Consider the following 68,623-nt stretch of genomic DNA (forward strand, 5'->3'; position numbering starts at 1 on the left):
ATTCAAAGTTCACTGCGGCTAAATATGCATCTGAGCCGACCTCATGTTGTCACAGCAGTGCAGTCTGATAAAATAACAGAGCCATAAAAACTCAGGGAGGGTGTGAATGAACGAAAGCCATAAATTATGGAAACTTTCCTCTGAGATCATTAATGTTTCAGGAAGACTCATTTGAGAAAGACAGATTCAGTCAGATTCAGATTCAGTCTGCAGTCAGACAGAGTGGTTGTCCTGCATCAGTGTTCATTTTTTAGCCTTTAATGAGCCTTTCACCAGAAAAAAAACCCCCACCTGTGTAAATACAGACGTTATTTATTGTCTGGTCTTAACTTGGAAGAGGATGACTCATCCATCACATACGATAATGAACTTGCACCTGTGATAAAAACTCACCAGTACTGAAAGAAACACCCTTAGTAACATCAGACTCAGTTTACTGACCAGAGCAGGAAGTAGGTAAAAGTAGGAACATGTTGTAATGTTGTGCAAGATTTAAGGAACTGATGATAAACCGAAAAGCTGATGTATCATTAAGGTCATTGTAGACATAAAACAATTCAGGTTACTTCCCTTACATGTTAGTTAAAAGAGGAGGGGACAACAAATGACGACAAACTCCAATGAGACAGTGCCATCTTGTGTTTCATCTCAAGAACGTCCTCCACCTTTTGAGCCTCCATCTTCAGAGTACAGACCAAGATTCAAGGGGGCATCTGGGATACTGTAAGATCCTTCATAGACTCACAAGTCACAGACAATTCCCCGTATAATCAGTGATGACAGGATGGCAACAGCACACATCCTGTTTAGCCATATACAGAGTCTGTCTCTTCATCTCTGTACATGTTTTGAATTATTTTCATGGGGGCTGACATGTGACATAAATCACAGCACCGTGCCCCCTTCCTCCCTCTCTGTCCCTGCTGGTGACTGGTCACTAGCAAGACCAGCATGTGTTGTGTTTTGGTGCTGGTCTATGCTGTTTTTTCCAGCAGGGGGTGGCATTGTTGTCTTGTCATCGTTGTTGTAGTTTTATTGTTTTGTTGTCTGGTCAGTTCTGATGTGCTGTGTCTTTATCTGTTTCTGAAAATGCCGAGAAAATGAAAAAAAAAAAAAGAAGTCCAAAACAATTGTGCAGTTACAACACAGCTGTTTGGCCAGATCCTTGTTTTGAAGAACATTATGATGTCACAGTGAAGTTGACCTTTGACTTTTTGGATATATAATGTCATAACTTTGTCATTTTATCCTTTTGGAAAAAAAATGTCTTCTGTCATGTCACAGTGACCTTTGACCAGCAATTTCGTCACTTGAAGAAACTCCCTTAGTGCGCTCTTGAGATATGGCATTTACTAGAATGATACACCATGAGGTCACAGTGACCTTGACCTTTGACCTCTCGCCCCCAAAATCCAGTTCATCCTTGAGTCCAAGTAGACGTTTGTCCCAAATTTGAAGAAATTCTGTGGCTGTTGTTTAGATCTTGTGTTCACAAGAATGGAGGAGATTGAAGTATGGACGACCTGAACACATAATGCCTGCTTCCTCGACTGTTGCCGGTGATGAGGCATTAAAAAAAAACAACAAAAAAACAAAAAAAAAACATTGACACATCACAACTTGCAAAAACAACAAGAACTGACCTGACTTTGTAACTGTTATTACACAAGTCTTCACTGACTACATTTGCTCATAGATTGTAATGCTTTCATCATCAAGTAAACTCCAGCAAAGATGTTGTGAAATTTGGGAGTGCCTGAAATCAATCACATATTAGCAACAGGTTTGAAAGAAAACATTCTGCCTCTAACTTATAGTCTGTGTTAAAAAGGAACTGCAGCTGTTTATTAAATCCACAGTGGAGACATCCACAGGAGACTTCACTATGAGACCTTACTGGAAGAATCTTTACTGTGCTTTACTGGTGACACTGATGGGTAAGACCACCTCATTTACTAACTGATGATTTCCACATAACTTATAGGCTATTGTTATATTAACAAAACTGGTAATAAGATGACTAGAGGCCGAAAAATCATTTTCCTCTGTGATAATTGTTTAATATTTGATACTGCTAAAAAAAAAAACTAAATGTACTCCTCATATATTCTACTGTTTAAAATTATTTTAATGCTCAGGATTCACTGATGTATTGAGTAGATACAATGCTGTTACTCAAAAGGAATACTTTTATTTTTGAACAAGGCCTGTGAGAGACCTTATTAATAAGAAATAAGCAGAAAATACAAAGGCCTGTTAGCAGACAGTGTGTTCTCCATATTTTCTGCCTTATATGACTTCTGAAGTGATGAAATTTAACAAACATACAAAATTACAACATTTCTCCTCAAAGCTAAACACATTTATGAAACGTAAATTAGCATTTAGGAGATAAGATATCAGATATAAGAAGATTTCCTCTATTTGTTAGTATGTGTTAAACAGTGATGGGAGGAGGTGCTTTTCTTTAGTTAGAATATCTTTAGATGTACTGGATTTTTCATAGTCAGGGTTAAAACCCATCAATATGACTGTCAGTGTAGCTTATGTCAATAGAATGAAAACAAATTTAAACCAAACAGTATATCATGTGTTATCTGACACGGCTGAACTGGCTCCTCCTCTCTCTCTCTCAGGTGCACCATGTATGGAGGCCTGGGAACAGATTACCTGGACCGGTCAGGTGACGGCCGGTTTCAGAACCACTTTCACTTGTTCCTCTTCTTGCTTCCCAAGCTGCATCTACACCTGGTCCTTTCTGGGCCGCACAGTCAATGGCAGCACATTGTCCTGGACACCAGATGGACGGGACAGTACAGTGGAACTACAGTGTAATGTGCTCAATCCAGAAACAGGAGTCTCCAGCACTTTGACCTCCATTGTAGAAATTAAGAGTAAGTATAGCAGGTTCATTTCTGTACCAGTTGTGCAGCGGTGGAATGTAATTAAATTGTTATACTTATGTATATCCATTAATGCTACTTCATACTTACACCCCACTGTATTCATATGACAGGTTATAGATTAGTTCCAAACCTTTTGACATGTCACCCTCACAAAAACAGTGTCTAGTTGGTCCTTCTAATGCTCCAGATGTATATGAGCTGTTAGCAGTTTCCATCAAAGAGTGATCTCCCTCGAAACTTTAACATAATAGGTAAAGAATTCAGTCCAAAGTCCAAAACATGTATCCTGATTTGTGAAGTATTCCAGCAACCCTTTCAAGGCCTCAACCCACCCAACTAACATACCTGACATTATGAAAAGTAGTTAAAAATTGCTCCACCTGACAAAGCATTCATGCATCTGTATTAACAATACATGTATTATTTAAAAATTTTGTCTGTGGTTTTGTGTCAGATTACTTTTGATCCTGGTAAATTACTAAATACAAATTAATTGCCAAAATAATATCAGTAAATTTCATTTTCATTTTCAAAATCACCCTCTGAAAATACTGCACTTTAAGTTAATAACCGAAAAAGTACACACAGCCACAAAAAAATCAGTTGAACAAATATTCAGCTCAAAACATTTGCAATGCAAATAAAATTCAAATTCACAGTTTTTCGAATCAAACGACCTTTACTAAAACATTACTGGCAAAAACTACAGGTGCACTGTGTGTTTTTCTTCAACTTGTTGCATGCTGTGTCTTTTCTTTTTTAGTTGCTGCAATAGTATAAAAAATGCTGCTTGAAGAGTTGTTGAACTTAATGTTGAGGTCTCCTCCTTAAGTTAAGGATGTTAGGATATTCAAATATGACTGAAGCCCTTATGAAATACATAAGATGCAGAGTTTGAAAACATATTTAAGATTGTGTGATCTTTATTTATATAGCGGCAATTCAAAACAAAAGTCATCTCATGACACTTTCCAGACTGAGCGGGTCTGAACCATGCTCCTTTTCCTTGGTTGCAGATCGACTGTCTGTGCAAATCAGTCCACCAAACACTGTCCCATCTCTCAACAAGTCAGTGGATCTGGTCTGCCATGATGCTGCAGCCGGTCACCTCTCAGGCCCATCACACCAGGTGGTCTGGTACAAAGACGGACAGAAAGTGACCCTGCGTGGAAACATGCAGCTGCTGCACAACACCTCACTTCACTTTGTCTCACTGCTGCCCTCTGATGCTGGATTCTACCAGTGTGAGACCTCTGTGCCTTCACAGCAGCAGACGAGAGTGTTCAGCCTGGGATATCTTCTCAACTGTAAGTATTCATGAAGTGGAGCATAGCTGAAGAAATAAAGGCAGAAGAGTTCATATTTATAGAACCTTCTCATCGTTTTTAGTCGATCCATGGAACGTCAGTATCAGCGGACCCGACGCTGTGTTCCCTGGGAGACTGAGTAAATTCACCTGCTTGACCAGCTGCACCTTAAATGTGGATTGCACTGTCAGATGGCAGTTCAGGGCGGGTTTCCCCATTGGAACCTACCTGTCGGTCCATGAAAATGAGCTCAAGTGGACCCCTTCCATACCCGGCACTTTCCAGAACTTCACCTGCGTTGCGGAAAATGCAGCAGCTGGACAGTCTGCTGAGGCCACCAAGACAGTGGAAGTTAAAGGTACTGATCCATCTTGAGAATTTGCTCTTGTGCCTGCTTTATCACATCATTGTCACATTTCATGGTAAGTCTAGCTGCTTGATTTATCCTGTCATCTTTGTCTTTATACAGGTGTTCTTGTCTCTGGATCAGAGGCAGTGAGGCTCAGTGGACTTCATGCAGTGATCCTCAGCCTGGGACTGCTGATGCTCTTTGATTCTTGAGCTGTCAACTTTTTTTTTAATGTTTTATTTGTCTTTTGTGAATTTATCAGTTTTCCTTTTCTCTTTTTATCTTCATCATGCATGGAAGACACTTTAAAATTCTTATGTTCATCAAAAGTGTTGATTGACAACATCTGTGAAACAAAAGAAGATGAGGTTGATAGAAAACTACCCGGTGAGGTTCTGGGAAAACATTGTGGTTTGGGTTAAGATATCAACATTACATACATTGCATACTGTAGTTATGTTATGTACATGATGTAAGATCAATACATTGGTAAGTTGTAATAAGTCACACTGGGCACCGATAGTGGTTTCCTGGGTGGAGGTCCTGTGTTTGACATGACATGACCACCCGTCCCCAGCATCCTCTTGTGGTGGACTCTCTCACTCTTTACAGGCCTTCATGTGACTTCGTCTCTCACTGACTAACAATCAAATGTAAATACAGGCCATAATAAGCTGCTTTCACAGCTACTGAAGAGATAATAAGTGTGTCTAAACCACCATCTGGTTTATACAAATACAAAGGAGAAGTTGATTTTTTTTAAAGTCTGAAATTCTGTATTATTTCAGTACATTATGTCTCTTATATATAACATGTTAATTCTGCAGTTTGTCCACAATGATGTCTTTCCTTGCTGTCTCCACCTCCTCTGCCTTCTACATCACATCAGTGGATTTAGCATCATGACGCACCGTTTGACCTCTGACCTGGTCGTGTTACTGATTCACTCGCATGCGTAAAAGAGGGCCTTTGAGAAGTCAACCTCAATCTCAGAAAATAACTGACTCATTTATGCTGATGGGTTTTTAAAGCCCCCACAGGTGGTGATACATTAGTGTCTCTCTTACCTGACTGAAACTTAACAAATAAGAAAGATAAGAGTATCTCACAGAGCAAACAGATGAGGGAGACAGAGGCCCGCCGCTGTCTTCTCCTCTATAGTTCCCATATGTGACAGAAAAGTGTTACCTGCCTGCCTTTTTCCTTTTCTCCTTTTTCTGAATGTTATCTCACCTGCTTCCTATAGTTTCAGGTGTGTTGTTTAGTTGGAATGAGGAAGCTAGAAAAATGTTTGAACTGCTCATGCAGACAAAACAAAAATATGTTATGGATTTGGGCTGCATCAGTGCAATCTACATGTTAACCACTGTTGATTTTGTTGGACAGCTGCTACGTCGTCTTAGTTAATCAGTTGCAGAAGAAATACGGAGAGCTTTAACTCAGATTAAAGTAGCAGTGCCACAGTTTAGAAATAGTCTGATCTACATTCAGAATTTTACTTCAGTGAAAGAATCTTTTCACTATGCAAGTGATCCATTCCATGTTGTTCTTTTTTTTTCTTCATATTTTGGGATTTGAATTATTGATGCATTAATGTACACATTGTTTTCATGTTGCTGCTGCTAAATGATGAGGTACTAATTGTATTTATGCTGCTGATTTTCTTGTGAATTTTCCCCGGGATCGATTAAGTTTTATCTTAAACTATCATTACTTATTTGTTGATTATGTTCAGATCTGTGGTCAATCGAGAGCGATTTTGGTGGTTCCTGTTGATGAAGACAGGCAATGAATCAGTGAGTAACCTCATACGCATTCAATTAATGTATTGAATGCTAACATACTGTAAACTTGGAATCCTAGATTATTTTTGGATTGAAAAACAAAACAATGTTCTTGTCTTTTCAGTTTTGGCCATGTCATGCTGTTTCCACGAGAGGCGCTGTGCTCTCATTTAAACAACAAGTGAATAAACAAATGTCCTTGTTGAGTTTTTTTGTTTTTTTTACTGCGCTGTATGTGTGATAGTGTTCCTCCCACATATGAATATTGATTGCAGTTTAGTTTAATTTACAATACAATACAATAACTCTCAATGATTACGGCCAAAGATTTCCAGTTACGTTGTCTTGATTAATCTAAATAACAACAGCAAAGATGTAAAAACGTCAAACCACCAGCAAACATCTCTATTATAATCAATAAAATCTTTCCCTGTCAAGTCAGTAAATAAACATATAATAAACAAGCATGAATCAAAATTGTAGAATATATCATACAGATTATAGCTACCCTTCCAAGTTTCTGATGAGACATAGTTTGACCTGAAAGCATTAAAACAGTGGATTCTGATTAGTCATGCCACCAAAGCACCGGCACCGGCATCTTTCAAAGTGGTTACACATTTTAACAACAACAAGAACAAGTTGTTGTGGGGACAAACTCAGGCCTGTATTGGTGTCTATCGACAACATTGCCAAGAACAGAAGAATGATTTTGCTCTCTTGATGGGAAATGTGGTTCTTCTGGTCAGGGTGTTGGATTACGAGGGGTAAATCCTGAGGGCGTCCAGCAGCTTTCTGCCTTGACTTTCACGGTGTTCAGACCAGACAGCAGAAATGAGTTGATGTTGTTAGGATCGGTCAGTGGATTTTCTTTTATTTTCTATAATTATTTTGTTATTATCTTTAGTAATATTTTTCTTCTCATATGTCATGTCTCTGGTGTATATTCTGATTTTCATGAAGCCACACAAAACATTTGCATCCACATTTGCAACATAATTTTGCATATGGCATATATTCAAAACTGCATAATTCAAAGTTATGGCTTTGTTTAATAAGACTACGTGGAGGAAGCCATCATGGAACCCTCATGCTCTACCCATAAGGCAGCCAAGTCATCAGTCTCACCGAGTGTCAGGTGCAAAACACAGGTGTGCTCGGATACTGAACTTTGCACAGCCATGGCTCACATAATGCCACAGTTGTTTGCTGAGTGGCATTGTGAAAAGGTATAATAGTTTACTTACTCAGCATGTGATGCTGCAAAAGACAGCAGGTGCACTGATTGAATTATGAAAATACTGAATAATGTGCTGCTCTGCCATGTGGTTCATCTTGTTGTGTCTGCGTGTAAGATGCAGTGCACGGAGCAGAACAGAAGGGCATTGTCAGTGAACATTTGCTACAAAGAAAATGGAGCGGAGGAAGCAGAAGTCCTTGTGTTAGACGCACACACCCTCAGAGAGAGAGAGAGAGAGAGAAAAGAGTCGAAAGTGTCACATGTTTTCACCGAAACTTACAGGAGTTGAAGTGGGAAGACTACAAACAGCCTTGAATCTTAACCTTACCAAAAAAGTAGGATTAGACAGGACACTGATGAAGAGAAGAACAACATGCCCCCAAGCTCGCCCCCCCCAAAAAAAATTGATAATTTAACTATAAAAAATAAAAAATACTTGACAGATTATACCACCCACAACCCCCCTGCTCCTCCAGTCCTTCCTCACATACCTTCTGTCATAATTTATCATTGGCCCATTGACAGAACGCAAGATGGTAAACGAAAGGTATAATGCAACGTTTGTAAGTTTGACAAGAGTGACCACCATATAACCAGAAACACCTGCAGATAAGAACTGGGGTCGCTACTGCAGGTAGGTATTTATTTATGCTAGGGGGCTGGACGTATGTGTAATATAACAGAGGGGAAATAGTGAGAACATCCTCAGAACATCGACACACCATGGAGAAGAAAAGAGTGGGTACTTCTGTTATTGTCCTGCTGGCTTTAATACAGGGTACGTTGATGGATTTGTGATAAGGCCTGTTGTATCATTTATTTTCCATGAGAGTATGAACATTTTTGTCTTCTTCAGGTGTTTTGACCTCCATTGCTGTGGAGGTCAAGCCCTCTGTCAATCCAGCTACAGCCGGCGACACCGTGACGCTGTCTCTGTCTCCCTCCACGGCTATCAAAAGTGGAAGCTGGGCAGTGGGAGAGTCTGTCATCCTCACCTGGATCGGGGAGCAGCAGGCGGTTTTCCCCAGTCACGCTGGCAGGGCGTCGGTCAACATCCTCACCGGAGCTCTGACCCTGAGCTCCGTCTCGGTGGTGGACTCAGGAGTCTACGTAGTGCAGGGCAGCGACCCCCAGCTGCAGGCCAATGCCTCCATCACTGTTGTGGGTAAGACTGGACAAACAGTTGCTAATCAAGGTTGAGAGTATTCAATAGTTCATCTATTGGAGACTTCATGGAAACCAACCCATGTACTGTCCACATGAGGGGTGTTTTTATCAGAACTTTCATATGTATCAACTTATCATATATTCAGGGTTAGGGTTAACTTGAGCAGAATTTTGAGGTACTTTGGAGATTTCCATTTTCTGCTACTTTACACTTCCACTCGACTTTATTTTAGAGGCACATATTGTACATTTATTTGATAACTTCAGATGTAGATTAAATGCTGCCACTGCTTACATCAGAGCCAAAGTTGTGCATTCTTAATTGTATCTATCTTATCAGCAATCTCGTTAAAAAGCAAACAACCAAAAAATCCACTGATAAAAAAAAAAAAATCCCAGTTAATAATGAAAACATTTTTTTTAAAATTTTATATATATATATTTAACTGGTCATCAGATGCAAAACACAGTTTTATCAAAGCTTTCACGTTGCTTTAAATCATTATGACTCATTATACTCATCCTTACTGTAGCGTAGTATCGTAGTGTGTTATTGTAAAGTGTTACCATTATGTTTTATTAAAGAAATTAAATGTTCATTTATTAGTCATTTTAAGACAACATGGCTAAAGAACTAAATAATGTATAATAATAATAATAATAATTATTATTATTATTATTATCATTATCATCATTATTATTATTATTATCATTATCATTATTATTATTATTGTTGTTGTTGTTGTTGTTGTTGTTGTTATTATTATTATTACTATTATTATTATCATCATCATTATTATGCATTCTTAGGAGCAAAGAGGAGCAAAAGATTATGTTTTTAACTTTTTCTTTGTTAGCATTACTATAAATATTACTATAAATATAAGCTGTTTTTCAAACTGAATATCTCCTTCAAGGACATTTCAGCTGGTTAATCCTTTATCATTCTTCATTTCCTGCATCATAGTCATCTCTCTTACTGACCTTAAACTGGGAGAGTGCTTTGAAGGAGGCTGCGGGTATTATTGGGTAAATATGTTTTATGAGATGATTGTTCTATAATTTCACTTTAAATCCAAATACACCTTTTACCTAAAAATATCTAAAGAATCTTTAAATTTAAACATTTCCCAGCTAATGTCATGCACTTATAAAAAGATTTTTTATATCATCTGTTGAACCTGATTCACAAAGAAATGTAAATATGTACACTGATGTACAGACAACAAGGAAATCAGTCACAGAGACACACAGAAGCTGTAATGAAACAAGTGGTGTGTACACAGAGACAACCAAAGAGGACAAGTGTACATCTTAAGGGTAAATGAGGACAACAGCCAAACAAGTAAGCTAGCTAAAAACAAGAAGTGTTACATTAAGCATGATAAGAACATCAAAATAAATATATGGAGGTATAAAAAGAAACTGTGAACATTATCAGTTCAGAATCTTTTGCAACTCATTGCAGTGAACGTGGGAGAGGGTGGCGCAAAATGTGCTGATTAAATGTTTACACTTCCCTTTTTACTGGAACAGGTTCCTGTTGTAATGAAAAAGTGGAACTCTGTGCAGTGTTCAGAAAGCTCTTAAGGAAATACGTGTCTCTGCCTCGTGACATCTGGACCGACAACAGTAGACTTTAATACTGCAGCTCTCTATTTGCTGTGAGAACCCGCATGTGTTTTGGTTTTGTCGCCCTTTGGATCACATGACGTCTGGGCAGTTTCTGTGTCTGTCAAGCCTCACCTTTATCTGGTCACTCTGCCGGTTCCTGCAGTTTCACCAAGCCTGTTTATGCTATCTAGGGTTACAAAAGTATGTTTTGTACCATGTTTTGCACTTTATCTCACATGATAAGGTCACTTTGATTTATCAAAATATTTCATTTCAATCCACTTGGAGCATTTTCTATTAAAGCTGTCTTTTTTGAGAGTTTAAGAGTAATAAATACCTTTAATAATGGGTAATTATTTGTAATGCTCTTGTGAAATAGCTTGATTAGTACCCAAAAAATTCAAGATGTTTCATCCATCGATCATCTGTAACCGCTTAACCTTTTCAGGGTCGGGGGGGCGCAATCCCAGTTGATATTGGGCGAGCAGCGGGATACAGTCTGGATAAGTTGCCAGCTCATCACAGGGCTGACATACAAGGACACATAGGGACAAGCAACCAATCACACCTACAGACAGTTTAACTTTTTGCATTTGTCTTTGGATTGTGGGAGGAAGCCTGATTACCCAGGTAGAACCCACGCAGACACAGGGAGAGCACGGGGGAGGTGCCCTGGCCTTCTTGCTGTGGGGCAACAGTGCTAACCACTGTGCCGTGCTGCCCACACAGTGGCTCCATGTGGGCAAGAAAGTAAATGAACAAAACAACTTGGTTCCGGTTATTTGACCGGATGTGTTTAGTGACATCCACCCCTGGTTTTAGATAACATGCCCTTCTGAAGACAGTGGGGTTGAGTATTTACATTTAATCTATGTAATACAACGTAAAAGTGTGTCCTGTCCAATGTGACCATTTTGTGTATACTGATTTTTTAAAAACTTTTTTAAGTAGTTATTGTGTAAAGCTGCTGACAAACCAACCAATAAACGGACACAGGTGAAACACAACCTCCTTGGCAGAGGTAAAATCATATTCTTTTTTTTTGACACTGTCATTAATATATTGGGATTGAGGTGTTAATTAGATTATTGAGAGGTGTTTTTGATAACTTGCGCTCTTCGTGTATGTAATTGGAAAGGTAACATTTCTTAACATAGTGTAGCCCAACACTACATTCAGCTATGTTCTCGGGACCAAACTGTGTGAACAAGCACTTAAGATAATAAGCTTTATACAGATAGATATCATATTAGAGGGCATCAGATTGTACAGGTGTAACACAGTGGCAACAGAATACAGGCCTATGTAGCACTGACATATAGTTTTTTGTATGGCTGCCGTTCCTCCGTTGCTTGTGTACAACAAATCCTCACAATGTACAATATGTTGACACGCCTTGAACCTTGTCTCCCACAGAGACCATTTCAAATGTGACATTGAGCGTGAATGAAACCAACCTGATGGAGTTCAATGGCTCAGCAGTCGTCAAGTGCTCCGTCTCGTCTGGATCCTCTCTCTCTTTCCTCTGGATGAACGGCAGCTCTGAGGTTACAGCCAGTGACAGAGTTCAGCTCACAGTTGGAAACTCCACTCTCACTATAGTCAACGTGACCCGCTATGACCGGGGACCGTTCATGTGTCGTGTGCTCAATCCTGTCAGTAATGGCACCAGTGATGCATTAAACTTTACCATCAGCTGTGAGTTATTTCTCTTCCCCTCCATCAATTCAGTCCAGTTTCACCATCAGAGCTCTGAAATGCTGATTGCCACTCCTCTTCTCTTTTCTCAGATGGTCCAGACACCATGGCCCTAACAGTGAATGGAAATAACAGCACTTCCTTTTCAGTTGGATCCAATCTGACCATGCTCTGTTCAGCTCAGTCCAATCCTCCTGCTCTGCTCCAGTGGGCCGTCAGAGGCGAGCTCGTGAACACCACAGGTCCACTGTTGCAGCTGTTCAGTGTCAGTGAGGACCAGAGCGGTCCATATTCCTGTCTGGCCTTCAACAATCACACCAACATGAACAGCACCATCACCACAAACATCGTGATATCAAGTGAGTTTGTTTATATCTTGACATCAATCTCCATACTGTATTTCTCCATCTGTTCCCAACTTCATCCTCACTTTGCTCTGTTCCCGCAGAGTCAGGATCTGAACAACAGGCAGTCAGTGTGTGGCTGCTGCCTCTGCTGTTATTGTTTGGACCCTTCTTCTAAAAGGCAAGTTTTATAGATAAGAAGTATAACCCTTGATCAATACTACGATCTTTTTTTCAATCAGAAATGCCCACTAGACCATAGCCAGACTTGAAATAGCCTGGTTGTCAAGAGTCTAAAACACTAACTGGAAGGAAAACAAAATGTCTCAAGGCAGAAAAAGAGGTAAAATGATCCCTTCAAATCAATGACATTTCTGCTTAAATTCAGATTTTTGTTTATTCAGTAATGTTATTTACTTCTGAGTGTGTATTATTGCCTCATTTATTTGTAAATATCGAAATTCCGAGTTTAAATTTCCATTCCAAAACTACAAAGTGTCCCTTTAATAGTTTGGTCTAAATGGTTGTGACAGATTCTGATCTAGCGTAAGTTGAAAGACATTTTGTCCCAAATCCAAACCCGTTCAGGGAATTTCTTGTCCTTCTTAACCCCTTTGTTTAACCCCAACCCCTAACCCTTAAGACATGCAGAACAACCACAGAGCCATTACTGCACTAATTAGGAAAGAATATGGTCATATATCAAATTAAACAGCAGAAGCTGGGCTACAACGTGTAAAAAACATATTCATATGACCTAAACACAGCCCAAACACTACTCAAATAAACAACTAACCATCAAACTTTGTGAATCACCTTAACTCTAACCCTAGAAAATTGGCCTGGGGCTTCAAAGGTTAAAATGACATAGTAAAAAAAAAAAATGTTTGATCGTCTGTCTGTCTCTTATTAGGTGTGGGCGCAGCTAATGTTATTCACTGAATATGTTCTGAAGGAGAAGGAATGTACAGTTTGAATGAGAGCACTTTCGTGTGAGAGAACAGATATTATGTGAAGACAAACACTGTAACTTGACTAACTGATGACCAACTGCTTCTCTTTCACAGGCGCTGGTGTGTCATTCAGTCCATGACGACTGCAAAGAATTAAATCCAGCACAGTGAACAAATACAGCATTCAAAACCATCACTGTGTGTCTTGAAATGTTTTTTGCATCATAATTCAGCAATTAAATTATGGGAAAAAGTGAATATTACTATAAACTGATCTGATTGACACTACTGATGTGAAGGAATTTTTTCATTTGACCGAGTATGTTGTAATATGTTAACTCATCAAACAATGAATTGAAAGGCTGATAAGGAGTACACAAAGTGAGCAGGAAAATACACAACCACACCCACATACCTCAAACATGTGCAAAAAACCAGAACCAAAACCTTTGTCTACAATTCTGCTGCTTTGTACTATCAAGTCTTTGTTGGCCCTATTTGTATTGTGTTGGATTTATGAAACACACCTGAACCGCTGTAATTATTTCAGTATGATGAAATGTTCAGAATGAAACTTAAAAAACTTACTCCCCATATGACTTTCTGGCTGAGCAACACATCTTTCAACTATGTCAGTTGTGTGATTGGTCAAAGACTCAGTTCACCACAAACCTTTATGATGCTTATCAACTTTTTCATTATTCTAAAAGTAGACAACTTGTCTCACAATGAATTAAGGATACGCAGCATATTTCTCTCACATACTGTTTTTTCAGACTATGAAAAAGTAGAGTCTCAGAAGAGTTTTAACTTTCAAACAATGCATGCTGGTAAGTCTTCTAATATGCCGATCAGATTTCTTCAGAAACGTGTTTTAATGAGTTGAATGAACTTGTGTTCACAAGTATAAACTGTGGTAGTTTCATTTGAAATATGTCATGTCATTGTCCGAACCGCTTATCCCTTTCCATGGGGTGTTGCTGCTGGAGCCAATCCCAGCCTTGTCTCAGGGTGAGGGCAGGGTACTCCCTGGACAAGTCGCCAGCTCATTGCAGGGCCCTCACTAGTGAGCAATGTGGGGTTCAGTATCTCGCTCAAGGACACTTCGACATGCAGCTCAACCTTGCCCGGAGCCGGGTTTTGAACCAGTGACCTTCCGATCACTAGTCGACCTGCTCTACCTGCTGAGCTACAGCCGCCCTTCATTTGAAATATCAAAAACTTTAACATTCTCGTTAAGTCAAGAGAAAAGATTAGCTGATTCCGTGCTATTTTTCTTTTTTTTTACCGTCTAAGTTTCCCTTAATGTAAGCAGTCTTAACACCATTGTTTACACCACCTGCATTATGGGAAAAAGTGTTGAGCAGGTCACTGCTCAGAAACATTTATCGATAGCATTAGACTACAGTGAAACCGGTCCTCGCTCTTGGTACCCTTCCAATTCATATAGTGCACTCACAAATATCTCCTTCCCCTCCTCTGTTTGGCAGAAAGTGGCAGAGCAACTGCGGTTTACAGTAAATGGGCACACCTTGCTGTGTACCTGTACAGTCTCTGGTGGAGCAGGGCAAAACAAGGTGTGGCCAAGGCAGTGAGGTATAATGATGATGGGAGACTAGGGGTAAGCATTTACTTGAGAACAGAACGCTGGACTGATGCAGAGCAAATATTTGCTGATAAGGAGCCGGTTGCAACCATATTAAATCATCAGGTTTGAATTTATCACGGCCAGAGACAAGCACATTTAGCTGGCAGGAAGGTTCCCACCGAAAGGAGAAGAGAAAAAGACTGCAATGGAGTCTCGACTGGTGTTTGTTCTAATCTTGGCCACACTTACCTTTAAAACAGGTATGGTTGAATTATTTTTACCTGAAATTATTTTTGATTTTTTATCATACTAATCCTCAGTTCAGAAAATGAGAGCCGAGAGAGTTTGTAAATCTAAATGTTTTATTTATTTATTTATTTTTTTTTTATGTACAATGACCAATGTTTAATTAAGAATGACTGAATATTGTCTGTTCCTTGCTTTCTGTTTCTAGCTCCTGCACATAGCCAGAGTATACACGCCTCTGAGAACCCCATACAAGTGGGCAGCAATGTCACACTTTCCAGCCAGACCGAGGTCACTACAGGGATATGGCTGTCGGCTGACATGGGCATCATTGTGTTTATAGCCTCTGGAAATGCGATGATAGATATGGATTGGAAGGACAGGGTGACATTTGATTCAACCACCTCATCACTGACTATAAAGTCACTCGAGGTGGGCGACTCTGGAGTGTACATATTGGAGGCATTCAATTCGTTTCGTGCTAATTTGACCCTGTCAGTCCAAGGTAAGGATCACTTTATCACTTCTCATGTGCACTAACTCCCTCATATACTTTCTTACATGCCATAAGTGTATACAAAATGAACCTTATTCAGCCATTCAAAAAACTGCAATCTATCAGCAGATAGTATTTGCATACTGCAGTGTCAACCTTGAGTGTTGATTTGCAAGACAAAAGAACGGAGCTGTGTTGGAGTAAGCAGCCATGACGGTCACCTTGACTTTGGACAGTTGCAGGTCAAGGTATCGTTAAGTCTAAGTTTCAGTCCTCAGATTAAATAAATAGGGGATTTTGGATGAATATTTTTTATTTGATAAAGAACTGTTTGGACTAATGTACAAATTTAAATCATCAAACACACATGAACATATTTAAACATAATGTGTCTGTTGCAGAAACTGTCACTACTGTCGCATACATTATTTGTAAGGGATGCACCGATATATCGACCAAACATTGGTATCAGCCAACTATCACCTTGTTGACTGCTGCTGAATAAATAAATATCACTCTCCGGCAAAACGGAGGAGACGTATCAATTTTGAACTGGTATATCATGCCTCGTGACACCGCCGCCATCAGTTTGTAAGGTGATGTCAGTTCTTAAACATTCTTATGATTAAAAGTGCACTATGTAGTTTTGGAGAAGAAATTTTAATCAGAAGAGAAAGATCAACACTGACTGACTTTTTTATGCCTAAACAAATTAGATAAACAAATTCATCAATTTGTGCTCTTTCAATGATTATGTAATGATGGGATTATTTTATATAATTACTTTCAAACAGTTAAGTTGTTTTTTTGTTTTTGTTTTGTTTCCATGGCACAAAATCTGTGTGGGCATCAATTATTGGGCAGATTGTTCATTTAAACATTGCCATCGGTATCAGGTCACACTTTTAAAATGCATTGCAGTGCATTACTGGTTATTAGTCGCTGTGGAAAACAAGACATAGAGTGTTTATCCAGTGGCCCTCTGAGGCTGAACTCAGGCACTATGGTACTTGAATGCTGGTAACTAAACACTTTTGTAAGTATTTCTAATGACCTTATTTTTTCAGTCAACATGCTGTCGAGCTGTCATAGACAATTTTTGTTTTGCAAGTTCACTATCTTAGTACAATTGAGGCTGATGGGGGTGTCACCAGTTTTGAATGTTAGTCTTCTAAAATCCCAGGCAAAATCTAAATTTCAATCAGATGATGGTACAGAGAGAAATGTTTATTGGCTTATTTCAGTTTGCACCATGAATTATGAAATCAACACCATCTTCTCAAGCAGGGATAATACAAACTTCAGTTGAGTTCATATATGGGTCACGTTTTCACCTATACCTACTATTACATGTCTACATGTCTGTCAGCTGCAATCAGCTCTTTCAACTGGATGACAAATGGCTTGTCTTTTTTCCTTCTTTGCAGTGCCAATTTCAAACGTGACTCTGAAAGCAAGCGAAACCAACCTGGTGGAGTTCAATGACACAGCAGTTCTCATGTGCTCCGTGTCCAAGGGCACGTCCCTGTCTTATGTTTGGATGAATGGCAGCTCTGTGGTCACAGCAGGTGGAGGAGTGCAGTTCAGCAATGGAGGCGCCAACCTCACTATTGCCATGGTAACCCGCTATGACAAGGGGCCATTTACGTGCAATGTGTCCAACGGTATCAGCCATGAAATCAGCGCTCCTGTGCAGCTGAATATCAGCTGTGAGTTTTCACAAAACAACGTATCAGCCAACAGTATTAACAAAGTCCAGTCAAACAACCTACTAACAAAATTTCTCTGTTGTTGTTCCACCAGATGGTCCAAGTAACGTAACAATGACGGTCATGCCCATGAGGCACATCCACAGAACAGGAAGCAACATCACGCTGATGTGCTCAGCTGAATCCAAACCTCAGGAGACCATCCAGTGGATGGTTGATGGGATGTATCTGAATCAATCTGGCCCACAGCTAAATCTGGAGAGTGTTGCAGAGAGCAACTCAGGAAATTACAAATGCTTACTCCACAACACGGTCACATCCAGGTTCGCCAGCGCAAGTGCAATGATCATGGTTTTGGGTAAGTTGGATTTAAAAATGTTTTGCCTCTTTTATGTTATGATCTCAGCAGAGACACGCTAGTTTTAAAGAAATGAAAAAAAAAAGATTTGATATTTTGGAGAGACGGCTTATTTGGTGTCTCACTAAGCCTTCGACTGGAGAATTGCTACCACCAGCCTGCAGCCTTTTAGCTTAGCTTAGCATTGAGACTGGAATCGGGGAAAAAATGCAAGCCTGGTTCAGTCCAAAGATAACAAAATCTACCTCTAAGGCTCATTACTTAATATGCTACATCATTCCGTGTGTGTGTGTGAGTGTAAAAACAAACATGTGGCATCAGGGTATATCAGGTTAGCTCTTTCCAATTTCTATGCTAAGCTAAGCTAACTGGCTACTGGCTGTAGCATCATACACATAAAACTAAAAGATATGAGATTGGTGTTGATCTTCCCATCTAACTCTCAAAAAAGCAAATAAGCATATTTCTCAAAAGGTCAGCGACTGATTTTACAGTCACATTTGCCACATTCACTCAACTCAAATGTGTGAATTTAAATCACTGTTATTTTTCTCATCCTATAGACCCACTTGCATCAGTCGTGGTGAATCAAACAGGTGGACCAGCTATACTTCACAAGTCGTTCACCATGTGTTGTGAGGTGGTTGGATCCGTGGACAGAATTCAGTGGTGGAAGAATGGTAATCTCATTTACGCTGACAATACAACAGACTTCAGCATGGGCAACAAGACGCTGACTCTCAACCCAGTCCAACAGTCAGATAATGGACATTATGCATGCCAGGCTTTTAATTATGTGAGCAACATGACCAGCAGCCCCTTCATGGTGGAAGTCAGCTGTAAGTATCTGAATCTCTCCTTCTATCTTTCTTTTCTCTGCGTGTGACAGACTTTGCACATCGAATACTGTAGGTTAGGCACATTCCACGAAGGGCCAGATTTTCTTTTAAATAAAAGAAAAAAGTTAAGTGCAAACACATGCCTGGAATTTTGCACTTATTTTTTCCCCAATTTAAAACAAACAAACAAACAAACAAACAAAATTATATTACAAAAGTGCTGAGAAAAAAAACAAGGCACCTTTTAAAAGTAGAAGTGGGTTGTCATTGTGATTCTTTTGAATTCCCTCTGCTTAAACAGCCATAAAAAAACAAAAACAAAAACAAAAAAAAAAACGTTTCAGTGACATAAGAGTATTTTTTACGCCTCGCTGATAGGCCTACTGACAAAATGATCTAGAGGCTGGAATGGATGGATCAGCTTAGTCTCAGACCAGGTGTGTAATAGACCCATCGCTCCACAGGAGGCCGGTGTGTGTGAATGCCATGGTTTGCCTCACTTGGCATTACAAGTACATCAGTGTATGAAGGTGCAGCACCAGCAGGGGGCAATAACAGCTTAAGTAAAAGACAAATACAGTCCACAAAGCAAGAATGCTAGGGTGGAGTAACTGATTACTGCTAAACCAATAATGAATGTTGATAAATCAGTTGTTTTAAGGGAATCAATTATTTTAAGCCAAACCATGATGTTTTCCTGAATGTAATTAAGTAATTTCAGTGACTAAAACTGAGTAGCTGTGGTGCCTTTATTTTGAAAGCCAGCTGGGATGTATTATGTTGCAGGTTTGTGACAAGCTTTTGGGGTGATACCTGGTTGCATAAACAAAAAGCAGTAACATTTTACATGTATTCTTAATCCTACACGTCTAACGTGAAAGGATGTGATGGGGATAGAGGTCAAACATTAACTAAGGAGGGATCAGATGAGGCTTTGGCAGGACACATCTTGTAGATTCAATTCAAATAAACTAAATATCAGATTGTTGGTCTTGGGATGTCCAAAGTTTGTCTTCATTAATGTACTCTTCTGCATCTTATGAATGTGTTGACAGTCATGTGAACATGTCTTCAATACTAGTGGTTTAAGGTACTCTCCTTGTGCTTAGATGGACCGTATATGCCGACTATCATGGGTCCAAATGCGGCAAAGACAGGAGACAATGTCACTCTCAGCTGCCACGCATCCTCACACCCTCCCAGCACCTACAAATGGTTCTTCAATGGTTCTAATGTGGCCAATATGTCGAAGTATTACACACCTCCTCTTACCAAAGACATGAGTGGGAAATACATCTGCGAGGCCTACAACAACGTCACTGACAAGAACAGCACTGCGTACACGATGCTCACTGTTATTGGTGAGACTTGGATGGCCACTTTTATGTTTTGTTTTTTTTATCAAATTGTTTCTCCTGTGTACCAACGGGAAACGGTGGCTCGGGAGGGATTTGATTAACAGTTGTGAATGTTTGCTCTGTTCTCAGATCCTATCACAGATGTACAGATAGAAGCATCCATGAATCTTGCCATAGAAGGTCACTATTATAATCTAACATGCAATGTGACTGGACCTGCTGACCATGTGTACTGGATGAAAAATGATGAGCCGCTGCATGAAGACAACTCAACTGTTATCTCCAAGGATAACATGACAGTCTCCTTCAACCCACTGGCATACAATGATACTGGCGACTACAAGTGTATGGCTATTAATGCCGTTGAGAACATGACCAGCCTTCCTTACATGCTCCTGGTGAACTGTGAGTAATATTTAAAGGATTTAATGTCACTGATTATTGTAAACTGAGAGTTTATAAAGTGTGCATCATCCAAGGTTATTGGAATAGATATACAGTAGATCCATGAGATCCTACCATGTCCTTTGTTGTTGCAGTTGGACCGAAGAAGCCCATCATTCAAGGGCCAGCTTATGCCGAGACAGGACGTACCGTTGACTTCGAATGCTCTGCCAAGTCGATGCCCCCCAGTAACTTCACCTGGTGGTTCAATGGCTCCGAGGTGGCCAACACTTCGATGCTTACAACTGGCCCCTTGTCTTTGACTATGAGTGGGGAATACACCTGTGTGGCCTACAATGCTGTGACGGGGAAGAACAGCTCAAACTCCAAGATGCTCAAGGTCGTTGGTAAGGAAACTCAAACATAGCAGCGTGCGGCTTGATACGTAAATATAGATACATCCGATCCCAAATGTTACTGTTTCCAGGATCGATTCACAAAGTAAAAATTGATATCTCAAGCGGGACACATTGCAAATTAGCAACTCTATTAACCCTATGTTAACTAGGCTTTTTTTCTCTCCCTCCCTCTGTTCCCTCCCTTCTCTTCTGAGCCACGTATACACCAGCTATTTGATTATCGATCATATAGCCAATGAAATTTCAAAACTGGCAATGTATAGTTTAATTGGGTTTTCTAAAGCCTAAACGTGGTAATTGTGAATGTGTTTATATAATTGTATGCATTTTACTGTTTATTGTTCATTGTTTTTGACTATTTTGCAGATAATTAGTGCAAATAAGAAAATTAAGTATTCTTATTACTTAGTGATTAATGTAACTCTTCAGCAGGGGTATTTTGAGGTCACAAAAACAGCATTTTTTGTTGTTTTTTTTCCAGGCATCTGGATATTACCTTAGAAAAACAATTGTGTTTGTGTTCAATTCTGGTGAATGTTGGACCTAGACCATGTAAGACTTTTTTATGTGGACCCATTGTGTTCTCCAGCTAATAGGCCAGTTCCCGGGTCATCAGCAGGCTTAATTTTGCATTAAAAAGTTGAGGCGAGAAGAAATAATAAATAATTCAGTGAGATCAAATTCCTGTAGATCAAGGCAATTTCAAAGCTTCCGACGGTTCAGACTGTGACCCTTCAAAAGAGTCCAGAACAATTCATGTACTCCAAATCATTCAACAACAGCCTTGAATTTACTTTGGGCTTGACTGGGACAGGAATTTTAGGTAATTTTACATCAATTTCCAGAAAAGATAACACATTTAATTAATCTCTATCTGTATTAGTATTGTATTACTATTAGTGACAGCAGTGGTATCACAGATCACTACTCTACTTTAACATGTATGCAACGCAACTTGACTGTATGAAACATCAAACACTAATTACTTGTATGTTTTGTGTCCACAGAGGCTATAACGTCAGTGATGGTCCAAAACACTACGATCCCGATAAACAACGAGAACTTCACTCTCACTTGTGTGGTCACGGGGCCTTATGACAAGATCCACTGGATGAAGGACAACATGTACCTCAACATGAACTCTTCCATGGAGGCAGCGAACATGTCCTACCACATTCAAAACAACATGCTGCACTTCACTCCAGTGACACTCCACAGTGACGGGATGTATCAGTGTGTTGCCGCCAATGAAGCTGCTCACCATAATAGCTCCTCGTACATGCTGCTGGTGAACTGTGAGTGTTGTAGGAAACAATGGAGGGTGTTTTTATTTCAAACTCATTCAGTTCACTGATACCGTTTTTTAAGAATTCAGTGTGTGTGTGTATATATATAAATGTTGAATGAAAAATGCTTTAACACTCAAGCTTTCCAAGCTGCACCAGAACAAATTTGATGTGTGCAAAAATACTCATGGTTTTACTGAAAATGATTCTGACCATTTGTTTTTCTGTCTGTCTGCAGACGGCCCTCTGAGTGTGAAAATCTTGACTCAAGATGCTATAGTATTTGGCATCCCTGTGTCTCTGAAATGCTATGCTGATTCCCGGCCGGAGTGTGATTTCTACTGGTTCGTGAACAATCATTCTTTATCTGAAATTACTGGCTCAGAAATAACTTTCACTCCACTCAAAGACAGCAACTGGAGCTACACATGTAAGGCTATGAACCCCGTGACCAATATCACCATGTACAAGACCAAAACCTTCACTATTGGTGAGTGAACCTTACTCCTCCTCTCTCCTTATTTTTGATGTGGTCGATACAGAATTTCCAAAATGTTCTTTAATAGTCTTCAAAATAGTTTGTGGCATCAGATGAGGTCTCAAGCAAAATGGTTGAAATATGATGCAAAACTTATATAGGATCATTTCAAAATTAGTATTTATCTTGTTTGATTCGCTTGTTGTTGGCTTTTTTACAGTGGAATATTTGAACTTGATCTACACAAATAATTTTGCCGACAGTGGGCTGCATCCAACAATTATTTATTTTCACAATAATTTAGTCTATAAAATGTAAAAAAAAAAAGAAAGAAAGAAAGAAAAGAAAAGAAAAGAAACTGTGAAACATTCTTGTCATAATTTCCCAAAGCCCGCAGTCATGTCTTCAAATTGCTTTTTTTGTCCAACCCACCATCCAAAACCCAAAGTCTCTTCAAGAAAACCAGCAAATGCGTACATTTAAGAAACTAGAACAAGCCTATTTCTGTCACATTTTTGCTCGGGAGATAAATATTGTACAAAATATTTGGCAATTTTTTTTTTCTTTCGACCAACTAATTGACATATTGTTAAATCTCTACACAGGATAACTGCCATAGAATTAACCACATCTCACATTGTTCCCTACTAAATCTAACTCACTTCTTCTCACTTCAGAACAACAGACGTGTTTCTTTATCAGTCTTTATTTCCATCTCTCTCTCCCTCTCAGGTCACGCCTCCACCCTCATCCCATCCCAAGGCAGTCTGATGCTGATGGGTCTGTTCGCTTTGTCAGCCACTGTGCTGTTCGACTGAGTCCTCTGAGATCCAGTGATGCTGCCTTTTGCTCCCTCTATAGTTAACAATCTTCAAGTAAAATTAAGGGGAAGGTACTCTATAGTCAATATTTTGATGCCTTGTTAACACTTTTTGTGATGTTTTACTGGAAGGCAAAGAAGAATGTGAATATTGGAGTGTGACAGGCTTTGATTTCAGTTTTTGTTTGATATTTCCTTTAATTTAATTTAATTTAATTTAATTTAATTTAATTTGTCAGTTATGTATAATACTGAATAGTCAAATTTACACTGACAGTGGAAGGACAAATGTCACATCATTGTTGTTATTATTGTTATTATCATTGCACTGCCTGTTTAGTTTTTCGTGTTAAATGTTATCATCATAAGCAAGTAAAAGCAGTTCATATGGTGGCTGCTGTTTAGGCCCTTGACAAAAAAAATAATAATAATCCAAAGTTTAACAAGAGTAACAACTCAGTTCTTTTCGAAATACCCTCACAATCTTTTGCCATTAATTGCAATTCTTCATTCTGATCACCTGTACTTTTTCTTTTGTGTGTGATGATATTAGAACTGTAAGTAAATGTTTTTTTGTCAATCAATAAAAAATCAACACAATCAGTTTTGTGAGGACTTTATTGTCTTTGTGCTGATTCATGACGTCTTTTTTGTAAAACATTTGCTCTTTAATAAGAAATATATCGTGTGTACAAAGAAATATGGATTACAGTGATTACTGCATGATCATCACACATATATTATGAGTTCCTCTCAGTGTTGTTCATATGGGGACACTGGGGGCAAAGGCTGTGCCCTTTTTTGGTTTGAAAAACTGGCTGCATTTCTTCAGATTCTTGTGTTCTTTCCTCTGGCACCATCGTTTCACTTTGGATTTGAAGACATCGAGACAGGTGAAGCAATAGGGTTAGAAGAAAAAAAAAAACAAATTAAGTTTTCTTTCCAAAATATTTCAAAATCAATATCTCTAAAACATTTTTGAAGGGTCCTTTTCTTATCTCACTTTTTACCGGTTGTTTAACTTTATCATATCATGAATCAACTCACCTTTCTGCTGCCTGCCGTTGCGTTTGGCAGACTCCTGACAAAGGCAGCGTGGACTCGCCACCTCTCCTTCCTTTCCTGGGTGACCCAAATACACCAAGACAAAAAGAGCAGAATACATAATAAACTTATTAGACACTAAAGGAATGTGTGATTTGTTTATAACTGTGATAATGTTACTGTCACCTTTACAGTTGCACAGTCTGTTGTGCTTCCTTGGAGTGTTGATTGGATTCGCAGTAGTCAGTGGTTTTCCAGTGTCAGAGGCTAGAAAACATTTAATATTTTACACTTAGAAGTAAATGAATAACAACAAGATGAACATGAATATTTTGATTAAATTAAAGGTGCACTGTGCAACTTTTTTATGGGCTTATTAACAAACAGAGAAAGAGCTCTCGGTGAAAGGAATAGCAGCTTGCAAGAGCTAAGGCTGGGCTCAGAATATGGGAGTTTAAGGCTTAAACTTCCAGAACATACTTGAAAGACGTGTGTTTAAACATTAGAGGAAAAACAAGCATATATTTTCGAGTTAAAAAAAAGGGCCAAATGCCCATCTAGAGGTCCTACAGTTCAAGAATAAAAGTAGAGAAAAAGTTACATAGTGCCCCTTTACGTAAAAAAACAAAAAAAAACAAAAAAAAACAAAAAAAAAAACTTGATGACAATTAATGCACCAATCTTCTGAAAGTTTTTTTTAAACATTAACCTCACGCACCATCAGTGAATGTGCTGACAATCAAGGATTGCTCATGGGTCTCAGGAAGACCTTTGAAAAGACAATCACATAATTAAACACATGGAATTTAAACTTACTTTAAAAACTCATCTCATTCTGATAAAGTTTACAATACCTTGGCTGTGATCGGTAAAAATGAGCAGTCCAAGAACCAGCAGAAGAAACATTCTTGGTCCCATGTTGAACAAAACGATAAGTCCAGGAAAACTAATCCTGCATGCACACTAACTTCAGTCCAAGTGAGGGAATACAATGGTTGTTGTTGAGCCTCCTTATAAAGGGTGGTGTTGACATCTGAAACTGAAGCCGTGGCGCATTTGTTGACTCAGTTATATGAAGTACGCCTTGCCCAACTAGCACCTTTACAGTTGGTGGACGTGAATTAAAAGAAGAAATGGATCGCTGCCAAAATACCTGATTGAGGATTTGAGTAATGGCTGATTGTTGTGAGAAAGTGTGGGACCCACATGGAATGCACGAGTGCCTTTGAATGCCAAATGGCCCTGTGTTTTCAAATGTCAAGCTGAAAATTTTCCCACACTCAATATCTTACTTTGAATGGTTAAATGAGTCACATACGAATTTGACTTTTGTCCTTTTTCTTACTCATTAAACTTGACATCAAATCTGTTTTCAGTATGCTTTTACACTTATTAAACATGCAAGGAAAATGAGACATAAAAAGGATTTCAACGCACATTACACTTCCTGGTTATGTTTCATTTACAATGCATGTTGTGAAAAATAACGTCCTTCCAGGCTTACCATCAATCACAATTATGGGTGCTCAATATCAGTCATCGACACTGTCACATGTGAGATCATGCTTGCTATAATCAGCCGAAATGGTAAGTATGAGGTATTGTATTGTGTGAAAAATGCTGGAAAAAGTATGTCTTTCACTGATCCTAACAAAGCTGGGCACAGGCCTGGAGCAAAGCGAGACTTGTTCACCCTCATCAAGTTACAGAAATGAACTTTTCCACTTCTGTGAGAACAGAATGAAACCAGTCAACCAAAAGCAATAAATCTTTTCTGGGCCTAATGTGTGCATGTGTACTGGGTTAATGATAAGTCTTGAGGCATAAAAAAATCAATCACTGCATCAGTAGCTATCAATGCCGCATACTCTGTATCAGCACCGATATGATCTGATCAATCAAAGGACACTGATACCGTCTTGTTTTTCGTATTTTAATGCACTCTTTCATCACTTACACAATCAGCCATCCGGAGGCATAATTCAAGTTCTGGAGAACAATCCTTATCCTAGAATCTCAGAAGCATTTTAGTGTGAAGTAAAGCATTTTTAGTAGGTCTGGCGGGCCATAATGTTGCAGATGAGATTAAACTTGAAGCACAAGCAACTTTGGATACATGTGTACAACTTCACAAACAACTCGAAAAGATTTATGTTTGCAATAAAACACAGCTTGTCATGTCAAGAAGTGCTGCTGTTACAGTGGGTGAAGCAAAAAAATGTACAGGACAATAATGAGACGACATGTGACAGGATAAAAAGCAAACAGACAGCATTGGTCAATCAAAAACTTTTGGTTGTTCAAATTAACATTTACAAAAAACGTCAGACATCACAACAGAGAAAATAAAGCTATCGCCAAGTAAATGTATATTGTGGAACTTGGTGAAACTGAGAAACCAAAATGACAAATCACAGCAATTTCCCGGTAAGGACAGTTCTAGTATCTCAATTCTTTTACCAAACATATTCTGGTAACTAAAGCACCAGCCTTTCAACTTTTTCCAGGGACTTCCTGTTCATGTAACCTCAGACGGACAGTGTATTTTGTCATAGACGGTGTCAGAAAAGCAGATATCAGTTTATATTCCAAGGTAAATTCGGCATGAGAGCTGAAGGATGACATGTAGAGCACAGTTATAAATTACATGTTTAATGAGTACAGTGAATAATTTTTTGACCTACAGCAAGAGAATAAAAATTGCTGCATCCTTTTAAAGGCTTTATTCATAAATGCTGCCCATCTGGATGTATTTATATACAACTGTGTCTTCTAGTGTCATCCTGTCACATGTAGTTACTCTCACAAATGATAGATTGCGCGTTCCCCTCATCATATACATCATATGCATTATGTGGCAGAGGAATTAAATAATCAAATGTAAGAGTCAAATGCTAGTGGAACAGATGCTTACCGGGAATTGAGGCAAGACTTTGTCTCTCTCTAGCACAGCACATTTAATTTCTGACTGTATCATAAACACAAAAGACTTTATGGTCCCATTGTATGTAACAGTGGTCACCAACCCTGGCCACGAAGAGGACTTACACAAATAATGTGAGCAGCACTTAGCTCTTAAATTGATTGTATCCATTATTCAAGGAGTTAATAGGCTGAGTGAGATGCTCTCCGGGCTCAGGGATGAGGACCACTGCGGTAGTGTAAGTGCCATGGTTGCTCAGTTCTCAGCAGGCTTCTCTAGCATGGACTTGAGATGGGCGTGCAGTGGTTCACACACAGCCTGGTAGCCCTGAGGGGTCAGATGAAGGTAATCATACATGTCCTGATGGGAGATGCTACCATTGGAGTGGACAAAACCTGGGTCCACATTGAAGAAAGAGGCATGGGGGAGGGACGACACAGCCTCTTGGACCAGTGCGTTCACCCTGGCGTTACGCTCCCGCAGACGGTTTGGCGATTTACCCCTGGGCAGAATACCCTAGAAAACAGAATTATGAATGTTACTGATGTTACTTACTTACTTATTTCTGTAATATATTTTTTTAAATATAGTGTAGACATTACCTAACCAAACCAAACACAAAGCAAGTTCACATGTAGTTCACTCTCAGCTCTCTTCCAAAACAAGTAAAGCCCTTCTAAATGTAGCATGGAAAGTGGCATACCGCCAAAACATTCACGCACACAACCTAAATCCCTTTTCAACAAACTTCAAATGTCAATTGTTTACCTTAGCACACAAAGCTGAGATTGAACTGAAAGGGGTGAGATCACTTTGTAGTTTAATGGTCATATGAACTTCATTCATCAATACCAGACAGACATCCAGGCAATCATAACAAGGAATGCATGAGAGAAAAACCTACAAGTACGAGTGTCCTGGCTTGGGGCAGCTTGTTCTTGATGACTTGGACAATAGCCATGATACCTTCACAGATCTGTTCAGCCGTGTGACCATGATTGTTAGTGCCTACCCACAGCACCACAACCTAAAGCAACAAAAGAGAAAAGAATTCATGATTGGACACATGTCACTGATAGTTCTAGGTCGTTATACTGTACCTGGAATTATGATTTTATCACAGAGTTAAGAACAATAGGTCTACTGTCTGAATAAACGAGCATGATCGTGTTCTCTATTTTTGGCTGTGATTTGGACCTTTGGGCTGATGTTATCCAGTTCACCGTTGCTCAGTCTCCACAGCACATGTTGTGTTGCATCACCACCCACCCCAAAATTGAGGGCATGGAGAGGAGAGAACAGCTGTCGCCATATCTGCAGAGAAAAACACAACGGCAAGGCATCCACATGCTCATTGTATATGAGTACAAGACTAGATATCACACACTGTGCACAAAATAAGACAAAGGAAAGTGTGTGATCTGTGTTTACCCCAAATTGGTGCATGAGCTGAACAAGAGAGTCTCCTACAAACAGGACTTCAGGTTCTTTGTCTTTGCTGTCAGACACAAAGCGGTTGTGCTGCAAGGGAACAAAAGGAGAAGGTTAACTTTGTTTTTACAAAGTATTAAGCATCCCACAAAATGCAGCATCACATGGTATTCTTCACGTAGATTTGTGTTTAGATAAGAAAACATAAAAAATTGCCCTTTTTAGACAATTTTTCATATATCATTAAACATGTGAATTGTGAGATATGAGCTTGAATATTAGATTTAAAAAGACTTCATTAGTAAATCACAGATCTGTGCACACTCCCATGTAGATGTGATAGGAAAACAACTAAAAACAAGCTCATTCAAAGAAAGGATCTATCAGGATTATGACTATACAGCTTTATACCATCGAACATAAATGACAATTAATTAATTATTAATCTGCTTTGTTCACTTAGACTAAAAATAAGTAATATTAGAGACAATGTAGACCTTTAAAACTTGACAGTGCATGGCTGCTGTTATGTTTTTGCTATATAAAACCCGGGAAACGACTCACAGAAAATTCAAAATAATGAGGTTATTTCACACACCATAGACATCCATCGTCCATCTCCTTGGGTGTCTTCACAGGGAGTGGGTGTGGCGGCGGGGTTTAAGTCGTCTGCACTCATGACTTGGCTCTATCTGTGTTGGGAAAGCAGTCACGAAGGCTATTTGGTACTTTTTACAACGAAAACAAACCGATAAATCAACCGCCAATAGCTATAATTGCCAGGTTAACCTAAGGTGGTTAGAGGAATTAGCCACAGTAGCTAGCTTATTTGCTGAAACACAACATAGAGGTATAGTTTAACTGAGAGATACCGGTCACACACAGATTTAATGTTGAACCATGCAACTATACAATATACAAAAGGAGAAAAAGGTTTAGCCTCATAGAGCCGCTACATTTAGAGATATTACTAAACATAGGCTACCATAAAATCAAAAAATCGTCATCTCCCAATTCAGTTTCAGGAAGTAAATTTTCACTGTAGTTGCAGGTACCATTATTCTCCGTGGGGAACAAGTGATCGGTTTTCGTGTAATTCACAATCAACCGTTATTTTATTATAATTATGTGTTTGACGTTAAATTTAAGAAGCAGTCATATGAAGTAATTGACAAATGGATCATTTGTCAAGCGCAAAATAATCTAAAAGATCCGACAGTTCTCCCCCCTCGTCTGTGTAAGTGGATTCGTCCTGCTCTGCGGTGTTCGTGAACGTTGGTGCTGCGCAGAGAATCACGGCTGCGCCATGTTGCCGAGCAACGGCACATTTTTCATGCAGCAAAGACGCGACTGCGGACAATTTCGGTGAGCGAAGTTGATAATTAATGATTTGAGGTTTGTTTAAATGTGTTTCTTTAGTTTGTCTCGCATGACAAGAGCTTAAAGTTAAACTTGGTAACCATGTTTCGTTGCAGTTGCAGCTTAACAATTCAAAACAGGTGTGCTTCAAGTTAAAGTGCGCCTGGTGGTTGACGTTATGGTCACCTGTTTGCTAACAGCCTAACAAGCTAGCCAACAGCCAGTAAACCTGAATCCAAATGTCAGTTGAGGCGACATTCATCGTTTAAAAGATCAGAAGAATCTGTTTAGGATGTTATCCAAGTATACAGTATAGTATTTTGCAGATATCCGTTTTGTTTTAAAATTTCTGTGTGATATTGCGCACATACAGATGCCCTGGCTTAATAATTAGGATTTTTTTATACTTATAATTTTTGATATTTTGTCTTTTTGATGTGGAATATATAGTGAAAATGGACCTGTAGAAAGGGTGGTTTTCAATCAGTTGAGAAGTAAATCAGACCACCGTCTATATTGTGATACTAAGTTTTGTGTGAATATAAAATAAGCAAAATAATAGTCATGTAAAATGAGTGTTTCAGCGTACATTTAACTATTGTCTGTCCCTGCTAAAGTATCCACTGCACTGATTTGCACAATATTGCATGAATTCTCAATGTTCAAATTGTCTTGAACTATTAAGAAAAATACATTTGGCATGCACTGATAAAACATCACGGTATGTTAATCTGCAAGCCAAGACGACTGACCTTTAGATTCAATCGTTGCCACTGAAATGCTGTATTTGTATTTATTTATTTATTTATTTATTTAGATAATCTAGTCATAGAGTTGAGGTCATTGATGTTCAACAGCATCCTATAGCACAGACCTATTCAACTGGTGGCCCGTGGCCCAAATGCGGCATTTAAATAATCTCATTCAGGCCCTTTGATCATTTTGTTAAAGGTGCATTATGTAGTTTTGGGAAAAGAATTCTAATTGGAGGAGAAAAAATGTTATGCATAAACAAATTAAATAAACAAACTTTTTTATGACTGAATAAACAAACTGACCCTTAAAGGATAACACAATTTCATTACTGTTCAACTTTGTTTATATTTTGCTGACTCTGCCACCTTTCTAGCTTCAAACAGTGTTCAGGGGACCTTATTTTCCTCTGACAACAGCTTGTCTTTCAAGTATGGAAACATTTATATATTTTTGCATTTTTTTTGTTTGAATTTCTTCTCCAGAACTACATAGTGCCAATTTAACCAGCTAATTGGCCCATTAATTAGTTATATCTGTTACTAAGCACCAAAATACTCATTTTTTTCATTAAAAAGTTTGATCCCACGCTTTTTAAGCAGAGGGAATTTATGACAGTCAGAAAGCCTACTTGTGCACATTTGCATATATATTGTTTCCTCTACAATCGAAAAAAAACTATATACAACGCTGAGAAGAAGAAAAGAGTGCAACCTGTTTTAACAGGTTTTACAAGTCAGACGTAGAGGGTGTAAAAGCCTCCCCCATAGGAACTGCACTTTTTAAGATTTAGCCCGACTAAAGAAGTGGTTGAATAGGGCTGCTGTAGATGTTATCCAACTCTCTTTTATCTGTTTCCTACATCTCTCTTACATACGACTAACCAGAGTTATCATATTCTACAGAATCCAGTGCAATATGAGCCGTATTTGCAGGACTATACCAGACAAAGGAAAGACCTTAAATGTTTTCAACAGGCAGTTAAAAACAACAGATAAAAAACAATACCCAGTGAGCATATCCACTGCAGACAGCAAATGTTTCAACCTTCATAGTACGACAGATGGGCACCACAAAATGAAGCGACTGAAGAGCCGTAAGGAGAGAAGTCAGATGAGAGGTGGTGGGAAAGAAGCCTCAAAGTTCAAATCCCATCACCATCACTGTCATTGCCAAACCAGCACAGACATAGCGCATCATCATAACTGCTGCCATAGTAGCTCTTATAGTCGTCCAAATGTTGTCCCTACTTCACAGGAGCCCAGTATTATCACAGACAGTCGACTGATAGGACACCAAGGCTTATTCAACCACGAAGTGAAATCTATCGACATTGAACGCCTGTTAAGTGAGCAGAAGAAAGATTCATGCCCACCTTCAAAATCTCACATTCCCTCTGCTCTTTCCACTCATGATTTGTTGGGTGCTGATACTGGTGAGATTATGACATTTGAAAATAAAGCAGGCCCTGCAATGAAGGCCTGTGATGCTTCCCTGGAGAAAGAGAAGAATTTCAGTCAGGGATCAGATCTTACACCAGGGCAGAGACCACAACAACAACTTGAGATTTCATCTGGAAGTTTTAAAACCATCAACTCATGTAAACCGTTGGCTCCCACCATTAGCACAGAAAATGTGACTGCCCTGAACATGAAGGAAGAGGGACATACGTTTTCAACTCTGGTGCAAACGCCGAAGAACTGTGAGTCTCCTGCCCACCAAATACAAGCTCATCATGTCCACCAAAGCCCAGTTCAGCTTTCCAGCTCCCCCACTGCCGAAAGCTTCGACATACAGCACCAAAGACTCGATCCAGACAGTGTATTTAAATCTGTCAGTGCAGTGGCAGCAAGTTTGTGTGACTGTCTGCAGTTCCCTCTTCTGAGAGGGAGAAGCCTGGTGGCAGAGTGCAGGGAGGTGCTGCTGAAAGCTCTACAGGAGAGGCATGGACCCCATCTTAAGGAAAACCTCCTCAAGGTGCAGCGATGTCTCAGCTTTGGTGGTACTCCCACAAAGGAGGTCCAGGATCAGGAGCCAACCATTGTAGATGAAGATGAGCTTTTTCCCACAGGTAGGCACATTCATTGTTTAAACCTGGGTTAACTAGCTGGCTGTCTTCTTCAATACTGTTGAGCATTACTGCTTTTATATTTGCGTATTATCACCACCAGCTGTCAATGACGTCCTCATGTGCATACACGATACAAACAGAAATTGGGCCTGCTGCAAAGTACAAAGATCAGTGCCATAGGTGCTATCACGGTGACTTTAAGGCAGGAACAAACCGGCCCGACTGTTGGATGTCTGAAGCGTTTGGAGAGACTTGGACGAGGTTGGGAACAAATATGTTCGGTGTGTTCAGCTGCGTTGGAAGCTTTCGGAGCCGCTTGGACGTTGTTGGCTCCGATTCAGCATGCGAAGTCTGAGGAGGTTGGCTGTCGGACGTCTGAGCCATTGAATTCTCTGATTGGCGGAGTTCTAGCGAATCAGCTTGTTTTCATGTTTTGGAGTACTGGCATGAGACTAGCTGTTATTGTGTCCATTCAGGATGAATTCATCTGTGTTCATTTGGTAATGCCTCGCTGGATGTTTAGTATGCAGCTGTTTTTGTCTGAAATTCGTTTTGATCGAAAGTAAAGAGAGTTGTGTGCATAAACCTCTAGTCCAGCATTGTTAACACTAGAGCCACCTGCTTATTGCATCTCGCGCAAGCGCAGAATGTACATGCTACTGTGGAGCTGGCAGCACGTCGAAGCAGTGTGTTCAATGCAACTTTTGTGCCGAACAGGTCAGACAAGAGGCAACAGAGTGGTCGGACGAAGGCAGTTGGACATCTGGGCGGTGTGTGGGGGCCTTAAGGGATAGTCTCACAGTTTTTGAAGTCTGTCCTCAAACAATAGTCAGGTGCCTATTAGAGCACTGAAACAGGTATTTCTCACTGTCATCATTTCTCCGGTTCACACTGGTCATTTAAAGATTTTTTCATTTGGAATACAATTTGCACAAAACAAGGACTGTGCATTTTGTCTGTCATTACTTACAGCACATTTAAAGCACAAGGGAAGGGATCTCTTAATTCAGATTCAGAATACTTAATCCCCGGGGGGAAATTGTTTTTTTTCCAGTGCTCGGAACTATGCTCCCAATGCTCACATTTCCACTAATGACCTGTGTGAACAGAAGGAATAATGTTTTCATGTACATTAAGTGGTAGAGAGTGTTCGGCCTTACATCTATTATAATATTACTTTCCATTGTTCTGCTTTTTTAACCAATACTTAATCAGATGACATACATTACAGTTACAAACTGATCTGCTCTTCAGTGCCAGTCCAGGGTACAGAGTGAGGAGAGTTGTTCGACACAATGATGGCAGAGGATTTGTTTACTTTTTGTAGGATTAATATTTCCACAGATGTATAAAACGACTCTGACATATTTCAAACTGATCGACTGTTGAATACTTTCAATGTGTTGCAGAAACAGTAGGAAATATTCTGTCTTCAGTAGCAGTAAATTAACGCTGCACTCTACAGATAATGAGTGTCTTTTCAGGTAAAAATGCGTGGTGTACCGGTTAAGACCAGTGAGGTCTCAAGCTGATGATTTTAAATTACTTTAAAAATGGTGAACTTGTCCTTTAAAGTGGCTTTTGACAGCTGACCAAAGCTACATGGATTCATATAGTAAATTTCTTGTTTTCATAAAAGCAGTAGTAAGCACTGCATACATCTCAGTTTGTGGGCAGGTGTTAAGTTATATATCCTTCTTTTTAGATGCATTCCCAACAGCATTTCAAGCAAACAATGGTAGTCAGCCATGGTATGACAAGCACAAAACCACATCTTTCAAACAGACGAGAAGTAGGCATTTTAACTGGAGTTCCAGTCCACAGCTACACCACAACCTGAGACAGGTAAGAAGTCAAGTTTACTCCGCTACTCTCTTACATAGATGTACAACAAGGAACTTGTAACTGCCTAAATTTAGTACTGATCCCTCTATATGACATAAGACAACAAAAACATCAGCAATAAGATTGGCTATTTCTGTTTGATACTTATAGTTACTCTTAATGCCACTGGGTTGTCACTGGGTTGGATATCCGGGTTGGATGAATCATAAAATAAGGTTCTGAGGATGAATTGAGGAGTCTCACGGTCTGAGGAAAGTAGCTACAAAGAAGGTACAGCATTGAAACAAAGTTTACTTTGTTTCACACCTAGGTCCACTTTGTTACATAAATGGGGCCAGTAGATTCAACCAAAAAAATGTACGTTCCTTGTTGTAGCTTAAAGTTAATTTCAGATTTGGCCACTTGTTCCTTCAATAAACCATAGATGATTTAACATTCCATTACTCTGTGTTCTGGTTTTCATGTGAAGACTGGCAAGTGGTTGACAAGCCCTGCGGAGACTTCTGTTGACCTTTTGAATGATATCCTCAGACCTTCTCCCTCTCCTCAGTTCTGCACGGACTTTGAGCCCTCTGGAGTTTCAACCACTGATCATTTGTTTGCTCCCTCCTCCACCTCATGCTGGGGAGGAAAAGCCTCAGCATCTCAGTGCTGGGAAGACAGATTCTACAGGCCGAAGCCCGAAGAAACTGTTATGTTTGGGTCAGTTGAAAACAGCTTTATGAACCACACCAGAGCAGTTGCAGGGAGCACAGCTTATCAAGCACAGCTGCAAGATAGACGTTTAGCAAACCGAGTGTACTTTCCCCCGGACCAAGGGCCATCTGAAACTGACCAGTACTGTTTTGCTCCCTCCTTCTCTGCCCAAACTTACCATCCTCAACAGCTCAACCACTTCCAGCCTCTCAGCCGATTCAGTCACGCTCCAGCTTGCCCTCCACTCAGGTTCCACCACACTGATATGATGCATTACCCCCCGTCGCACATGCTTGAAAGAGACCCAGCACCTCCCCTTTCTTTTTTGCCAAGCCCTGAGCACTGGTCCTTCCCTCCTATGAGACTGTACTAATGTGTGAACATGTCTTTGGCTAAAAATACAATACTCTTAATTCACAGCATAAAGACTTTTTCTTCACAGTTAGCAAAGACATGTGTCATGTGCCCATATTTTTATTGAAAACACTATACTAAAGTGCAGTTCTGCTATTTTAAAACTTTGTTTGGAAATATGTTTACATATTTTGGTGTGGAAATGTCTAATAGGTTTTTAAAAAGTTTTGGAATCGGTTAATGAGATCTCCTCAGCTGTAACAACATAGACCTAATGGCTGCAACATATTCTTTAAGGCCAACATTGACCCTCAAAATGCGTCAACTAAAAGTGTTTGTTTTTGCCACTGACAGTCCTTGTTTGTCTAACCAGGTACAGCTGCTTCATCAGACCACCAGACCACCAGATTCCATTTGCAGAAACAATGTTATTATCATCAAACACACTTCAAATCAGAGTTGACAGAAACAAAATAAAACTCAATATCCAGCAATGTTGATTCGTCTTTCCACTGTTCCAACAATCACCAATTTGGTCCAAACAAACCCTTTTAATTCACAAAGCTAGAAGAGAAACTAGCGGTGGAAGTGTGAGAATAGCATGTAGAGTCAGAATAATTTCAAATCTAATGCTGTGAATTGCAGGTTTATTTTGACTAAACCAGAGTTGGTTATATTTTGGGCAGCGGAAAGATTAAGCAAGAATGAATTTTATTTATTTTCTGTGGACTCTGGATGAAGTTTTATAATCATAAAATTACAGTTTAGAGGCTTTCAGGTCAGGCAATTAACTGAACCGATTCCAAAACTATTTTCTGTATCAGTCATTTACACATACAAATATGTAATATTGTGCTCGGGCTTTCTCAGAATTCCTTTTGAAAAGCAATAGTTAAAACTGCCTCAACAGTTAACATTTATGATTTTGTCCCATTTCTGCTGACATATAGAAACACACAATTATGTATTGTTTGCACTTGGAGCATTTTTTTTGATAGTCAGAACTGTATATTAACAAGTATGGTATCTTCATTAACACAGGTGCTATAATGAGAAATTCTTTACAAACCAAGAATTTTTAGTAGTAAGTAAGTGCAATTGTGAAAGCTGTTTGATCTTTTGTTGTGTATTTGGGCTACATTTAAATGCAAGGAAACACACTTGTACAATTGTGCAATAGAGATAAAATATCAAGCATCACTAAATATACAATTAAACTGAGCATAAGATATTAAATTACATTTGATTCATGCTCGTATAAATGACCTTATAATTCTTACATGGCATCACACTACAAATTTACATCATATTGTCATGACCCATTCCGAGGGCAGAGAGTATGATAGTACAATATTTACCATACCAAGGCATATAAAATGTTACATTTCTTTAAGGTAGCAGGTAGAAGTTTTCATCTGATGTATAAGTCTCACAATGTTCAGTTTCACTGCTCTCAGTTGCATGACCTTCACTCATGTAATTGTCTTCAGTTTCGAGTGTGCTCCCTGTTCTTATTGCCCTACGAAGCTGATTCCAAAACAGTTCTTGGGCCTGCGTTGGGTCAGTGCAGTCTGGGCCAGGCCACTGCAGATAAGTCTTTTTCAACATCACTTTCCTCATGCGGTGATAGGACGACAGCTGTCTCTCAGAGATTGGCTCCAGAAACACCAGCAGAAGAACGTCCCGGAGCTCATCGAACAATCTGTAGCTGGCCAGTTGGATTTCCAGAGAACACCATTCACTTCTTAAGAAATTCCTGCTTACCACACAAATAGTCTTACGGCTGCCGTAAACAGCAGAGACGATGTTGTCCACAATATAACGTCCTGGCTCGAAGTCCCTGTGATGCAGGCAAAGTTTGAAAGATGATCCATTTCCCTCCAGGTTGGGCAGCAACTGGTCCATGATCCACTGTTCATCAGAGGAATTATAGGAAACAAATGCATCATATTTGCAATTTTCCTCCTCCTCTCTGAGTCTGCGCCACTTCTCACCAAACCAAGAGCAAAAAACATAGTAACTGTACTTCATTTTCCAGTAGAGTTTGACATAAAGTAAGGTAATGACTGTAAACAGAAAGTTCACAAGTGCTGTGCTAAGGAACAGGTACTCGCCTAGATCTATGTAACAAACATTGGTATGAAAGTTGTAGAATTTTTGTTTTGGATCATGTGGACACGACAGATTGTAGAGATAGACCACCTGAACCTTTGTGTTATTCAATGTCCAGTTTTGCAGCAAGGTGTTCTTGCAAGTGCAGCTCAAAGAAGAACCACGCATGTCAAGGTAACTGAGTTTATGCAAACTGTCTAGTGCATCGACAGTAATGCTCTGTATCGCATTGTGGTTGAGCTGCAGTTGGCTTAACTGTGTGAGATTCCTAAAAACATCTTCCGAAAAGTTCTGCATTCTCATGTTTTCTAAAACCAATTTGGTCACATTTCTTAGATTTTTAAAGACTCCTGGTTGTAGTTGTGCCACCCCAAGACAGCAGTTATCCAGTGTGAGGAATTTTAAGCCTGTCAGATCATCAAAGACATCAGGAGAAAGATAAGAGATCTCATTGTTGGTGAGATACAGAGATTTCAGTGAGTGGAGCCCACGGAATAAATTGCGGGGTAAAATATAGAGGCCATAAGGTTGCTGCCCATCCAATTTAAGATCACTGAGTTGGCTGAGATTCATAAATGGTGAATAGGAAACATCCTCTTTGAGGAAGCGAATCTGATTGCGTTGTAAATCCAGCGTTGTTAGTGTGTCTTGAAATACACTATGGAGAGAAGTGTCAATCTGCTTGAAATTGTTTCCATCTAGATAGAATTTGGACAGACTTTTCAGTCCCTCAAGGCCAGATGGTTCAATATGAGTGATCTTGTTACCTCCTAGGTCAAGTATAGTCAGATTCCTGAGACTGAAGAAGGTCCCATTAAAAATGACAGCAATGCGATTGTTGCGCAGGTTAAGAGTTTGCAGGTTGAAAAGATCTTCAAAGGTGTTATTGTACAAGTCTGATAAGAGGTTGTTGTCCAGGCGAAGTGTCTCAAGCTTTTTTAGCCCTTTGAGAGCTTTACGATGGAGAAATGCAATCGTGTTTATGTTGAGTTTTAGCATCTTGAGATTTGGTGTATGACAGAAAGCATAAGAGTTGACTGAGAGGATGCGGTTGTAACGATAGCTCAGATCTTCCAGATCTTTGAAATAACCCTTATTTTTTCCACAGGATGGGAGGGAGGTAAGATGGTTATGCTCTGCGGTGACGCCGTTTATATGTCTGTGCTTCTTGAGAAATGTGAGACAATCTAGGCTTTTCAGGTTGTTGCGCGATAGATTCAGACCCCTTGTGATTTCAGGACAGTAGTGCAGTGTGTAAAATGTTAGATTCCTTATCCCGTTACTATCCAGATTCAAATCTTTAATCCACTTTGCCTTTTTCAACAATCTACATAGCTCCTTGAGTAGGGTGTCATTGTTTAGACTTGTGCCTGAGAAATCAACATGATTTACGGGAACATTGCTGATGTTTAAAAACTCTAATATCTTGACACTCGAACGCAAACGCAGATAGTTGATACGTCTTAAATCCACACCTTGAAAAGCCTTTGCAGGGAGCCTAGAATTGTATGAAAAATCCAGCACCTGAATGAACCTCAGAAACGAATGTTTACATCCCAACGTAAGCAGATTATTCCGGCATACGTATAACTTAGTGAGGGATTTGGGTAGTGACGCGTTTGAGTGAAGAGAAGTCAAACTGTTAAAGCAAAGATCTAGCATGGTCAGGTGTTTCAGATGTGACACAGACTCAGCAATCCTGGAGAAATTCGTCAGTGCATTTTGCCTCAGGATTAAAGTCCTGAGATTGAGAACGTTGGAGAAAATGCCCTCAGGGAGCTGCTTTAGACTGTTGTTTGTCAGAAAGAGAGAGGTGAGGTTGCGCAGGTCCTGAAACACAGAAGGGTGGAGCTCTGATACTTTGTTAACGGACATATTGAGAGACTTGAGATGATTCAGTTTTTGGAAAGCAAACTGGTCGATGGTCGTCAAATTATTGTGATCTATTCTGAGGTTTTGAAGGTTTGGTAGTTTGACAAAGCTGTTACTGGGAATGTGCCACACCGGATTAAGAGTGATGGTGAGATTGATGGCAGTTTCAGGCAGGTCGTCTATTAGATTCTTCATGATCTTGCTCTTTCGACGAATGCAGTTGAAACTTTTTCCACGGGAGAATGGCACTTCGATGCAGTTTTGAAAGCTGTAGCCACTGATCAGTTCAACAGCACCAAGGGCGACTGTCACTGACAACAACAGATGAAGTAGACTCCCCATTTTTCTCTTGTTGCCACCCAGAGAAGCTGTGCTTTAAATCTCATTCATTAGAGTCATTTGTTGATTTGCATATGCTGCAAATGTCTGCTAACAAGGTCCCGGGGTTTTTCATCAGTTGAATCTGAGGACAGAGAGCAGGACTGTTCATGTATCACATGTTTGAAGTCACAAAAGTTCAAACCTGGCTTCCTACTTTCTAAGCAGAACTAAACTAATGCAAACATGCTACCACAATAAATATATCAGCACTCATACTGTACACGTGAGTCCTGGTTTCATACTTGATATATATAATATGTGGAATTGATATTCATAGATGGATATATAAAACATTTGAAGAATTTTAAAAAACATTTCTAACATTGACTTTTGTCTCTTTGCTAATAATAGGAACTAAAAAAACTTCAGTATTGATAAATTGGCCGATATACACACATTTTTTTCAATGATTCTCAAAATGTGGTCATGAAACACAAAGAAATTTAATGGAGAGAGCATATTTTTGCCATTTTTAACAATAAATTGCAAGTTCAAAGTAAGATAAGTGTCCAGAAACAGTTAATTTTCAAAAATAATTTAATGATTTTGAAATACCCTGGGCATCTTTATCTGCAGAGTTTTAATGTCGGTGCATATCGCGCAACATGTATTTGATAGACCAATACATATACTGCAAATCCACTCTATACAACCCTAAGCACTACTTGGGGAAAAAAAATAAATGTTTAAACTTTTATCAAATAAAGCCAATTTTTCAGAATCATTTTTAAATTTTTTTTTAAAAATGTTTTTATTTGTTTATGAAATGCTTTAAAACAAGACTTAAATTAAACTGGTCCTGTTTTCTATAGTAGTGTTGCCAGAACTAAACCAGGTTTCACCAGGTTTGCATATTAGTTTCAGGTCAAAGCATCCCGTAATCCTGAGGAAGTTTTGTCTCCCGAGAAATCTGAATCATGAAGTGGGATAACTGAGTTCCTCTTGCGATGTTTTCATATCCTTTTTTTACTCTGCACTCATGTTACATTTTGTTTCGGTAGATTAAATCCACATGCCTCAAAGAGCATGCAGGGGGCTCTTTCATACCATCAGCCAACGGACTGTTCAACACCACAGCACCCAGTACCCCCGAATCCACTAAGACTCAAATCATTCACCACTTAAAATGACAGACATTGCACATGTATATACAAACAGTCTGCCTGAGAATACATACTGTACATGACTGTTTCTGTTAAATTTAATGTTATTCATTTTGAGTCTTTTTGTCATGTACATTTCTACTCCTGCACTGCAATGATTTTCCTTGTCTTGTTAAAAACATGCCACGAAATGGGTTGAGCTAGTTAGAAAAACAGAAGTGTAGACGCCAAAATTATAGTGACATTATGAGGTAATCCCTGCTGCTTGAGTAATAGCGACACTGGCACAGTGAGGGAGACTTCCGCAACATATCGTTTAATGTTATATTTCAGAAGCATTCTTTCATTTCATACATTTCAACATAATCCAGGTATTTTTAATTTGAAAACTGGAAAATAACAATGCATGCCCTGTGAGAAGTCATTTTCATAAAATCTTTCACACAGTCTCTCTGACACTGGTCTGCTCATAAAACTACAGTTCCTGTTAAATATGATAATATATATTTTGCAGTTAATATTCAGTTGACAACATTATTTTGTTGTGACAGCCTTACCTGTTCAAATGAATTTCATGGTCATTCACGACACCGTGCCTCCTCAGACAGCGTCGGCTGCAGGGTACATCTTGTATCCTAGATACACATTAACTCAGAAAGAGGAAGATGGAACAAGCCTATTCATTTCCTTTTATATTCAGTGGCTGCGAGTAGGTTGTGAAAAAAAACCCCCAAAACAACGCATGGTAAATCCAAGAGTCTTTATTGAAATACTGTTGCTTGAATGAATATACATTAGTTAATTGGACATAAATAAATACTCCTATGACAGAATACTAGATGAATACATGATAAACATTACTGACTGACAGTGCATGCAAGAAGAGCAGGGTTCAGGTATAATTACAGTCCTATGTAATGTAAAAATAACTATCGTGTTTTTTATTTAATTTAAAGGAAAAGTTACTCTCGCTGTAAATATGAGCATTTAAGTCTTCGTGTCTTCACTGGTTTGTTGTTTAAAGACATTCCCATCGCAGTGAGTCAGTATTTAATTTACTATTAAAGACAGTAGTTTCAGTGTAACACTTCAGTGCCTTTTGAAATATGTCTTACTTTCCGCCATCTGAATCATTCAGCCTGGTTTCAAGTCTCTGAATTGCTTCTCACATTTTGAATTTTTAAGAATATTTAGTTGTAGTAGTATATAATAGGCTATAATATTAAAGAATAATAAAGTGAAGCGAAACAGCAATCCAGTCTGATTATCAGGCTCCTATTCTTACATTGTAAATCTTGATCTCCATCCTTTGGCAAAAAGTACTTAACTATGGTCATGCCATTAAATTTCAAATCTGAATGTGAAACAGAAATGGTGTTCGGGCCAAACAATGCAAATTCTCCTTCCTTGTTATTTGAAAATTAGATTCAGCATTCCTTCCGTTTATCCTCTCATCTTCTGCTCCCGTGCCATCTGGCACAGTCCACACAAAGGCAGGCAGGCCATGACTACCCAGTCGTCACACACGGAGCCCTGGGAAGAGGCACAAGCACAGGAAAAAGAATGTCAATACTGTTTAAAGACCCATGGTCAAACACCTGGTCTCTGCATTTCCCAGATAACCACAAAATATCACACTATTTTCAATACAAAATCGGCTTTATTGCGTTTCTGCTCTAACCAGTGTTGAGACAACTTTAGGACACTTACACCAATGTGGTATCTGCCGCGCATGCTCGTCCTTAAAGCAATCATGGCACCAGGAAGGAAGGGCACGCAGCAGCTGTCCCCGTTGTCCTGAGCCACCTTACAGGCCAGGATACATGGGACGAACGATGCACAAAGACCTGCAGGCAAAATACACGTTGTTAAATTCACTTCAAGCTGTCGGCTGAGCTCTGCTTGCTTCCTCAAACACACGTAAAAACACTTACAAATGCCACAGTCGTCGCAGCAGTCGCACACATTTGAACTCCAGTCTGACATTGCGGTGGAGGAGACGGTGTACTGTGTGACGGAGACCTGAGGCTGCGAGCTGATCACATTTGACTGGAACGCCATTGCTTCAGGCACAGGAAAAGAAATATAAGCAGGAAGAACCGATCACATTGGTTAATTTCTATGATCTGTCTCAGTTACCAGGGAATTGTACTTTGTCATGATTCTGTAATATGAAACGCTGTATCTTAGCTCACTAGGTCTCACCTTCAGATGTTTGTGTGTGGCAGCTGAAAAAAGGTGGTCTGATGTTGGAGACGGTCACAGGCTGATTCCACAAACAGGAGGGCAAGGGCAGGACCACAGCTCTTATACCCAGTGTGACATCAGTGGTACGCTGGAGCCCAGTTTTTATGCTGATATGAAATGGCAAACAATCGGCATTGTAAAGACGAAACTAAAATGTTTACTTTAGGGGTGTTTAACTCCTTTCAAAAGGGTGCACCTAACATGGCGAGAGCTTTATCACGGTATAGTAACTGAAGAACAAAGTAAGCATATAGTGGATATTGGTAGGTGTGGTGTGTGTACACACTGTGGGCCCGACTCAATGAATGGAGAAAAAAATGAGTCAAGAATGAGCCCTGGCCCTTAAGAGCAAACCCAAGCTGATGTCAAAAAGGTTTTGTACTCTTGGACTGAAATATATCTGTTGACACTGGTACATACTTGAATTTGTGTGTCCTGATGTTCACATGGTGACCAGTTCACAACACGTGTGAGGATAATGTAGGGATAATTAAATGAAATAAACTGATAGATACAACTAAATAACATTTAAGGACATAATATGTAGGAATTCTGCATTACAATGTCTAAAAATGACTTGACCTTTGTTGCTTTCTTGCTACTTCCAGGATAGGGAAGTTAGCAACAGAGCTAAACATTAACACATCAGTCACATCAGATATATTTTCATGAGCAGTGGTGGTTTGTATTTATTCACGTTACTCTTGTAGTTTTTATCCGCCTCAGACATATACACCGCAGAATGAGTCGATTACATTTTGGTGGCCTAAGATCAAAGGTCACTGTGATGTTGCATATTGTGAAAGGAGTGTCTCAAGACCGCTTTGAGGGAGTTTCTTCAAATGTCTATAACCGCCACACTTTAGTTCTTGTTAGTCATGCTTGACCCGTTGAACATAATAAACACAAACTATTTCCTGATTTGGTGGAATGACACTTCTGTACAGTAATTTCTGTATTTTATCAACGTTAATTTGTAATCCCTGAAGTAAACCATTATTATAAAGGGTTGTTATGTAATATCTAAGCTATTGTTAAATGGGTGATTTATGTTTAATATCATATATGTGATACATGAGCTCATTATATATTGTTTATAAATGGGAATAATGATGAGACTGTGGTGACAGAAATGACAGGCGTAGTCACTACTCGATTTTATCAGACAGTACATTTTCTGATATCACACAGGAACTCATTTTAGACAGGAAGAGAGTTCGGAAACGTTTTTAACCTGATACATGGAGATCAAGAGGCACCTCTAAGTAGGTTACTGAGGTGTGTCTTTAAACCGTGGTCCAAGTTTGATATTACAAACTGCAGTCGGATTTTAAACCAAACTCAGAATACAAAAAACGCCTGCCAAGACAAGACAGATAACATCATTGTTGTGTTCTGCCGTGACTCTGTCCCTGCATCTATAATTTCAAAACCCCCTAAAGGACAGCTTATGTACAGGGTTGTGCATTTTTTTTTGATCAGGTTTCTAAACAGGGCACGGTTGAAATCTGGAAAACTGTAACCCCTAATAAGAGCTTTTCCATTATCTGAGTAAGTTGAGCATAGTTCCAATTAGATTGGAATTTCTCAGTTGACTGAAAGGTAACACTTTCTTTGGAAAACAGCTTTTGAACAACGTGTTATTAAGCCCGCTGATTAGAAGGTTAAAGTTTCACAGATACAGTGTCTCGACCGATAGATTAGCCAGGTTGATATATTGGCAGGTTTCAGCTTGATGCAGATAAATGCATAAAGGTGTGTCAGCAGCAGTGTTGTATAAAGTAAAAAACATAATTATTGTGCTGAAATTTGGTAAAACTCACCCCTACAAACAGTGCTTGAAATCATAAACTATCTGATATTGGATACATTTAAGAATGTGACACTACGGGCCAAACGGTGTTGGAATCAGCTCCAGGACAGAATCATTTGTTGTTGTTTTTTTTTTAAAATAGATTTCTGATTTTTTTTTTTTTTTTTTAAAGTACATTCATTTACAAGTGCAGTACTTTGGCTCTGATGGAGCATGCAACCAGCAGAGTAACTAGTAGGTAAAGTTGTCAAATCGATGTAGTTATTGTAAGTAAGGATACTGTAATTACAAAAAAATGGATATTCTCACATAAAGCACAAGTGATTCAAATTTGTACTTGGTAACATTCCATCACTGTGTGACCAATAAGTAACAAGAAATAAAGGCCAGACAGTCTGAAGTACTCAGAAACAGTGTCGTTACATTGTTTGCCCACAAGAGGGAGCTGACGAGGCCAGGCAAGTTCATATCTCACCATCCAGAGTCCAGGCGAGGCAAAGTGCTTTACAGAGACATAGAAATGCCTTAAAATAAGTCATCAAGAAATAGAATTAAAACAAGGAGCAAAAACAAACAAATAGCGACAGATTTCAAATGCATCTGAAAGAGTGTAAAAAGAAAAGTAACCATATAAAAGCAACTGCATTGATGTTTACACATTTACATTTAGCAGACATTTTTGTCCAAAGCGACTTACATCAGTTCATACACAGGTGGCAGAGGCTGACTAGATATGTCTTTACTAGATTTTTTTTTAACTCACAGATATCAGACTCTGGCCTCTGTTGGTGCGTCCTGATCCAATTTTTTTTTATTTTTTAATGTGACGCATGGCAGTGTGTTGTTATGGCACCAGACAAATGTTGTGGGGTTTTTTTTTTTTTTCTTAAATAGGCAGCCTAGAGAAGCCAGAAGAGCAGGAACTGTCTGCTTTGCGTTCCTCATCAGGTTACATGCCGACATTCAGTACATATAACTAACTTTAACATTATTTTCTTGTGGTGTGTGTGGCGGAAGGAAGCAAATCATTGCTGGCGTTGCGCAACAGCAGAGTTTTCAAGAAGACCCTTGGACAAGACAGAAGGAACCGCAAGAGTGTTCAGTTCCTCACACATTTAACACAGATCATTTTTATTTTTTTTTTAATTCATTTTACAGAAACCATAGAGTTGTGTTGAAAGGGGACTTTGCACATCACACTCTGTCCATCCTGTGTCTCTCTCTGGTCTAATGTGTGGCAGGATGGAATAAAGTGTGTCTGTGACTCATCCCCTGCGGGTTATCCACCAACCACCAACCTAGCACCCTAAACCCCCCCTGCAAACTTTCGTGGTAAACAAAAGAGCAATGCTGACAGAATTTCAGTTGCAGGTCGTCGTCTCTACTTGAATTAATGTTCGCCTGTGTCAGGCATCTGCAGGATGGAGTCACATCGCTGTCATGATTTTACCCGGTTCATTTTTACTACATGGTGCATTCCTGCAGGTGCCATTTAAGTATCAGTTTGTCCAAAGAGTGTGATACTTTAAACCACACAGATGAGCAAGTGAATTCATTTCCTGCCATAGTCTCCCCCCCCGCCCCAATCACATATAGTATTCAGTACATCCTTTATCAGGCACATCAGTTTGCACGCTATCATCGTTACAAGACTCTCAGAGGGAAAGTAAGTCGTGTTCTCTCGATTCATTCATTCATTGTGAAGTAATTTGTTTCATTAGGCGTCTTTACATAAAAAGACCTCAACCTCACTTGAACAAAGCTTTGCAAAGGTGCTGGAGTACTATAGTATATATTTGTATTTTGTTTTTTGTTTTTTGTAAATGGAAATATGCCTCAAAGTTTGTTTTTTACCACAAGTTTCTACAATATAGTCTGGGGTTTTATGCTTAATCTGTCAAAACAAGAAAATAAAGAACAACATAGTGGAGAAAATGCCACATTTCTGTCCATCAGGCACTTTCACTTCTCCTCTGTTTGTGTGGGCTTGTTTTGAAAGTCAATTCCCATACAACTGTGTTCCCTTTTGAAGTCATGATATTTAAAAGAAAACAACAACAAAAAAAAAACTAACTAAAACTAAATTAATATTATTGGATAAAAGTTAGCGTGGATCTGGGGAAGATGTGGGTGCATTACCCAGACGACAGAATATATGTTTCCATATACAGCACACCAGTCATGCACTGTCTGTCTGTCTGTCTGTCTGTCTGTCTGAAGGAGCGTCATAGGTGCCTGTAAGCACGTTTTTAAAGAAGAAAATGTCACAATTTCCCTGACAGTCATCTGTTCCCACTATAGCTCTGTTTGCAGCAGTCTAAAAATCTGCATAGATTCAGTTCCTGAAAATACAACTTCTTCTTTCTTTCATCTGGAGGAGTGGATGCATATGCGAGGAGCATGTTTCCAGTGTGATTGTCTTGACTGCTGGTGGGTTTCAGGTGTTCTGCTGCCACCTTGATTGAAAAAAAAAAAGAAGAAGAAGAAGGAGAAGAAGAAATATGGATGAAGTGACCCCAACCCCAGACGATTATGGATACTGGGTGAGTGGATATTCTTACAAAGCTAACTGAGACTTCTTCCTCTGCACATCTCTTTCTATGTTTAGAGTGTCACAACTGTGATAAAATAGAATACTGAAGCACATCTTCCTGTATAAAATGTGCTCTGTTCGAGGATTGAGAGGATTTAAATAACACATTGGTCTCCAGATAACAGAGTCTGTGAATGCTGTAATATACAGTTGTTGTTGGTTTTTGTTTGTTTGTTTGTTTGTTTTTCTTAAATAACCCATCTCTCTCGTCAGCAGGACTATGGAGTTGAGTATGACAATTACACTTTTCTCGACGGCACCAGCGGGGTTCATGCCAAACCGTGCTCTCAGGAGGACATCTACAGCTTTGCGCAGACCTACTCTCCGGTTGTGTTCAGCCTGGTGTTCGTCCTGGCCGTCGTGGGCAACGTGCTGGTGCTCTGCGTGATCCGACGCTACCGGAACTCACAGTACGGTGGGGCCTGCGCCTTCTCCCTGACGGACACCTTCCTCCTCCACCTGGCCATCTCTGACCTCCTGCTGGCCTTCACCCTGCCGCTGTTCGCCGTGCAGTGGGCTCACGAGTGGGTGTTCGGCGTGGCCGTGTGCAAGCTCTCCGGCGCCCTCTTCTCCCTGAACCGCTACAGCGGGATCCTCTTCCTGGCCTGCATCAGCTTCGACCGGTACCTGGCCATCGTCCACGCCGTCAGCTCCAGCTGGAAGCGCAACACCTGCCACGCCCAGATTGCGTGCGCCGTCATCTGGGTGTGCTGCCTGGGCCTGAGCGTGGTGGACATCACGTTCAAACAGGTGGTGGAGCCGAGCCCCGTGGGCGGTCACTCGGCGCACCTGTGCCAGATGTGGTTCACCGAGAACTCCACGCAGTGGCTGCTGGGGCTGCAGCTCGTCAGCGTGGTTCTGGGTTTCGTGCTCCCCCTGCTGATCATGCTCTACTGCTACATCCGCATCTTCAGGTCCCTGTGCAACGCCACCCGCCGCCAAAAGCGCAAGTCCCTCCGCCTCATCATCTCCTTAGTGTCCGTGTTTGTCATCTGCTGGGCGCCGTTCAACGGCTTCCAGCTGGCGGACAGTCTGGAGAAGCTGGGCCTGGTGACTGGAGGTTGCCAGTTTGGCCGCGTGGTGGACATCGGCCACGTGGTCACCGAGAGCGTGGGGCTGTCGCACTGCGCCCTGAACCCCGTCCTGTACGGCTTCGTCGGGGTGAAGTTCAGGAGGGAGCTGGTTAGAATGTGCAAGGGGCTGCTGGGACAGAGGGGACTGCTGGGAGGGGAGGGATGGGGCAGCAGCAGGAGGAGGATCAGCAGGACCACAGGCTCCTTCAGCTCTGCAGAGAGCGAACACACGTCCTATTCTGTCATGGTGTGAAACTGCTCAGGGAGACGAGAATGAAGAGGAAGAAATGAGTGCGGCTGTGAGAAAGATTTAGCAAGAAAGGCCTAAAAGAAAATCAGTTTAATTAAGACTAAACTAGGGATGCACGATTGGGAAATTTACATTACACGCTATTAATTAAAGCTGCAGCTAGAGGCTCCGATACAGTAGGTGGCGGTATACACCTTGTAAAGTTGGATAAACACAGAAGAGGAAGAAGAAAGTGCAAGTTGTAGTCGCGCTTTGCCGTAGAACTGCTGTTCTTGTGTAGAAAGGCCTTAGCTCTTTTATATTTGCATTTTGAAATATGTAATAATAAAAAAATTAAAGACAGGACAATATATACAAGTATATTACTTAAACATACGCAATCTATACATAAATGGAACCTCTTCAGTCGGAGGTTTCAGGGAAGAAGCTTTCATATTCCAAAAGCTTATGACTCTTCTTGAGCATCCAGGAGGAAATGCTTAAAAGAAAATATTCAGATTCTCGAGAGCACCATCATCTGGGCTTTCCCTTTAACATTACAATGCTATGAATGGTGGGTAATGCCCTCAAGCAAATTCTGCAGAAATGCAGATTCACAGAAAGTGGCGATAAATGGCTCAAAATGTCTGCAAGGGAGCCCGACAGCCCTCAGTCGTAGCAGACTCACCGGGAAGGAGCCTCGAAGTCTGTGAGTCTGAGTGTAGACATGAGAGCCAAACATGTTGTCACAGGTGTGGACGCATTTTTTATGGTTTCAGACACCACGGCTGCAGTTGGCGCTACCTGCTCCACAAGGGTTCAGTTTACATGATAGATATTACCAGAGCTATGGAATATCAAGTCAAGCTCACAAATTCTTTTAAAAATCCAAAAATGTGATATTATCGATATTATTTTATTGGTATCGGCCGTCAGAATCGGCTTGAAAAAAATCCATATCGTGCATCCCCAGACACAACGTTCTCAGCAGGATGATGTATTTAACCACTGGTGCTTTAAAATGTTAATGTTGGTGCTGCAGCTTCTAACTCAGTTCACTGTTGTTTCTTTTAAGTCCTTAAGTGGGCGGTGGTGGTGGTGTGTGTGGTGGTGCATGTGTTAAAACAGAATGCCACATGCTGACGCCATCATGCAACCTCTTAATGAAAACATATTGCTTTTTGCCATCTATAGGTCAAATCTTGTGAAACATAGATTTCTTCATATTTCCAGAAAAGCTTGTTCAGCAGCTAAGATGTAGCCGCTGGCTTCTAGCCAGATCCTTGTCTCACATCCTGACTCTCAGTAAATGTTATGCTACCCTCAGATAATTTGTAGTTTCGTCTTACTAAACAATGAAAACATTTGTATATATGTTGAAAAGCTATGAATGTTGAATGTCTCATTTTGACTGTCTTTTTTTTTTTTTCCTGATCCATTTGCAGCTGTTCTGTGAGCTGCGTGTTTCAAAAGTGAACTGTGTCCAGCGAAACGGGAAATAAGAGAGCGTGACTCATTCAATATTGTGTAAAAGCAAAACCTTTTTTTAAAAAATAATAAATATTTTGGAGATAAAATATAGTGTCCTGTTTACATATTCATCAGCATCTCAAGTGCTCACTAATGCTTTCGTCCGGCGCAACATGCAGCCGCCACCTCAATGCAAATCTCACGATTAAGGCAAATGCAAAAGAAGTTTAGTCTGGAGCTACACACTGACGGTGTTGTACTGGAAAGATGGCATGCTGTCGTTCATGTTTGAAGAAGAAATTCAAAATCAGAGAGCACAGTCAGTGTTGGAGTAGTCAAGTCAGTTCTTGATAGTGTAAAATCACTTAGATGCTTCCCCGCTTCCTCTTTCTTTCATTTTGAAACTGATCATGCATGTGTTTATTAAAATATTCAATCAGCCGTGTTGTCAAATGAAATCAGAAGCAGTTGTCACATAAGTTATAGATTCTTTTTGTTTAGCCTTTATTTTCCAGTAATATTCCCACTGAGACTCAGAATCTCTTTTAAAATCAGAGTCCCGAACGAGACCGCAGCAAATTACATGAAGACAATGGATGTATCAGTGTTCAGCAACAGGACATGTGGATTCAGTGTTCAATTCATCCTTAAGATTTTTTATGAAAATTCCATTACATAGTAAGTGATCAAGTTTAACATGTTTCAGTATCAACGAAGCTGCAAAAACTTCAAAAGTGCTTTCACAAGAGACATTGCAGGTTTGAGGAACAACATACGTAATGTCTCCGCACGACTGAAGGTCGACTCTGCTGATAGTTTTAGGGGTCAGTAGAGATCACAAGTGAGGAGGCAGCTCTGCTAATATGGCCTTATAAAGAAAAATGTACCCGTGTTCCAGTTTCTGATTGCTCGAAGAAGAGCAACCGACTTCCTTGTACAAGCTGCAGCGATGTGTGATGTGTGTGAAAACCTGAGTCAGAGGCAAACTGCTATTCAGCATGTTACACTGAATCCAACTCAAATTCAAAGAAGATTAATTTGCACACATTTACCGGTATAAGATAACACCACATTCAATAACTAATAATAAAAAAAAGAAAAATAAGGCGCTTGAATTAACGTATTCCTTGTTCTAAAATAAAAACAGCAATTGTTTCTAAAATAGAAACCAGACTTCACCCAGAGCTTTTTTTCTGAGATGTACAAAAATCTAAATATGTTGCATTACAAGTGACACATTCAAAGTCCTACTTGGACCTTTGAGGGCACTATGTAGTTTTTGGAGAAGAAATTATTTCTCAATTTAATTTCACAAATTAAAATTACAACATCCAGACTCTACAATCAGCACTGCTCCCAGTAGCATATTAATTATTATTAATTATTAATTAACAAACAAATTTCCCCATTTGTGGGACGATAAAGGAATACTGATTCTGATTCTGATGAACTCAGAAATGTGTTCAATAGGTTTTTTCCATAAGTGAATAAACAAGCTCCTCCAAAGGAAAATAAGGTCCTCAGAACACTGTATGAAGCTAGAAAGGTGGCAGGGTTGAAACAGCATGAAACTGTGTTGTCCTCTAAGGTCAGTTGTACATTCTGTTTATTAGGTTGTGAAAACAAAGAGAGTTTGTTTATTTATTGTGTTTAGGCATTAAAAAAAAAATCAGTCAATGAAGATCTTTCTCTTCTGATTCTTCACCAAAACTACAGACTGCACCTTTAAGTTTTTATAATGAGGCATTGCCCCCTATAGGGCACATGGGAAATCCCATGTTTTTGGTCTAAGCGGAGGCTGTGGGTCAGGGGTCGAGCCAGTGTCGCTGGTTCAGTTCCCCTGTGGGGGGGATACTGAACCCCAAACTCCTCCTGATGAGCTGGTCAACACTTTGCATGGCAACCACGGTCATCAGTGACTGAATGTATGAATTACTGTAAGTTGCTCTGCACAAAAGTGTCTGCTAAAATGCCCTCAATGTAAGATGGGCCGAAATACAGATATATTGCCCCATATAGTGAAAAACTCCTCCAGGACCACAGAGTGACAGCCTGGTAACATGGGATTGTATTCTGCACTTCTGACAGTGGGATGAAATAATATGTACAGCAGTTTCAGGGGTTAGAGGTTGAAATTCAAGTGTAAGAACACATTTGCTTAAATGTAACCCCTGAAACTGTTGTACATATTATTTCATCCCACAGAATTCTGAGTTTAATCTCAGAATTCTGAGAAAAAAGTCAGAATTCTGAGAAAAAAGTCAGAATTCTGAGAAAAAAGTCAGAATTCTGACTTTTTCCTCAGAATTCTGAGTTTAATCAGAATTCTGACTTTTTTTCTCAGAATTCTGAGGAAAAAAGTCAGAATTCTGAGAAAAAAGTCAGAATTCTTACCCCCCCCAAATCTTTTTTTTATTTTTTATTTTTATTTTTTTCAGTGGCCCTAATCCTCTTCCGTAGTTAGAGGTTGAAATTCAAGTGTAAGAACACATTTGCCTAAATGGTACTCTTCCGTATAAATGTATGCAATATGCAACACAGGCACAAAATGATGCACAATGAAAGTTAAACAAACCTGAGATATGCCCACATGGTGAGGGTGAATTATCTTGACAACCTGCAGGCTGGAGCAGGCCTCTGGCTCCGTCTGTTGTTCAGTGTGGAAACACAAACACAACAGCTCCATCTAGTGGAAGGTGCCTCCATGTGCAGCGGTTTATCCGCCTGCTTTGTCTCCAGACCTCCGTGTTAACCACAACAGCATCAAGTCAAGAGGGTAGGCGGAAGTTGGGTGATTCGTCTTTCAAAATAAAGCAACTGTTCCCCGCATTTATTCTTAATGTCAGACAGAAGGTGCATGTTTTTTCAAGTCTCACACTTTTCACCATAAACCGAAAGTCGCTCTCTACGTTTCAGCCTCCTTCTCTTGGTTTTGTAATCCTAGACGCTGCAGTGGATTGTGTGACGCGCTTTATTTTGAAAACCCACCGGTCGGGCGACGCGGTTTTTCGTGAGAGTTGGCAGATTTTGTCACAAACGACAATGTGCGAGAAGGACTGACGTCTGGCGCACCACAACAATCCAGTGGGGAAGTCATTAAAGTGCGCGCGAGTCCACTCTGTACGTGTAATCGATTACAGTGTGAGCGCGGAGTGCGTGCGTGTTGTAAAACTTCCATCTGGTGCCGCGCGGCGTCTCCCCGCGCCTGTTTCTTACAGATTCCTTTGCCGCCCGGGCGTTTTTGTTTTGTTGTTGTTTTTTGTTTTGCGGATTCACCCTCAGCCGGTGGGCCCATTTAAACATGCCACGCGGCTTTCATTTGAGCTTCGGCGATACTTGAAAGTTTGCGCGCAAACCTGGAGAAAGGTCGTGTTTCGGGCCGGGCTTGGAGGGGCGCTCGACAGCTGTAGAGGATCGTCCGTCCTCCCTCCTTAAACAGCGGGAGACGGTAGTTGGTCGTCCCACGCTGTTGACCCCGGTGTGAAGCGCAGGTTGCTGTTTGTCCTAATTTATCATCGGTCCACAGGGCGCATATTGTCATCCAAATCTGCAGCTGAAGCCTTTCATGGTGAGTGTGCGCAAACCTCTCAGTGTTTGATTATTTCTTTCGCTTGTAGAAAAAAAAAAAACCTTAATATTGGCTCTTAGGAAAGCCTTCATATTGGCCATCGGTGCAGTTTTAACAGCCAAGCCTCCCTTTTCTGGTTCTTACTGCGATACAGATCCTGCTGTAGGCCTGTATGTCATGTTTATGTGCGCACCTTCTTTTTAACAAATGAGCCTTATCTCGACCTCTGGCATGACTTTTGGTTTGGTTACGTGACTGCGCAACTAACAGTAAAAGTGATGATAATAGTAATCCGCAGCCACTGTGCATAACATGATTTAACTTATTTATAAGTATGTATGTGTGTTTGTGTGTGTGCGTGCGTGCGCGTGTGTGTGTGCGTGCATGGCCAAGGGGAACTGTGCTTTCCGTTTTAGCCCACTCCACTGTTGCCTCACCCAGTGACATTAGAGCATGTGAGCTGTGTGTGTGTGTGCTTGTAAAGCATCAGCTGGGCTTTCCAGGGGGAGATTTTTTTTTTGTTTGAAGACTTCACCCAGAGAGGACCCTTTATAAGCCGGTGCGTCCAGAGCCTGAGGAGCCACAGCTTTTTTCACCTCTCACTGTGTTTTTGTCTCCACGACAGATGAGCATGGAAGTGGACCTCGATGGATTATTTAGGCAAAATGAAACCTTCGACTATGACGAGGACTATTTTTATAAGGATGAGTTGGAGACGAGAGCCACCACAGCGGTGGTGGTCCCGGTTCTGTACTCAGTACAGATGGTCATAGGTCTGCTGGGGAACGGATTCCTCCTGGCCGTTCTGGCTCAGAAGAGGCGATCCTGGAGTATGTCAGACACCTTCGTCCTCTACCTGAGCGTTGCAGACGTCCTGCTGCTGCTGGTGACGCTGCCTGTCTGGGCTGCACAGGCATCTAAAAATTGTGCCTGGTGCCTCAGCGGATTTCTGTGCAAGATGAGTGGAGCTGTTTTTAATGTAAGTACTGGTGTTTAGAACAGGCAGGGGAAGGGTGGTCCTCTCAGTCAAGATGTGAGAAAGCTGTTTTTGGCTGCAATGTGTTTGGCTGAAGGCCATTTTCATTCCATCATGTTCAAGTTCCTTGGCAGGGTCATTGTTCTTATTAAAACTGTGATTGAGCAAGTATACTCCCGCTGACATCTACATTCTCCAGACATCTCTGCATTTCTGGGAAAAGTCAGGAGCAGGGGATCAGAATAGGGCAGAAGTGAAACTAATGTCATGAAGACGGCCTGAGATTTCCTGTCTTACACAAGGTCACAGCTTTCCTTTTCTATTTCCCAGGTCAACTTCTACTGTGGGATATTTATGCTGGTGTGCATCAGTCTGGATAGCTACCTGTCCGTCATTCACGCCACCCAGCTGTACTCCCAGAAGAGGCCCAGGTTAGCCCATATCAGCTGCCTTTTGGTCTGGCTCGGCTCCTTGATCCTCTCCATCGCTGACTGGATTTTCATTGTGGCCAAAGCAGATGATGAGAAAGTAGTGTGTGTTCATAAATACTCCGTGGCACGCCTGGCCCACCACACGCTGGGCTTCCTGCTGCCTGCAGCCGCCCTCATCATCTGCTGCTCCTTCATACTGCTACGCCTGCAGCGCAGATCTGAAGGCCTCCAGAGGCAGAGGTCCATCATGGTCATCCTTCCCCTGGTGGGGGTCTTCTTCCTCTGCTGGATGCCATACAACATCACACTCATTGTGGACACAGTCAGGAGCATCTCGAAGGAACCTGACGATGGAACTCCAGAAGGTTCCCTGGACACGGCTCTGATGGTCACATCTATGTTTGGCTGCATTCACGCCTGCCTCAGGCCTCTGCTGTATCTCGGCCTGTGCCGAAACTTCAGGAAACAGATTCTGGCCCTGCTGAGACGTGCTCCCGTCGAATCTGTGGGCTCGCTGTGGGAGCTGGGTGTGGGCGAGGAAGTCCTGCCTGACCAGAATCAGGAGGTGGGAGAGAGAGAGCCGATGAATGTTGACCATCAGGTGCAGTCAACTCAGTGCTGACAGCAAAAATGACCTCCTGTGACTCAGAGGTGACCTCAGTAATGCTCCAGCCTCTGAGGGGAATTCCGTGTGAGGTCATGTCATGAGTTCAAGGGGTAAAGGACTAAGTTGTGTATAATAATAGAAAATAGATATTTATAAAAGAATGACTCCGTCACATTGCACTAAAATGTGACTGTGTCAGAGCCACATCATGGTGACATCTACTGTTGTACTTCTGTTTTGTAATCACTGTTGCACACCATCAGCTTGTCACTCCGAATCAGTTTTTATTCAAGTGTAAATATTTCTTTTATTGTGTATTGTTATTTTATTTAAGTCAAACTGTTATTTTATGTGAAGTAAAAAAAAAGTGTTTTCAGCTGTTCCACAACCATCATAAAGCACATAATGTTTGTGATGTCAAGAAACATAAGCTGTTACCTTGTTAACACACTGTATAACTTTATGGCTGACAGCATATCACAAGCTTTCACTTTTGATTTGTCATTTTATCCTCAGGCATTAAAGAGGGTGTGAATTCCACGATTGCGCAGTGTTTGTCCCTCGTCACCACAGTCAAGTGAGGGAATTTCCTCACTGTGAATCCCACAGGCTTTGTTTTTCTCCTTTTTTCTTCTTTCTCAATTCATTCTTGCAACATGGCCGCGTGGACTGTATATGACACAGGATGACACAAGTGGGTGGTGATGTCATCAGTCAGGTGACAGTGAGCGACATGGAGGGGGAGGAGGAGGAGGAGGGCGGAAATAAAAGCGCTCTGTTGCCGCGGCCCTTTGTGTTTGTTCTGAGGACTCGTCTGTTTGTTTGGCAACGAGAGAACAGGGGCCTGCTTTGTGCAAAGACAGGAAAGAGGAGTGTAGGTGGCAGAAGAGGAGTTAAAGAGGACGAAATCTATCTGGCAGATCACATCTCATGTTGTGCTGAGCATTAATCCTGTGGTTTCCCTTCCAAGCTGCCGTGCAGGTTGTGGCCTGCCAGACTTGCCTGGCTGAATAATCGTAAATCACATAAAAATGCAAGCTGAAATAAAGTGTCCTTTCACAAGTGTTTTAATAACTCCACGAACAGTAATTAGCTTCCTCTTTCCCCTCAAACTACAAGTTGAAGTTCAGACAGACTGAAGACAAAAAAAAAAAAAAAAGTGGTGGAAAATGTTGGTTGAATGTAGCGGCAGCAACAAGTCACGTTTATAACACTACTGGTTATAGTTAGACATACGTGTTGCATTAAATAGAGGAGTTATTTCCTCCAACCGAGCTGTCAGCTGAGAAGAGCTGTGGGAGAGTTTGTGAGCGTGTCACTCGGTATTTTTTTGCTGTCAGTCACACTGACTCAGTCAGTAGAGCTGCTTGCTCAGGAGGAAGCAGTTAAAGGTACACTGGTTGTTGCTGTAATGAAACTTAGGCCAATCGTTTAGCACCTCCTCCACCCTGCTCTTAGTCATATGTTTGCCTGTCACATGAATTACCATCTTTTAAAAAAAACACACGTCTGAGGATGTGCGGCAAATTTTTGTCACGTTGTTTCAATTTCCTGTCAAAATGATGTCAGATATTTCCACTGAAACTGCCACGTGTGGGTTTTTTCTTTTTTTTTTTAGTCTTTGTTCTTGTGCATAATCACCTTATCTTAACGATATATCATCAGGCGAGTGCATTTCGTTAAATAAAGTAAATATATCAAAGAATGTCTTGTGCATTGCACTCGCTGAAAGAGAAGGGAGAATGGAAAGGGATGTTGCACAATCTAACTTCTACGAAAAGGTTTCATGTGACATTTGACGCACAACTTTCACTACAGCATGCACTTTTATGACTGCGTCCTTTGCTCTATAGAAAAGAAAATGTCAAAAATTGTCTGTTTAGATTAGAATTTAAAGTAAAATAAAAGAGAGTCAGGCTCAGATTGTTACACAGTAAAAGAATCAAGTAATGGGTGAATGAGATAAACCCCAGCTGCTGCATCTTGACTGGCCCCTTGTGAACAGTGGAAGCTGCATCACACAGATATTTCCATTTTGGAGAGTGCAGTCAGGCTTTTGTAAACAGGAAAGACCTCATATGATACAGATATGTAGATTTCTGCGGAATAGCCTTTATCACTAACCACAAACTGAACTGTGCAGTATTTTCTAGGTATCTAAAATAAAAATGGTGAACCCGAACGTACACCATTATGTCTTAAGCCTTCTCTGTTCTGACAGAATAATATAATTATTAACATTTTCCTGTTTGTGTGCAAAAACACACAAAAAGGAAAATGTTAATAATGATATATTCTTTATTATCAGAATTGCCCTATATAGGAGCTCAGTTTCCAAAATATAATGTTGGTACTGTGAGTTTGTGTAAAGCCACCGATGAATTTGTACGTTGTTCCTTGTGTATTGGCTGATTTTATGCTGACCATTTAGATGCATCAAAACTGGGTAAGTTCAGCAACTACTGTACATTTTACAGCCGTCTTTGTGGCGCCAAAATCGGGTAGCCAAAAAAAGAAAATGTGTTTATCAGTGTTTATCTACTGCTACTGGTTTTCAGTTTTTGGTTGTGATGCTGTACTTAAGGTACAAAAAACACTTTGTAAGGATAAGAAAAGATGACATTTCACAAACGTGAAATTTAGGCTATTACCTTCTCTCACCCATGTCGAAGGAATGTCAGGAGAAGTTTCGAACTTCACAAAACATTTCTGGAGTGTCGAAACAAAACAGCAATGCAGCATTCTCTGAACCAGCTGATATAGAAATAAAGTTTAAAAAAAACACACAAGTAATCCAAGTCTCTGGAAGGGTCAAGATGCCGAATCGATTTCACAAGACAATATTTGCTCCCCCTTTGTCAAGCCATAATCTCCACTGCAGCTGCTCTATCATACTGCAAGCGTGTAAATAATGTCTTTTTTTCAAATCAACTCAGGATATCAGGGCTGTATGGAGCCATTTTATGTTTTGTTTTCTGTGTTTTCAGTCCCCATCTGCCTCAGTTGCTTAGGAGAAAGCTGCAACACTGGTTTTGCCGTGAAGCTCCAGAAATGATCTGTGGACCGTGATACTTCACCAGACTCGGCATGGGGGAGAGCAGGTAATGACCGGATCATCATGTTTGGATGATTTAACCAAAGGTGTTCTTTTCTTACCCTTACCAAGTGTTTTTTTTTGCACAGCATCGCCGTTAAAATTGAAAACTGCACATATCCTCGGTTGGCAGAAATGTCCAGTGTCATCATGTATTCTGGCGATGGGGTCATTTAAATTGTCCTTTTAACCCTGTTGCAGTACCGAAATGTTGAAACTGCACATGAGTGGCTCAGAAAATATCATTTTATTTATACCATACAAAAAAATGCAATGCAATATACAGAAAAAATGTAATATAAAATATGCAATGAGTTGAATGAGAAATAATAATAAGTAATAAGTAGATAAGTAAAAAAAAATAAGTCACAATGCTTACTGCAGTCGGTTACATGTTTCCCTGATTCATTCATGTTAAAGTTCTGTCTCGGAGTCAGAAAAGGATCATATTACATTTCTGCAACACAAGAAAAATAGATCAGCTGCCTATAAGTAGAGGTGTATGACCTAAAGTTAAATACCCAGTGGTCATGTCAGTATTCATCTAGGACTAAAAATGCACCATGAAAGACAGGAAATCAAAAGAAAACATAGCCTGCTGCAGGTTACATAACACAGGAAATGTAAAGAAACACATTCCACACTCAGCTGTGCATGTCTCTGTCTGTTAAAGTCAATTTGAAAGCGTGTTCATGTTTGCTTCAGATTGCGATGGAGTTGGAGGTGTCACCGGACTCGGACCAAATGGAGCTCCTCCTGCTGGACTGGTGGATTGTCTTCATCTTGCAGCCCAGTGACCTCAGGATGTTCAGGAGCTGACGCCGGAACTTCACACCCACAAAGGCGTACAGGATGGGATTGAGGCTGCAGTGGAGATAACCTACGGAGGAGGTGATTATCCTGGCTTTCTCCAGAGATGATCTGACTCCACAGGTCTCGTTGCTGCTCCCAGTATTAAGTGTATCCACCATGAGGGTGATGTTGTACGGCGTCCAGCAGAGAAAGAAAACCGCCACCACGGCTACGATGACCCTGAAAGCCTTCTGCTTCTGGAGGCCCTGGGAGCCGCAGCGCAGCCGCCGCAGGATGGAGGAGTAGCAGAAGATCAGGATCGCTGAAGGCAGCAGGAAGCCCACTATGTGGTAGAGGAGGCGTGACGCCAGCCGCCAGTCACCCACTGACCTGCTGACCTTGAGTGCGTCTTCTGACAGATTATCAAACTTTAAGAAGTTGTGAACGCACTCTGTTTTGTCTCTCCTTATATCCTCCAGAGCCTCCAAAAAGATCCAGTCAGGGATGGAGAGGAGCAGGGAGAAGAGCCACACTACCATGCAGCTGATGTGGACGACCCAGGGGTTCCTGCGGGAGTACATCTGGGTGGCGTGGACGATGGACAGGTAGCGGTCCAGACTGATGCAGGCCAGGAGGAAGATCCCACAGTAGAAGTTGATCTGAAGGAACAAAAGAAATGAGCCAAAGATGAGTGGAAAAAAAAAAAGAAACAACCACTGTTATCATACTATTATGTGCTGTTATTACCGTAAAAACAGCTCCTGTGATCTTGCACAGAGGTGTGCCAAAGGTCCACCCAGGAGCCTGATGGGCCTGTGCAGCCCACAGGGGCAGCGTCACCAGCAGCAGGACATCTGCCACACCCAGATGGAGGATGAAGGTGTCGGTCACACTCCAAGTCTTCCTGCTCTGGAACAGAACTCCCAGCAGCAGCCCGTTCCCCAGGACACCCACGGCAAAGGCCACCGAGTACAGAAATGGGATGAACATGGCCTCGAACTGCATGCCCTCTTTCAGGTCGCATATATCCCCCACCCCATCACAACAATACTCTTCAGACGGGTATTCATAAGTGTCGTTGTAAAATTCATCCAAGCCTTTAAGGTCTTCCTGGGAAAATCTCAAACCGTTGGCCATCAGTGAACTGAAGAAGAAAAGGACATTTGGTTTGAGAATTTGACCTGTGTAGTCTGTTTCAACCACAAGGGGGTGCTGTGTAGCTTTGAACAAATCTATATCCATCTAACAGATCTATCTATCTATCTATCATCTATCATCTATCTGGACAATGACAATGACTTAAATTGCTGCTCAAATATTATTCAGTTTAAAGGTGCCCTGCGTGGTTTAGGGGAAGACATTTTAATTTTAATCAGAAGATAAAGATCTTCCTCATCAGCTCAGGATTTGTACACTGATTTGAGCAATGACCATCGTCTCACAGGTCAGTTATTTGCTCTGCTCAGTGCAGTGCAAAAAAACAAGACAGCACCTGTGACTGAATGCTTCAGTCTGCAGCCTGTCAATGGGCCAAAATTCCTCAACACAAGTGAATTTGTTGCCACAACTTTGCCACACGTTGCCGTCGACTGAAACGACTGAAAACTAAATGACTGTGTGAATCATAAAAATCTCACTTCCCTTTATATAATAAGACTGAAGAATCACTCACACAATGTGACAGCGTCTAACTGAACGACATACCGTCGGGCTACAGACACCATCAGAGTCTACTACACTTTGGTCCCTAGTGTGAACTCTGGGTCTAAGAACAAACAGCAGAAGGGGTGAACAAAGATTCAGGTGAAACAGCAGATGTCCGAGGTTCAATTTAGGTTAATCAGTTTAGTTGAATAATTAACCAATTAGATGAGTTAAAAAGCTCATGCACACAAAACATGTGCACAAAGAGTTACAGGAGCAGCTGAGGTAGGCATGTGTATTCAAAACTAGATAATAATGTATGCATCTTGCAAAGATTTGGGCTTAAGGTACAAACATACCGAGTGTGTGATCCTCAAAGAAGTGTTCCTCCTCAAAGCAGATATTGTCTTCAGTTAAGATGAGCTCCGCCTAATGATCTAGTGTTGCCAGTAACAGCATCTATAGAGCCGTCACAGAGGAAGCAGCAGACAACACAGAAAGAAGACCTCCCACGAAGCATGAATGATAAAACTGTGCATAATTTTACCATGAGAGCAGCGATGTGGTGTTTAGGGACACTTGCCTTTGTACAGAGAGCTCCTGTGATTTAAACCTCATGTTGCATTTTATTGTCTCCTTAGATAAGATTTTGATAATTGAATTTTATGTATGACAAATTATTTTTTTTAATCATTATTGCAACATTCATTCAAAAAACAAAAACAAAAAACAGGTAACTGGCAACTATCAGCTAACTCAACTACCAATTATCAGCGATAGTGGTGAGGTGAGGTGCCACTGCAGAGCCCCAAAGATACTAAAGCATGATAACCACTGGCGGTGTCGTGGCCTGTTCGCCCTGCTGTGAGCCGGCAAGCAGCACAGAAGTATGCCGTGGCAAGTGATAAAGAAGTATCTGCCGGCGAGTGGTACAGACGTGTCCGGTGGTTAATGACACTGAAGTATGCGGTCGTGACTAAGGCAGATATTATCTGGCGTAAAGTGATACAGAGGTTTCTACTGCTGTGCTACTAGACTACAGAGCAGCTTATTTCCCCAGACTGTGAGAATCTTAAACTCAAACCATTCTTATACCATTCTCCAAAGGAACAAAACAAAAAAAAAACATTCTATTTTTATATATAATTTTTCCAATCCATATCATTTCTGTTTGTGATTAGCATACAGGGACTACAAACCTTTTACAGCCCTGTTGTGATGTCATAAAATTAATCTTGAATCTTGATTTAAAGGTCTGGGACCAGTCTAGAATATTTATCCAAACAGACATCAGCTTGTTTATAAATTCCCTGTAAAATTTCATTTGTTCAATTTTTTTATTTATTTATTTTTTTGGTAAACTGAATCAGACACTCCGAGCCACGTTCTTCTCCGGTCTTATGAAGGGACTTTTAATCAGTGTAATGGTATGAGTGGGTGAAAAGGGCATTAACAATTGCGTGTGAGTAGGCTGGTATATTTTCCGAAGAAGCTGATGAACACCTCCTCCTCACTCATCAGTTTCATTTGGTTTGAATGTTGACTCTCAGAATCTGTCCTTGTTGAAGAGATACAGCTCTTGATCTTGATGAGACCTGACTCCATAGAGAATGTTGTGTGCAGACATGCTGTGACAACACAGTCACTGAGTGTCCCTTGCAACTGTGTGCCCTTTCTGGTGTATGTGACAAATTGGACTTTTGGGTCGCCCTTGTTCTCCAGAAATGATCTTTTAACTTCCTTTAATGACCACATGCCTGATGTGATGTCTAACCAGCCATCTCGCCATTTGAACAGATTTGACGCATGAATGCTCGCGCTTTTTTTAGTTTCAGTTTTTAATTCATTCATGTGTGTACTCACACCATGCTGCCATGGTCATGTGTTTGAAATGTAACACCCAGTAGCGCTGTCACTGCACTGATTAATATATCAATTTCAAATGAGTTGTAAAATCAAGTCATTGCTTTCCGAACTTGGTGCTTGACTTTACAGGAGATAAATCAATTGAGACTCGAGCTGGATTTGAGAGACGATGACTCAAATGATTTTTTTTGTGTGTTTCAAATTCATTTTCGTTTTTAGTCTGGCTTTCAGTATTTCAATGTTTAAAAGTGATGGAAGCGGGGGATTTTGTTGAGAAGAGAATTAATAAACAAATAAATATGCTTCTTTAAACTCATTTGGTTTTTGTTTGATTGCACAAATACATAATTCAAACTGTACTGCTAAACTAAACAAAATGCCAATTTCTACATGATGTTGCTTTAAAGGATCATAAGTGATGCACCCTAAAAACCAAAAGCAATAATTTACGCACGTGAAAGTAAAAACCTTAAAGAAATCTCAGAATTTATGGCATGAAAATGTGCATATTTGTGAGAAATACAGATTGACACTAGTAAACACAAGAGCTGGCTTCATTTTGTGTCTCACATTTAAAAAGACAGAGATAAGTAAATATTGCAGGGCTGATTGTTTTGTTTTCGCTTGTCTGATTGTGCACATGGAGCAGTGAAATGTGGTCGAGCTGTTCATCGGGGGTTTGTGCGTGTGGTGTCGGTACAGAGATGTACTGGAACATACAGCAAACTTGTTATTAGGCAACGCTGTCGAGGCAGAATGAATGAAAACTAATGAATGAACCTCTTCCTGTTTTTGATTCAGCTTTTTTTTTTTTTGGGTTGATATGAAAGGGATCCTGTAAGGTTTTAGACGTCTGGCGGTCCCAAAGCATTTGAATATTCTCAGAGAAAGCAGACGCACTCAGTGTCTTCACGCAACGTATTTTCAATCTCAAGACACCGAATGTACAAGTAATTTCACAGAATTTCACAACTTCTGATACTAATACAAAACTTTTATCAGTGTCAAATCTCTCCCCAAATCAATTTCGCAGACCGTCTTTCAGATAAGCAGCTCTTCTCCTCAAGAAAAACCTCAAGATTGTATCACACCTTTCTTTTTTTGGCTTTGCTCGACTGTGCAAGCATGAGACGTGCAACAAGCACGGGGCTCGAAGTGTCTTGTCTGTTTCCCCTCTCCCCCATCGCCAGGGGAAAGGTTTGTAGATCGTTTTCCTGTTTTTTTCACACCTTTTCTTTCCTGTCTTGTGCTGCAGTCTTCATGCGGTGACAGATGCTGATGGAAGTTGCAAGCATCTGGTCGTGAAGGGCAAAAAATTACAGTCAAATTTTCAGCCCACGGCGATAGAAAAAAAAAAAAAAACGCTGCTGGAAATGTATCTGATAGTCATTTACTCGAACCACTTCTCGCGAAAACTGAAAACAGCATGCATGATGTTGCATGTGTTGGACTTTCAGGGTTAAAACACACCTACTAAAACTCTCGAGTGACACTGAAGTTTTTCCGATGTTTTGAGAGGAACGATTCGTTACTTGAAAGCGCAGAGAGGCATGAAATGTCTGCAGCCTCAGTGTGGCCCGGTGGCCGCTGAGGACTTCTGTTTTTCTTTGATGGCTTCTAAAGCCACAGTCACGGGCCTGACTTGTGTCACTTGCAAAACGTGTTAGACCAGAAAAGGCTCTGTTATTTTCACACACACACACACACACACCCCCCGCCCCAGCTGCTAAAGTGAATGTTTGTCACTAACCACCACACTAGTTATTAAAAAAAAAAATGTTTTGTCTTTTGTTGGTAAAATCTTTCCACTCAAGGTTGTGGTGAGACAGAGTGTGTTTGTTATGTTGCAGAGTGTTTCCTTAGATTTAGGTTCTGTTTTAAACTATGAAACTATGGCAACACGTGATTTTTTTTGGGGAAGTGGGAGAACGAAAATACCCCCCAAAAGTAGTTTTGATTCCCATTATCTTGTGCTATAGTTATTGGCTGCCACGTTACTAAGTTTTGAATGGCAACCGACCAGATTAGACAGAGCACGCCACTTTGCTCTGCCTCCTGCACTGATCGTGGAGAGATATGTGGCACCGATGTACGACAAGGACAAAACCACTGACGGAAGATTGATTATTTTCTGTTAATGAGCGTCAGTGAGGAGACAAACTACCAGAGCGGCTCAAGATTTTCCCCTTCGCTGCTGTGTGAACACCTGCAGAAATGGTTTCCTGTGCCTGTCAGTTTGAACCCCTCCTTCCTTTTGCACCTTCTCGCTCTGAATCACGGTGGTCTGTGTCACCACAATGGAGGTTAGTGTGCCACTAACACTTGAACCCTAACACACTGGAAGAGGCCGTGCTCAGAATTAGTAGTGGCGCGCTGAAATGTTTGAGGCCTGACATATAAAATGTGGTTGCCACAAGCTGGCAAAGGGAAAGAAAGAGGGCAGATATAAACTCCCCTGACAGAAATCCTTTTGACTGTGTGGACTCTGATTTTAGATGAGGTTATGTAGCATCTCTTTCACTGAGTGCGTTGCAGCTTGACATACATACATACATGCATGCAATAAATAAATATATAAATAAATGAATAAATAAATAAATAAATAAATAAATAAATAAATAAATAAATAAATAAATAAATAAATCTCCCTGTGAGTAGCTGCCTGAAGACAGGGGCAGATAGTGAATTACTTTTAGCTTTTATTTTTCAGTGTAAAAAAAAACATCAATGAAAAGAGCAACAGTCCAGTTCACAAGCACTGTCCTTCTGCAGTGTTCCCTCCCCTCCATGTGTAAAACAAAAAAACAACAATTCAATTATCAATAATGTGACTTCACAGAGATTAAACACAACATAAACAAATACAGATGAAGCATACTACTTATGATTTATGTGTGTCCACTTTGTCTATATCCTGTTAACCCTACAGAATACTTTAATAATCACAGAGGAAACTTTTAAAAAAAAAAAAAAAAAAAACTTTATTGTTGTTATTCATCTCACACACATGCCTTAAATGCACACACATGCACTTGCATGGCCAGAAGGTGGACTGGTACCTGGACATGAACTGATCATATAATTCAATAAATGAATGAATGAACAAAGATACCTTACCGACTCAAGCCAATGCTTTTCAGAACCATTCTTTCATATCCTAAAAGGCATTCCCTCGTAATCTTTAATAAGAAAAAAAAAACTTCTTTTTTTTTCTAGTTTCAGAGAATAGTGTGGAATTATTGCTGTCTGTACCCTCACTATCTCCCGAAACATTAAGATGGATTTCTGGACATGTGAAATGTGAGCCTTACATGTGTAATATAGCTGATATGAGTAGATCTAATGTAATTCTATGAATCTTCATTAAGAAGTTGTTGTATTAGCACAGTGCCAGAAGTGTTTTTGCATTTTTTTCCTTGGTTAATGCACAATTTCATGACATTTTTTCATGTTCATGTTTATGTTGAGAAATAAAGCAATGTTTCCACAAAGCACAGAAATGTTGCAACTTCACCTTTCTTTACTTGGAATTTTTCAATTTTACGTTGTGACACAACTCTAACTCAAAGACTGGTGATGTGTGGGTACAAAAAAAACAAAAAAAAACACTGTATTTGGGTGAGGAACAGCACATGTTTTGGCTCTGAACACTTGTTCGTATTGTCTCTTTAATGTTTTTGCTTCTTTTTGAATTAGGAAGTGTCCCGTACCACATCCCGTCTCACTTCTTAGGCTGGCTCTTAGGTTTTGCTTCCTGTTTAATTGTAAAATGCTCATTTCTTGTCTTGTTTCAGAACAACTCTGCCTTCTGTGTCCACCCATCTGTGCAAGTAGCTCAATTTGTGTCACCTGTTTCTCGTGGTTTCATCCTCTAGTGTCTTTGTTCTCCTCTCTCGGGACCTCAGTGTCTCGCTTTCCAGCCCTGGTTTTCATTGTGTTGTGTGTTTTCCTGTTTTTTTTTTTTTGTTTGTTTTATTGGGCTTTTTTTTAAAAGTAAAGACAGTGCTCTTCAAATGAAGATCTGATCTCTGAGTTGTGCATCTAAGTCCTGTTAGTTTTGATTCATCAGTCCTAATATTCCAGTGTCTGTCCGGAGGTTTCATGCTTTGTGAAATCTTGAACGGTGGTCTCTTGCTTGCACAGTGTCTGACCATAGCCATCATGCCACCTCAATCCCCTCCATACAAGTCAGCTCATATATGAGTAATCAGAGCGTCATATGACCCGTATTACAGTAATGTTGATAAGAACATATGAATGTTGTCTGACGTGTACAGTTTTAATGTGGTTTGCAGAAATGTACAGTGGCAACATTTATTCTTGCAACTGGGCTGGACTTCATATTTCTGCGTTTACCCACTATAATCTAGTTTTTTAACGATGCTTCCTTTGAACCTGAGGATGCAGAGATTTGAGGATAGATATAATAAAGTATTGGAGTTTCTATGATGGTGGCCGGTGTTGTGGTATTTAAACACATCGTTCTCGAGTTACAGTGTTTGTGGCTGAACAATTGAATGATTCATATGTGGTATTTCCCTGTTTGTCCAGTCACGAGCGGGGTTGTGATAGCTACACCTACCTTTGGTTTTTATATTGCCACACTGATCTATGGCCTAACACACCAAAAGGTATTAAATGGATAGCCACCCTGTTGTCATCATCTCACAGTCCCTGAATCATCACTGCCAGTGTCACTTTGGTTGACTTGTGAATCGGCTTCCAGGAAGTCTCACACCAAAGATCACAAAACCTTCCCTAGAAATGATTGTATTTGTGCACTTCTTTGTCATCACTTGTATGTTAAAAGCACCCTCAGCACCCGTGTGGATTTCCTGTGTGACATTTACTGCTGTCACAGTCAGTTATCATGTTGTCGTCCTTCATATTTTGCAATGAAGCATGCATAGTTCATCACAAATATGGACACAAA

General features: G+C 40.3%; 9 protein-coding genes across 13 annotated transcripts; 5 read left to right on the forward strand and 4 right to left on the reverse strand.

Annotated features, from left to right (window-relative positions):
• Positions 1 to 1,781: 1,781 nt before the first annotated feature.
• Positions 1,782 to 6,552, forward strand: LOC119006562 (cell adhesion molecule-related/down-regulated by oncogenes-like). Its single transcript, XM_037075409.1, has 5 exons — positions 1,782 to 1,937; positions 2,637 to 2,894; positions 3,923 to 4,213; positions 4,296 to 4,571; positions 4,683 to 6,552. Exons 1-5 carry the CDS (start codon positions 1,886 to 1,888, stop codon positions 4,772 to 4,774), a joined length of 969 nt encoding a protein of 322 aa, XP_036931304.1. The 5' UTR covers positions 1,782 to 1,885; the 3' UTR covers positions 4,775 to 6,552.
• A 1,603-nt stretch (positions 6,553 to 8,155) lies between these two features.
• LOC119005715 (carcinoembryonic antigen-related cell adhesion molecule 5-like) lies at positions 8,156 to 23,946 on the forward strand. The gene is made up of 15 exons (XM_037073585.1): positions 8,156 to 8,364; positions 8,443 to 8,751; positions 11,784 to 12,065; positions 12,158 to 12,424; positions 12,514 to 12,585; positions 15,405 to 15,701; positions 17,120 to 17,401; positions 17,496 to 17,759; positions 18,323 to 18,598; positions 19,708 to 19,959; positions 20,086 to 20,361; positions 20,496 to 20,747; positions 21,767 to 22,054; positions 22,284 to 22,535; positions 23,256 to 23,946. The coding sequence occupies exons 1-15, from the start codon at positions 8,310 to 8,312 to the stop codon at positions 23,339 to 23,341; spliced, it is 3,510 nt and encodes a 1,169-aa protein (XP_036929480.1). The 5' UTR covers positions 8,156 to 8,309; the 3' UTR covers positions 23,342 to 23,946.
• A 2,355-nt stretch (positions 23,947 to 26,301) lies between these two features.
• pafah1b3 lies at positions 26,302 to 29,793 on the reverse strand. Its single transcript, XM_037075410.1, has 6 exons — positions 29,727 to 29,793; positions 29,340 to 29,433; positions 28,742 to 28,831; positions 28,508 to 28,624; positions 28,215 to 28,337; positions 26,302 to 27,826 (listed from the first exon to the last, which is right to left on the reverse strand). The coding sequence occupies exons 2-6, from the start codon at positions 29,418 to 29,420 to the stop codon at positions 27,566 to 27,568; spliced, it is 672 nt and encodes a 223-aa protein (XP_036931305.1). The 5' UTR covers positions 29,421 to 29,433; positions 29,727 to 29,793; the 3' UTR covers positions 26,302 to 27,565.
• Positions 29,794 to 29,999: 206 nt separating this feature from the next.
• On the forward strand, positions 30,000 to 37,058 carry si:dkey-250k15.4. Of its 4 annotated transcripts, none has more exons than XM_037075382.1 (4): positions 30,000 to 30,106; positions 31,759 to 32,924; positions 34,630 to 34,769; positions 36,193 to 37,058. In XM_037075382.1, exons 1-4 carry the CDS (start codon positions 30,048 to 30,050, stop codon positions 36,280 to 36,282), a joined length of 1,455 nt encoding a protein of 484 aa, XP_036931277.1. In that variant the 5' UTR covers positions 30,000 to 30,047; the 3' UTR covers positions 36,283 to 37,058. The 4 variants fall into 4 exon arrangements, with proteins under 4 accessions (XP_036931277.1, XP_036931274.1, XP_036931276.1 ...); XM_037075379.1 differs by lacking the exon at positions 36,193 to 37,058 and adding an exon at positions 35,239 to 35,884 and having other exon boundaries at positions 30,001 to 30,106; XM_037075381.1 differs by lacking the exon at positions 36,193 to 37,058 and adding an exon at positions 35,320 to 35,884 and having other exon boundaries at positions 30,001 to 30,106.
• On the reverse strand, positions 36,930 to 41,936 carry tlr21 (toll-like receptor 21). The gene is made up of 2 exons (XM_037075377.1): positions 41,845 to 41,936; positions 36,930 to 40,266 (listed from the first exon to the last, which is right to left on the reverse strand). Exon 2 carries the CDS (start codon positions 40,143 to 40,145, stop codon positions 37,209 to 37,211), a length of 2,937 nt encoding a protein of 978 aa, XP_036931272.1. The 5' UTR covers positions 40,146 to 40,266; positions 41,845 to 41,936; the 3' UTR covers positions 36,930 to 37,208.
• A 105-nt stretch (positions 41,937 to 42,041) lies between these two features.
• On the reverse strand, positions 42,042 to 53,604 carry cnfn (cornifelin). The gene is made up of 5 exons (XM_037075411.1): positions 53,288 to 53,604; positions 43,493 to 43,641; positions 43,222 to 43,350; positions 42,998 to 43,134; positions 42,042 to 42,820 (listed from the first exon to the last, which is right to left on the reverse strand). Exons 1-5 carry the CDS (start codon positions 53,302 to 53,304, stop codon positions 42,731 to 42,733), a joined length of 522 nt encoding a protein of 173 aa, XP_036931306.1. The 5' UTR covers positions 53,305 to 53,604; the 3' UTR covers positions 42,042 to 42,730.
• On the forward strand, positions 47,748 to 49,601 carry cxcr3.2 (chemokine (C-X-C motif) receptor 3, tandem duplicate 2). 2 transcript variants are annotated; one of them, XM_037075400.1, is made up of 2 exons: positions 47,748 to 47,890; positions 48,154 to 49,601. In XM_037075400.1, exons 1-2 carry the CDS (start codon positions 47,849 to 47,851, stop codon positions 49,264 to 49,266), a joined length of 1,155 nt encoding a protein of 384 aa, XP_036931295.1. In that variant the 5' UTR covers positions 47,748 to 47,848; the 3' UTR covers positions 49,267 to 49,601. The 2 variants fall into 2 exon arrangements, with proteins under 2 accessions (XP_036931295.1, XP_036931296.1); XM_037075401.1 differs by having other exon boundaries at positions 47,750 to 47,890; positions 48,157 to 49,601.
• A 175-nt stretch (positions 53,605 to 53,779) lies between the features above and the next one.
• On the forward strand, positions 53,780 to 56,834 carry LOC119006561 (C-X-C chemokine receptor type 3-like). Its single transcript, XM_037075408.1, has 3 exons — positions 53,780 to 54,280; positions 54,906 to 55,259; positions 55,587 to 56,834. The coding sequence occupies exons 1-3, from the start codon at positions 54,278 to 54,280 to the stop codon at positions 56,307 to 56,309; spliced, it is 1,080 nt and encodes a 359-aa protein (XP_036931303.1). The 5' UTR covers positions 53,780 to 54,277; the 3' UTR covers positions 56,310 to 56,834.
• A 2,795-nt stretch (positions 56,835 to 59,629) lies between these two features.
• Positions 59,630 to 63,970, reverse strand: cxcr3.1 (chemokine (C-X-C motif) receptor 3, tandem duplicate 1). Its single transcript, XM_037075402.1, has 3 exons — positions 62,184 to 63,970; positions 60,928 to 61,324; positions 59,630 to 60,839 (listed from the first exon to the last, which is right to left on the reverse strand). Exons 2-3 carry the CDS (start codon positions 61,315 to 61,317, stop codon positions 60,090 to 60,092), a joined length of 1,140 nt encoding a protein of 379 aa, XP_036931297.1. The 5' UTR covers positions 61,318 to 61,324; positions 62,184 to 63,970; the 3' UTR covers positions 59,630 to 60,089.
• Positions 63,971 to 68,623: the final 4,653 nt, after the last annotated feature.

This window comes from Acanthopagrus latus, chromosome 17 (assembly GCF_904848185.1).
Source record: "Acanthopagrus latus isolate v.2019 chromosome 17, fAcaLat1.1, whole genome shotgun sequence".
In the NCBI taxonomy this organism is placed as follows: Eukaryota; Metazoa; Chordata; class Actinopteri; order Spariformes; family Sparidae; genus Acanthopagrus; species Acanthopagrus latus.

What these genes read in the sequence shown, in the direction of transcription:
- cxcr3.2 (XM_037075400.1), top strand. Translation starts at nt 47,849, where the DNA reads ATGGATGAAGTGACCCCAACCCCAGACGATTATGGATACTGG. An exon ending in CAGACGATTATGGATACTGG is followed by an intron (nt 47,891 to 48,153) that starts GTGAGTGGATAT and finishes CTCTCTCGTCAG; the next exon opens with CAGGACTATGGAGTTGAGTA.
- pafah1b3 (XM_037075410.1), bottom strand. Translation starts at nt 29,420, where the DNA reads ATGAGTGCAGACGACTTAAACCCCGCCGCCACACCCACTCCCTGTGAA. An exon ending in ATGGACGATGGATGTCTATG is followed by an intron (nt 28,832 to 29,339) that starts GTGTGTGAAATA and finishes GTTCCCTTGCAG; the next exon opens with CACAACCGCTTTGTGTCTGA. An exon ending in AGCTCATGCACCAATTTGGG is followed by an intron (nt 28,625 to 28,741) that starts GTAAACACAGAT and finishes TTTTCTCTGCAG; the next exon opens with ATATGGCGACAGCTGTTCTC.
- cnfn (XM_037075411.1), bottom strand. An exon ending in CTGCGACGACTGTGGCATTT is followed by an intron (nt 43,135 to 43,221) that starts GTAAGTGTTTTT and finishes TTTTGCCTGCAG; the next exon opens with GTCTTTGTGCATCGTTCGTC. An exon ending in GCGGCAGATACCACATTGGT is followed by an intron (nt 42,821 to 42,997) that starts GTAAGTGTCCTA and finishes GCCTCTTCCCAG; the next exon opens with GGCTCCGTGTGTGACGACTG.
- LOC119006562 (XM_037075409.1), top strand. Translation starts at nt 1,886, where the DNA reads ATGAGACCTTACTGGAAGAATCTTTACTGTGCTTTACTGGTGACACTG. An exon ending in TTTACTGGTGACACTGATGG is followed by an intron (nt 1,938 to 2,636) that starts GTAAGACCACCT and finishes TCTCTCTCTCAG; the next exon opens with GTGCACCATGTATGGAGGCC. An exon ending in CTCCATTGTAGAAATTAAGA is followed by an intron (nt 2,895 to 3,922) that starts GTAAGTATAGCA and finishes CCTTGGTTGCAG; the next exon opens with ATCGACTGTCTGTGCAAATC.
- tlr21 (XM_037075377.1), bottom strand. Translation starts at nt 40,145, where the DNA reads ATGGGGAGTCTACTTCATCTGTTGTTGTCAGTGACAGTCGCCCTTGGT.
- si:dkey-250k15.4 (XM_037075379.1), top strand. Translation starts at nt 30,048, where the DNA reads ATGTTGCCGAGCAACGGCACATTTTTCATGCAGCAAAGACGCGACTGC. An exon ending in AGATGAGCTTTTTCCCACAG is followed by an intron (nt 32,925 to 34,629) that starts GTAGGCACATTC and finishes CCTTCTTTTTAG; the next exon opens with ATGCATTCCCAACAGCATTT. An exon ending in TACACCACAACCTGAGACAG is followed by an intron (nt 34,770 to 35,238) that starts GTAAGAAGTCAA and finishes TTTCATGTGAAG; the next exon opens with ACTGGCAAGTGGTTGACAAG.
- LOC119005715 (XM_037073585.1), top strand. Translation starts at nt 8,310, where the DNA reads ATGGAGAAGAAAAGAGTGGGTACTTCTGTTATTGTCCTGCTGGCTTTA. An exon ending in TTTGACCCTGTCAGTCCAAG is followed by an intron (nt 15,702 to 17,119) that starts GTAAGGATCACT and finishes CCTTCTTTGCAG; the next exon opens with TGCCAATTTCAAACGTGACT. An exon ending in GTACATGCTGCTGGTGAACT is followed by an intron (nt 22,055 to 22,283) that starts GTGAGTGTTGTA and finishes GTCTGTCTGCAG; the next exon opens with ACGGCCCTCTGAGTGTGAAA.
- cxcr3.1 (XM_037075402.1), bottom strand. Translation starts at nt 61,317, where the DNA reads ATGGCCAACGGTTTGAGATTTTCCCAGGAAGACCTTAAAGGCTTGGAT. An exon ending in TCACAGGAGCTGTTTTTACG is followed by an intron (nt 60,840 to 60,927) that starts GTAATAACAGCA and finishes TTGTTCCTTCAG; the next exon opens with ATCAACTTCTACTGTGGGAT.
- LOC119006561 (XM_037075408.1), top strand. An exon ending in TGAGTGGAGCTGTTTTTAAT is followed by an intron (nt 55,260 to 55,586) that starts GTAAGTACTGGT and finishes TCTATTTCCCAG; the next exon opens with GTCAACTTCTACTGTGGGAT.